The 71,254-nt window shown below is 39.5% G+C and overlaps 5 protein-coding genes and 1 long non-coding RNA gene across 7 annotated transcripts in view; 3 read left to right on the top strand and 3 right to left on the bottom strand.

Annotated features, from left to right (window-relative positions):
• The window catches only part of umad1 (UBAP1-MVB12-associated (UMA) domain containing 1), a 15,597-nt gene extending 10,057 nt beyond the window's left edge, over window positions 1-5,540 (bottom strand). The window contains exons 1-2 of the mRNA XM_010754892.3: window positions 5,259-5,540; window positions 4,209-4,299 (exon numbers count right to left, since the gene is read on the bottom strand). Coding sequence (XP_010753194.2) covers window positions 4,209-4,290 — 82 coding nt within the window. The 5' untranslated portion in view covers window positions 4,291-4,299; window positions 5,259-5,540. The remainder of the gene's footprint in view (window positions 1-4,208; window positions 4,300-5,258) is intronic.
• A 192-nt stretch (window positions 5,541-5,732) lies between these two features.
• rpa3 (replication protein A3) lies at window positions 5,733-7,674 on the top strand. The gene is made up of 4 exons (XM_010754891.3): window positions 5,733-5,892; window positions 5,975-6,049; window positions 7,302-7,413; window positions 7,516-7,674. Exons 1-4 carry the CDS (start codon window positions 5,794-5,796, stop codon window positions 7,596-7,598), a joined length of 369 nt encoding a protein of 122 aa, XP_010753193.1. The 5' UTR covers window positions 5,733-5,793; the 3' UTR covers window positions 7,599-7,674.
• A 7,686-nt stretch (window positions 7,675-15,360) lies between these two features.
• Window positions 15,361-34,772, top strand: col28a1a (collagen, type XXVIII, alpha 1a). The gene is made up of 35 exons (XM_019261599.2): window positions 15,361-15,466; window positions 16,710-16,857; window positions 18,097-18,662; window positions 18,978-18,998; window positions 19,172-19,231; window positions 21,259-21,312; window positions 21,410-21,454; window positions 22,302-22,328; window positions 22,455-22,499; window positions 22,606-22,650; window positions 24,345-24,398; window positions 24,498-24,566; window positions 24,681-24,749; window positions 25,554-25,622; window positions 25,749-25,817; window positions 25,904-25,972; window positions 26,068-26,136; window positions 27,058-27,126; window positions 27,213-27,284; window positions 28,068-28,136; window positions 28,547-28,618; window positions 29,871-29,939; window positions 30,230-30,298; window positions 30,373-30,441; window positions 30,529-30,597; window positions 30,742-30,810; window positions 30,933-31,001; window positions 31,283-31,351; window positions 31,472-31,552; window positions 31,760-31,795; window positions 31,884-31,920; window positions 32,045-32,599; window positions 32,841-32,977; window positions 33,233-33,410; window positions 33,512-34,772. The coding sequence occupies exons 2-35, from the start codon at window positions 16,731-16,733 to the stop codon at window positions 33,682-33,684; spliced, it is 3,420 nt and encodes a 1,139-aa protein (XP_019117144.2). The 5' UTR covers window positions 15,361-15,466; window positions 16,710-16,730; the 3' UTR covers window positions 33,685-34,772.
• A 1,052-nt stretch (window positions 34,773-35,824) lies between these two features.
• On the bottom strand, window positions 35,825-40,841 carry c1galt1a (core 1 synthase, glycoprotein-N-acetylgalactosamine 3-beta-galactosyltransferase 1a). 2 transcript variants are annotated; one of them, XM_019261600.2, is made up of 4 exons: window positions 40,763-40,841; window positions 40,505-40,627; window positions 37,703-38,367; window positions 35,825-37,258 (listed from the first exon to the last, which is right to left on the bottom strand). In XM_019261600.2, the coding sequence occupies exons 3-4, from the start codon at window positions 38,306-38,308 to the stop codon at window positions 37,103-37,105; spliced, it is 762 nt and encodes a 253-aa protein (XP_019117145.2). In that variant the 5' UTR covers window positions 38,309-38,367; window positions 40,505-40,627; window positions 40,763-40,841; the 3' UTR covers window positions 35,825-37,102. The 2 variants fall into 2 exon arrangements, with proteins under 2 accessions (XP_019117145.2, XP_010750450.3); XM_010752148.3 differs by having other exon boundaries at window positions 40,505-40,817.
• Window positions 40,842-42,042: 1,201 nt separating this feature from the next.
• sdhaf3 (succinate dehydrogenase complex assembly factor 3) lies at window positions 42,043-48,855 on the top strand. The gene is made up of 2 exons (XM_010752149.3): window positions 42,043-42,340; window positions 48,437-48,855. Exons 1-2 carry the CDS (start codon window positions 42,173-42,175, stop codon window positions 48,629-48,631), a joined length of 363 nt encoding a protein of 120 aa, XP_010750451.1. The 5' UTR covers window positions 42,043-42,172; the 3' UTR covers window positions 48,632-48,855.
• A 9,983-nt stretch (window positions 48,856-58,838) lies between these two features.
• Window positions 58,839-61,872, bottom strand: LOC113747503 (uncharacterized). The gene is made up of 3 exons (XR_003463662.1): window positions 61,784-61,872; window positions 61,519-61,709; window positions 58,839-59,558 (listed from the first exon to the last, which is right to left on the bottom strand). It is a non-coding gene; the product is annotated as an uncharacterized LOC113747503 (long non-coding RNA).
• Window positions 61,873-71,254: the final 9,382 nt, after the last annotated feature.

Genomic DNA, 71,254 nt, shown 5'->3' with positions numbered 1-71,254 from the left:
CTGTACAGGAAATGTTCTGCAAAAACAAAATGTGGTGAAACCCTGGAGTGCCTTGCTCAACCAGTTCACACACACACACACACTCACACACTGACGGCAGCGAGTTACCACGCACGGTACTGTCTGGGGTTCTTGCCTGCTGCCCCCTCTTAAATAATTAAATGACGACTATTTACATAACAGATGAATCATTTTCAAGCAAAAATACCAAATGTTCACTAGTTTCAGCTTCTCAAAGGTTAGGGTTAGGGTCAGGGTCAGGGTTAGGGTTAGGGTTAGGGTCAGAGTTAGGGTCGGGGTTAGGGTCAGGGTTAGGGTTAGGGTCAGGGTCAGGGTTTTCTTCATCATATGATAGTAAACTGAATATCTTTGTGTTTTGGATCGTTGCTCAGACATTTGAAACACATCTTCTTAGTGTTTCACTTTGTTAACTTTCTCACATCTGGGCATTTCTTAGTTTATGTGCTTCTACCACAAGTAAATATGCTGCGTAGTGAAAATGTTTCTCTTTAGGCTATTTTTATGATCATAAAACGGACCGTGGTGCTTTTAGTAAGAGTTCAAACATGGACTAGAAGAGCTGCGATTAGCGTTGCGTCCATGCCTGGTGGAATTTAGCTATAAACTAGAGGCGCAATGATTAATCTTTGTCATCTTCTATGACACTAAGCTGAGCATTTTTGGGTTATAGACAAAGCAAGATATTTGAGGACGCCACGTTGAACTTTAGGAAACTGATCAACATTTTCTAACTGCTAGTGAGACGTTTAAGAAGCAAGAAGAAGTTTTATTCAGTCTGCTAGTTAAGCTATACAAATGTTATGAACATTTATATTGACATAGCTGCGATGTGTTATAAAAGCCTTCAGGCTCCATAGGTAGTGACTCTTTTGTCGGTCTAGTGACGCGGGGCCAGACACCACAGACTGGCTTTGTGTTTTCAAGCTGAGTGCTCTCTGCCTGGACAGAGAAGAAGGGACATTGTCATGGCACAAGTGCCCGACGGCCCCGCCCTGCTGGGACTCTCCACGGCCTCAGCTTAGCTTAGCTTGGCTTGGCTTGGCCTGGCCTGACACACTGAAGAGCTGTGCACCTGTTAATCCAGTCCAGCGTGGGACCATGAGCTCAGCTTTGGACATCTGTTCTGATCAATTCTACCAGAGGCTGCACGCAGGGAATACAAACTTTATATTTAAAGAACAGACGCGCTGTGAAACACTTCAAAGTCTCTCGTGAAACCTCAGGAGGTTTCAGGGTTAGGTCTGGGAGATTTTTTTGGGATTGCCGTGTCATTACTGCCATGTTTGAGTTTATATTAGCCATTCACCAGCGCGTTACTAATAAGTCCCTCTTTGATAAGAGGACATGAATAAAATAGTAAAGCAGGGAGTTTACAGTGAACGTCTGTGAGCTCAGTTGGTTGCCTCAGTCTGAAGAAGAAAGCCTGGCTCCTGCCTCCTCTGCCAAAAATAACACGCAGCTCCCGACCATCTGTGTCGGCTCCACACAGCTCATCCAATTAAACCCACGAGAAGGAAATAATACCGCATTTCTCTCCGAGATGAAAAAAGGATTAAAAAAAGTTTTATTTAGGATGATCCGTGTGCATCGTTTTGGTTTTAGGTAAAGATAGATTGCACGGACGAGAGCATAGTGGAAGGACTTACAATCTGTCACTAAGGAAATGTAAAATTACAGAGACTACAGGTCACATATCAAAACAAAACTAAATATGCACACATTATTTTTTGCACTCTTACAATGTTAAAGCTATTTTGACCAACATAATATATCCTGGCACTGAAATTTGATTTCGGGGGTAATTTGGGATGCCACAATTCACCAAATCCACAATTTAATTTCTATTTTTTTTCTCCGCACTCATAGACATGATATTCTTTTGACTATCGAGTCTAAATTTAGATCAATAACTCATTTGTTTTATGCCCTGACAGCTGAGCTACGTGATATCAAGCCTGATGTAACCACCATGTACCACGCTGAAACTATATGATCAAATTTTAAATCACTGAATAAAACTTCTTCTTGCTTCTTAAGTGTCTTACGTCACCTCAGAATATCTTTCGGCTCTCAAAGTAACACCAGTATAAACGACGGAAAATTACAGATACAGACAGTTCACGCCGGAGGAAGGTTTATTCCTAATGGAAAGAATTTAAATTGTTGATGTAGCTGAATGCTGAACGAAACCAGTTCAAGAACCAGATCTACTTGTGTGGAAAAGGTGTACTCCTGATCTGCACTCATCTTTCTTATAGCTTCCATTTGAAGTCATTCATTTAATCTCCGCTTTCTTATCGCCCCATCACATTTGAGCTCATAACTAATCATGGATGTACGCACACTACGCACTACCTGCATCACCGTCTTATAGTTCAAGTATTTTCATTCAAAGTCTTGTAATATTGATGGTATTAAATGTTTCTAAAGGAATTAATTTAATTTAAAAAATTATATTTCAGAGATACCACCAGTTGCACTTTTACTACAGTCTGAGAACCAGTGATTTAAACTATAATAACACTTTTGGGAACAAAAAAAAAACTAAAAGAGGATTCACTAGATGTCAGAAGGATTTTACAACAGCTCACCTAGGAAAAAAATGTGGGAGTGCAAGAATCATTTATTCTGCTTTTGAGTTCAATACTCAAAACTGAAAGTTCATTTAAAACTTTACGGCTGCTGTGAAAAAAAGAAGTCCATTGTGACACTCGTAAAGATGACTGCTGTATCTCATGATCTCATAATTGCATAATTGTTATAAGGGTAGGTCAGCTGTCACCGTGTCACCCAAGTATGACATTTCAGTTCTTTTTTGTGTTCACGGTCACAACCGAGATAATGACTTTAACATTATGGCAACAAAGTCCAGAGTAAAATAAAAAGGGGGGAACACTGGCACTGAAACACAAAACAAAGGCATTCAAATTGATTTTATTTGTATACTTTTTTTGTCTTCGATGACGATCTTGGGATTCTTTTCAGTGACAGTTTGTTTTGTTTTTACGCCGACCGTGACTTTCAGTTTCAGTCCTGTCACTGATTTGGCATGTGGACAGGCGGCAAGGAGAGCTATATATAATCTGTGTAGAAGTAAGAAAAGAGCACTCCTCTGGACCCATGGAGTCTACTCCACAATTTAAAGTCACTGTCCTGGGCTCTGTAAAGATACTGTGAATGACTGAATTTACAGAGTTGTCCGACTGAATGCAGGTTGATTGTTTTATCCGTACATATTTATGAGACTGTGACTTAAAAAAAACAGCTGCACTCTTCATTAATTCTTCATTAGTTTTAAACAGTGCAAGTCATTAGCACCAGCCACCAGCCAAATGTTAGTAAAATATGTAAGTGGCTGGTAGATTTCCTTCACTCACTCACTCAAACAATGGTAACCCATTGAGCGGCTGGTAACACAAGCCATTTGACCAGTGAACGATCTTTAAAGTGAGCGTGCCACGTGTAGACAGTATGTGCCATGTGAGGAACAATGAAGGGAACAACAAACCAAACTCAGCATTTTTAACAATGCCCTGTTTTGTAGGGAACAGTGGAAATAATGTGTTATATCTACAGAGATTTCCATATTCATTTAAACTATAATAAATCAATTCAACCATCCTTCTTAATCAAGACCCAGCACACTCCATCACTGCTGGTACTACAAGTAATTATGCAACTAGACATTACCTTAAATAGGTAATGTCTAGTTGCACTAGTTGCAAACAGCCAAACAAGGTGTGTCATTGTTATAAAAATTAGGATTATACTGGGGTTCAGGTGTTTTAATTCATATAGTGTGTGTGTATCCTGTCTTTTGCATGTCTCGTGCACTTCCCTTAGTTGGCCTCTGATTTACTGAGGCTGGCAGGGAGAGATATTTATAAATCAGTAGTACAAGGACAGGAGAGACAGGTTAGGGGAGTACCATTTGGATATAAAACACAATGTTCAGTACTGAGCAGAAAAGCAAAAAGGAATGTTATGATATTATCTGTATCAGGTGGGAGGTGTCCGAGGCAGCCCATTTTTAAAGAATGTATAAGAACAATAATAGGAGAATAATAAATCCAACTTAAACGTTGATACTTTTAATCCAGTCCTCCTTATTCAAGGGTTTCTCTTAAAAATTCCCCTAACAGTCAGGACTAAATTATTTTTTTTTTCAATCATGCTATGTTTCTCACCAACGATAACAAAGCCTCCATCTGCTTCCTTCTCTGACGTCGACTTCTTCGGGTCTTTGCGGAGTCCAAGGAAACTTAACATGATTCTCTCCTGTCAACAAAAGAAATCCAAGGTTAGATATATATATATCATAGTATATTACAATAGAATATATACATATACACAAACACACACACATATAAGACCCACACACACCAAATATATATAACATAACATATGATATATATCATAGATATATACACACACATATATATATAGCTATATACAATCATATATACATATACACATTAATATATAATACTATATATATAATATATATATACATATATATATATATATATACATATACATATATAGATATATATATATAGGTAATATATTGGATAATGTTATTATATATAGATTACACATATACATAATATAGACATATATTTACATACATACATATTAGACTCTAGAAGTGTGATGTATGGGTAGGTGATATATAGCTAGATAGAGTATAATATATAGATATATACCAATACAGACGACATACATACATATATATAATATATACACATACCACACACAAATACTTATACATATACATATATATACATACATACATACATCATACATACAACACACACATATAATATATATATATATATATATATGATATATATAGATATATATATATATAGCACAGAAGATTTAGAGGAAAAACTTCCTTTATGGAAAAAAAAGGGCAAACTAACATTAACGTTGCTGCATTATGAGACTTTTACACTGACACATAAGAAATCGTGAGCTACACTTCACGAACCCGCCTTCACCTGACACCTGACGTTACAGTTAAGAGTGAGAAAGTGAGAGATTGTGTTTTAAATCTCAAATATTCCGACAAACTCTCGATGCCGCGAACGCATCGCTGCTGTTTTTGTCAAGTAGAAAAATGTGACACTGTAAACTGTCCGATCATCAGTCAGAGGCTTCAGAGACAGTTAAATAAAGTTAAATAATAGAGCTGACTCTCAGTCTGAGGACGGTGATGTGAGGACGGGTCTTACTGGTGGTCGTGCCTTGTCATGAAGTTAAAAAAAAAAACACACGGCCGTTAAGTCACTTCATGGTCCACTCTGCTGCTTATGTTTGGTTCCGTTTTCGTTAGTTCCACCTCGCTGCTAATGTCACTTTGACTCAGCTAAATAATTAGACGTAACCTAATCAATCCTCCATCTGTACTTCCTTCCTTCCTTTTTCGTGTCGCTATCATCCGTGTGTTGTTATGTTATGATGCTGACGTCGAGAGATCTCGTCCTTTTTGGTTTCCGTGCAGGAACGCCTCCCTTTAAAAGTTCCGCCACAACTTTACGTTGTTGCTGTTTCCAAGGGGAACGGAATGTTAGAGCACAGCGGATATGGCGCAGTGGTAGACGTTCGATTTAACGCCCCGCGTTTGCCGTTAGAAAAGGTCCCACGTGTATATCAATACACCGCCCGCGCGGGGTGTCCCTGTGAAATAAAACAAAGTGCCAAACATTTTTCCGCGCGATATCGCTTCGTGTAGAGTTCCCCGCCAAAAAAACAGCAACAACCGTGAAGATGGCAGGAATACTGGACGTGCCCAAGCCGAGGATCAACGTGTCCATGCTGTCGCAGCACGTCAGCAGACCTGTCTGCTTCGTGGGCCGGGTGGAGAAAGTGAGTGAAGCTTTAAACGTTGTTTTAATGTTTGTTTGTTTTGTTTTGCACCGTCACTAAACACGGACTGCTCCTCCGGCAGGTACACCCGACGGGAAAGACGTTCACGGTGGCGGATGGAGAAGGAAAGGTCGCCACGGTTGAACTGAACGAGCCTGTGAGTGAATCAAGATGTTCATAATCAGCTGTGATTAGATTCAAGTCACAGCTTTAACATAATAAATATATCAGTTTCTGTTGGACAAAGACAGTCTGGATGATTTCCTGATATAAACACATTAAGAAAATGTAATATTATGTTATATACTCAACTTGTATCAAATCAATTCAAGTTTATTTATATAGCCCTTTACAATAGCCAGATGGTACCCAAAGTGCTTTACAACAAAGCCGTAGAAAATATAACAGGTACATAGATACATAAATACAGTTAAATTAAAATACAGTTAAAGAATAAAAGTGCTGTAGTGTTAAAAATAAAAATAAAAATGACATGAAATATGATTAAAAGAAAGGTGTATCAAGTATCAGGTCAACTTTATTGGCAATGCTACTATATGTACAGGACATACAGAGTATTAGATTAGATTAAATTAGATTATACTTTATTTGTCCCACAACGGGGAAATTCACTTGTTACAGCAGCAGAAAGTGTAATATACACTACAGAAGTAGAGTCAAATAAAAAGGGCAGAAAACAACAACAGGCAATCCACAGACAAAGTGTACAGATGTTCAAAACAAGTACTAAAGTAGAAAATTTCAAAAGTAGTGGAATGATATAAATAATATTGCACATGTGATCGGAAAGGAAATATAAGTACAGATTTTAAACTACGACATGATCAGGTGACCATAGTGTAAGAAATAATACAAAAGTAAGTGACCATGGTGTAAATAATAACTGCAGGGTCTAAATGAAATTATTTCCTTCTTATCCCGTGCAAGCAGCATAAACATGACATAAAATATAAGAAAAAAATGTAAAATAAAAATATATACAAGCTAGAGAACATCAATGTGGCACAGTGTAAACAGAGTTATTAGTATAAATATAAGTATGGTAATATGGACAGGGTTTACAGTATACATGTACAATCAAAAATGAAATATGTAAACAACAACCTATTATCAGATATATGGATTTGGGACGGCAGTAACTCAGTCTGTAGGGACTGAACCCCTAACTGCTCTGAGAGTCAGATGTCATGTTCAGCAACCTGAATGTAAAACACATAAGCTGCAATGATCAGTCCATAAGTCACTTTGTTGGCAACTATTAAATCAATCACCAATTGTTTTTTTAGAAGAAATGCTGAGTTTGTTTTAGCACAGTCAAAATAAAATGCAACTTTTTTCCATGCAGCAACAAAGTAATGGTATTAAAATATTTTCTTTTTTTTTTTAAGCTTGAAGAAGAGCTGAGCGGCGTCGTGGAGATCATCGGCATGGTGTCGAACAAAGGAGCCATAATGGCCTCCACGTACAACATGCTGCGAGAGGACAAGGGCATTCCTTTTGGTGAGTCTCCCCTCTTTTTTTTTTTTTAGTATGAGTTACATACAGCAGCATCGTTTTGTGGTGACTTAAAGTTAAAGTCTTCTGTTTTTTTCCGTCCGACAGATTTAGAGCTGTATAACGAAGCCCTCAAGGTCGTCCATGATTTCCCCCAGCACTACCCGTTTGAAGTGGCAGCGAGTGGATAAAGCTCCCCTCCTGTTTGTTTGTTTGTTTGTTTGTTTGTTTGTTTGTTTCATGTGTTGTTGTTTTTTGTTGTTGCTGCAAATAAAAATAGATTTGTACAAAATAAAAATCTGTAATATCAAGTTTTGTCAATAAAATCTAAAAACCTGTAAAAACTAAATGAAGTGGACGTCGTGCTTTTTGAAAGAAATTCAACTTAAACATCCTGTTACCAACATAAGGGCTTTCTCCCACACCACATGCTCCTCATCAGCAAGTGTTTAGTGTTTCCGTTGGATGAGATGTTTAGGTGTGCAACACATTACTGGGATACACAGTACACTCATAGACACACAACAGCTATAGGAGGTGCACCTCAGTGTTAGTGCAATGTTTTTGTGACAAAATGTCCTTTACATAAAGAAAAAGAAACGCATTAAGCAACATAACAGTATTACAGTGCAGTGTCAAGGAAATGGGTCAGATGCTGAATACACTTTGATCCATGGATCAGTGTCTGAGGAGTAACATCCTCGGATCTAAAACAAAGTCCAGTTTCCCCAGATTTATTTATCCTTGAAGAAAAATGATTTAAGTCATAAAAAGTACTGAGTTTATCTTAAATTAAAAGTCTTCTCTCATCTTGTCCCTTTCCTGATCTGGACTGTAAAGCTTTGAAATGGATCTGTGTGATTACGAGCACACGAGAGGACATGAGATCATGGCTGAGCAGCGTAACTTCAACATCAGCCATCTGAGAGACGTGTGTGGGACACCTCAGTTGGACTTCTTGATCCAGCTCAGTGGACTACAGGCTCACACAGCATCATGGTTTTGGTTGTAGCGCCCTCTGCTGGTTCCAGCTGGTCTACACATACACAGAGCTGCAGCCTCTGCAGGGTCTCTGGGAGCCACATGACTCTGTTCGAAATGTTTAGTCTCCAAACTGAAACCCAAACAGATCACCAGAGTGTTTTACAGGGGTTATGTGCAGGACACATTGTTGGGCTGGACGGAGACTTCCTGTGTTGTCCCTGTGAGGTCGCCAGGCAACCAGAGACTGTTATACAACATGTTGATTAATGTGTTTTTGGAGATGGACAAACTGTGACCCCCAGGCTGGTGACTTCATATTTATCACTCAGACCAAAATGTTGAACTATTCTTTCCAAGAAGGCGACACACGACAGGCATAAACATGCTTGTTTTTCTCATGTTTTAAATTATTTATTGATTACTATTACATCAAAAGATACATAAAGCCTCACATAACATTTCAGAAAACTTAAAAAAATATAAAAAATAATTCTCTTAATGTAAGCAATCTACTGGAGAAGTTTCATGGTGAAATCTTTTAGAAAACCTTCCAGTTTTATTTGTCATATATCAGTCATAACCTGATTTATAGAATATTATATTCATAATAACATGATAAACATGTTTTTTTATGACTTTGTGTCAGTATTTTGTTATTTATGGAGTGATAAAAAGAGATATCCATATAAGTTCCCTCTGTAAAACCTTTAACTTTAATATGTCAACAAAATTAAACAAGTGTTCACGTTTCTGTTCTGGATATGTTTGCAGATTTGCACATTTTTAATGTAAGTATTATCAGAAAAACACACTCACTATAAGCAGTTATTATGAATAACAGCCCAGTTCAGAGTTACATTATTATATTATTGGATTAAGATGTACAATAGTGGAACTAATTAAAGTGTTAGATAACCGATTTAAAAATATATTATATTTTTCATTGTGCAGATTATAAACAAACACTTCATCCACGAGGAAGAAAAAATAAATGAAAAAATAAAATTTAGAAAGATATCAGTTTATAAAATCTTAAAAGTAATTACAGCTTGCATGTTAACGTAGTTGAGTAAAAACAACATTTCCCTCTAAAATATGTAGAAATCGATGTGTAGAGATAACGAAAATACTCAAAGTATCTTTTAGAATTATTACGTAACATGATCCAAGTATTTTTTCCACAGCCCTGGGGTTGAGTGCATGTTGACAGGAATTTAATTTGCAAGTCTCATCCTTCAACCGAATGATGAATGCCAACCACTCGAGAATTGTGACATAAAATGTAAACGAGCAGGAAGTGATCACTGTAAAATATATCTTTACGGCAAACCGATGTATGGATGTGTATATCGTTACCGAGGAGGCGGGGTGATAGTGTCAACTGCTGTAAAAGGGACTGAGCATTCAGTGACACGGCCACATTCGGTCTGTTAATGGGTGGGAGAGCAGTAGCCTGGAGGAAAGCAGCTGCCGTGTTCCAGCAAGTCGAGACACTGCTGTTAATGTTGCAGCATCTGCTCCATCTGCTTCCATCCACAGACACTATCGCTCCCATCTCACACACTCTGTCATGGAAACGTCTTCATTTTCTGCCACTGCTTATCGCTGTCAAGTCCTGCCAACGCATTCATTCATTCTCCTTTTTTTTTTCCCACCAAAGTTTACTTTAGCTCAAAACCACAGACTGTGAATCATTTCATAGTGTTTAAGGATTAATTTATTCTGATTTATAACATAAACTCAGGTCATGTCATTTAACCTTTAAATAAACTAAGAAAAATTGCAAACGTGTTGGATCCAGCTTTTTAAACATGAAGATTTGCTGCTTTGTGTGTTGTAAACTTTTGGTTTTTGGACTGTCAGACAAAACAAGATATTTCATGTAGAGCCCTGCCAATACATTTGCATATTAGTTGGCCAATAGCATGATTTTTTCTGCTCCTAAATGCCAGAGACATGTTTGAGGTAAAGTGAACATTGTCGGGTATTCTGTATCGTTGTCAAGTTCATTCATTCAAATATTGAGATAGAACATAAAAATCCAAAATTATTCAGGCTGTATTTTGAAGCCGTAGACTTAGACAAGAGATGATTGTTAGTTTCAGCCTCAAACATGGATTTAAATTTAAACATAGATATTTTAAAGCAGCGTTGATTGATTATTTTGGGCCACTTGGGGGCAGCAGAACAAGCTGAAACACAACCCATACTGTAGCATTTTAAAAATTGCGGTTGTGTCAGAAAACAGGAAATTTATGCACCCCACACAGAAAGACATGATGCGACCAGGAAACTTCTTGCTGTGAGGTGACAGTGTAAACTACTGCCTGCTATCTGTGGCTCATCAGCTCATCAAATTTAAAAGTAAAAACCATTATTTGAAATTCTTTGTGAGTTAATAGCTCCGTAGACAGAATGAGGCATGTTTCACTGCAGCTTTTACAGAGTGACAACCTCTAACCTCTAAAACTGTCAAATAAAATTACCCCCTTGATCATGTTGGTGGGTCCAACACTGACTGGACAAATTTGTGTTTACCCTAAAAAACCCAATTATCTCCCCAATTTATCTTCACGCTCATTTATCAGCGTAGGCATGCTTCTGTTTGCTGTTTGACACATAGTGTAAGTCATCATCAGTCATAATAATGTAAATTCCCCTCTTAAGGTTAAACCTTCGAGAATTTGTTTTTCTTTTTTTGGATAGCTGGAAATTTATGAAGCCGTTCGGTTCTGCTTGTTAACCCCGAAATGACCACAATAACTGCTAGACTGAGCTATGGATCTTGTAAAACTCATCCATTATCATACCTCCAAAGGTTATTAGTTCATATTCTGCATACCAAGTTGGACACAGGTGGATTTTTTTTTTTTTTTTTATTCTGAAGTTGCCCTTGAATGTAGCAGGTCCTCATGTGAGCCAACATGTCTAAAACAACCTCCGTATATCTATCACATGCCTATCAGGGCCCCTGAATGTTGGCTTTTGGACCGACCGTATGAAGCTGTCAGGGCTGCCAAAGTCTGAAGTGCCACAGGGAGCTTAAAAAAATGATCCAAGCATGGCAAGTTCAGGAAGACTTCATACCTGCAAGCGTCTCATTCACAGACACTAAAACTGTCTCTGCAGCCTGATATTCAAACAATGCATCTTTTTTTAAAAGAGTAATCTTGAGTTCAGCTCACCATCAGTTCACTCTGTCTGAATTCGCACCCCAAGCAAAGTTAAGGCAACAATTGAATTTCTTGCAGACATTTCTTAACAATCAGTTGGCAGCTAACTAGTTGGTTTTGGTCCACCACAATGGATGATTTCTTTAGCTTTTGGACCTGGTCTGTGGATCACCAGTATTCAACAGTGCACAGCCAGGACTAAAGTGTTTTGGACTTCCCAGCACTGGGACGGTTCTGCATTGTTCACTGTTGAACACGATGGCACCCTACCTGCCATCCAACACTAGTGATTTACTTGAATACCTTAAAATTGAGGAATCTCTGGCTGTCCCATCACCATCCTTAAGATACAGGACTCAATCAAATCAATGCAAACAGGAAATCCCCTGACCCTGATGGCTTTACAGTGGATCTTCTAATCCTCAAATTTTGGTCACCATTCTTTTTCGCCCTCTATAATTTTCCTGAAATAATAATATGTGTTACTCGATGTGAAAGGGACCTTTGATAGGGTGGAGTAAGTTTAGCTTGACCTCAAATTTTATTTTGTGGATGGAATTTTTGTATCTTTCCAGATGTGACTGTGCAAACCAATGCCATCGTATCAAAATCCTACCAGGATTGACCAATTTCTTCGACTTTTCAACTTTTTCGTAAAACAAAGTGCAGACTGACCACCGAGTGAGGGTGAAAACAACCACTGAGCAGGTACAAAAGGCCCACGATCACTGCCTGCTACTAACATCCAGACATGCAGATCCTTCAAAAGGATTAATCCACCCAAGAAACCTGGACCCTGTCTGTACCTTTTTAACCTCACTTTATGTATCATTTGTCCTATTTTATACCTTCTCCTGTCATTCATGTTGCTTCTTCTGAAATTTTGCAGGAAAAAAAAACATTAATTTAACTAATGAAATCTGTGACCAGTAGATGTGTACTAACTTTACATTTTTGTACTTCCCAAAATGGTGTTCCTTTAATTAAAAGTTTAAAATAGTTTTAAAAGTTGTTGTTTTTCTTTTCTCGTCTCATGGTCACAGTTGAAAAATGAATGTTAATCTACTAACAACCCTGACAAACTACGTTTTAAACAGCATCCCAACTGTTTTTTTCTTTTTTTTTTGAATCAGCGTTTTTGATGCCAGAGCTGGCACATTTCCCACCCGCCATTAGCAGTGTTCCACATGGCCATGCTCCTGTCCAGAGAGTGTCTGGGTGTGCAGCCGTGTGCTCTATAAAGCTCTTTGGTCTTATCAAAATATGTTGAACTGTGGCAGGAAGCACCCTCTAAACTGCCAGTCTGGTACTGGTGTTGTTGCCGCCTGGCTGTGTTGTCTTTACTGTCTGCAGACAGCGTGCCACAGCCAGCGTTACCAGCAGTCTCTTCCCATATAGTCAGCAGCATCGGGCACCCAGATATGTACACACCCCGTCCACAACCTTACATGTTAAATACATTTAACACACTTTTAAAAAAAAGTGTTTACTCTTGTGTGATATTAGGAAGAATACATTTGAATGATTTTTTTTTTTGATTTGTCACAGTGGTGAATTCAGGGCCAGACAAGCCTTTTCGGGGCCCTAAGCAATGATGTTAGGAATGTGGTGTGCAGTACCAAAACTATGACACAAAACACTGTGCAATGCTGAGTATGACAGTTCACGCTCAACCTTGGAAACTGCAGAAGACAAAACAATCTCCACTCAAGGTTCACTTACATGATTAATGTGTTTGAACATCTGTTTGAGGAAATTTCACCTGCTGAAGTAAAATCATATGAGGCATTGAAGCTGTTTCTAAAGTGTCTCATTTAATAACTTTGCAGTGTGTATATGCAGACGACAATCAACTAGTTTGAGTTTAAGAGTTAAAATAAGTTCCTAATTGTACAGGTCCCATACAAACTTTTACAGATGTTAATATGTCAGGGTTTTTACAGATTTTCTGCTACTCACAAATGGCCAAAAAGATTTTAATACAGCTTTAAGTGAGACGTTTGTATTTGTTGGCAGAGGAAACCTTCTAAATGTGAGCTGAATCTTAATTACATGATCTCTTATAATCATAATTATTAGTCATAATTGGGCAGTGAGTGAGAAATCTAACCGAAACGTGCAGAATTAACAAAATAAAATCTTAAATTTATTATTTACTTTTAGTTTAACCAAAGTATGTCAAGATTTTACCAAATGTCAAGGTCACAATGAACCCACCTTAGCCTACAGATATTTTAATTTGCCGGTTAGATATTGATTATCCAGACAGTGAGGTCTATAAGTGTGTATGAGGTCAGCTCAGAGCGGTAGCAAAGCTGCTGTGCTACCATATATAGCTTTCTTTGAAGGAATGCGTTCTCCAAGACTACGGGTAATATTTACTGAATGATTGGTAACTTTTTTTTGCAGAGAGCAGCGGCATGTGTCAGACATATCAATGATTTATGTGAGGAATTGGGCATGTGGCCTCATCTAAGCCTGTCTGTATGAATTATGGGAGCAGCTAATAGAAGTTTCTCACACCGACAAGTTCGGTTTCTCTCTCAGCACTTCGACATTCTCAGGTTGCCACTCAACATGCAACTCCATAAAGATTAAGTTTAAAACATCTAAATCACCCTAATTTTCCTTTTCCTCTCCCACCACCCTGAACGAACCATATGTCAGTTTAACCTCAGACACTGGATCCATGTTCTGTCTTCCTCACCCTATAAGTCATATTTAGTATACCGATGAGTTTTTCATTGCATTTAAAGATACAATGCGGTTACCTTTACATGGATCCGCTCCAGTACTCGGGTTCTACATCATGTGAAGAGCATTTTGCAGTAGGTGAGTATGTTTTATAATAGTTATATACACGTATGACATTTTGAACATTAATGTTGTGTTCTGTCTGAACTGGGAAGTCAAAACTTCTGAGTTCCCAGTTGGAAACATCAACTGGAACCGGTCAGATCTCGGACTCAGAAAGTTGGGTGAAGCCAAGAAGTGCTAAAAACTGCAGTTCCTTGAACGGCCACTAGATGCTGGCTACAAAACAAGTCAATCTCCATAAGCACCCATGTTAAAATGTCCAACTTAACAGCAGAAATAAACATGTTTACAGCCTGGTACAAAAAACTGTTTTGGTCTCTATAGCTGATTTCCCCGTTCAGGACAACTGTACTGAGGGTGAATTTTTATTTAACTCACATGTTCAAATTATATTTAAAGTTATTGTTTAGTATATTTTACTTGACTACATACTGTATATTTCTGCCAATAATCATTGTTGCAGGAAAGGTAAACTAAAAAATCAACCCAAGCAGCATGAAACCCAAGATATTGTTTAAGGAAAATAATTAAATCAGTTACTAAAGTAACTAAATATTGGTGAGTATTTTTTTAAACTTACTTTTTCTGGAGTTAGTAGTTTAGTTTGGTGTCGTTTTCTCGTGTTAGTGGCGATTTCCTCTCACTTTATCACAATCAGCAATTAATAGAAATTAGCTGCAGCTGCAACAGGTTGCCAGAACAACGTGCCTTCAAAATAAAAGCACTCAAAAAGTTTCGGCGCTAGACAGAACACTACAAAAGTATACAAAACAAATCATCATCAAATTATGATTAAATATTTAAAAAAACAATTCAAACTAGAAACTACGAAAAAGAATAATCACTAGTTCCTTTGTTTCACAGGTAAAGCTTTATTGTGAAGGTCATAACGGGAAGTGTGAGTTGCTGTAATGTGGGTGACTTGTCACCGGTGTGAGGTGACCATCAGAGCTGCTGCAGGTTTGACTCCAGAGCTTTGGCTCTCTGTGCCTCTATAGTGAAAGCAGCCTGTGAAACACGGCACTGCAGCGCCTGTTCACACCACTGATGGATTAACCTGGAGCTCTGATTTCATGAACACAAAGGTACGTGTCTCAGGGTATATATAACATTCAGTCAAAGTGCAATTAATGGATTTTAATTAGGATTTTAATTCAATATCTTAAAGTCAAATGTATCCACAAACTACCAATGAATGAGGTTTAATTTATTTATCACACACAGTTAAAAATTCATCCCTGCAAAACCCAGTCATATATTATTGTATAATTATCTAAATTATAAATATTAATAGTTGTATTATATAAGAGGATATAGTTAGTAATAATTTTTGGGCACTAGTAGCATGACAAATATAGATTATGTATCTGCTACTACACTGGTATAAGTATGATCAGGTGGTGGTAGTTATGTAATTGGATTTTCAGCAACAGATCAGGTGGTGGTAGTTATGTAATTGGATTTTCAGCAACAGATCAATAATAATAACAGTGATTTTAATAGTAACTAGTCACAGAAAATAGTAGTAGGTAGTACTAATAGTACTATTAGTAATAATACTAACAGTAAATGCAGCAGTAGTTGTAGTGATTACGGGTGGGCGATAAATAATATCCTTTATATCACAGAATCAATATATATAATGGTATAAAATCAGTTAATATATTAGATAAAGTAACCGAACATTCAATTCTGTTTTTGACTGCATGCAATACATCAAATTACATACCTGAAAAATCAAGCTACTTTATCACATTGACATAAAAAAAATCCTATAAGATCCAGTGCTGTCATAAATGTGTCCTGCTCACTGATTTGCAACATTACCCACAGTGACTTTATATAAAACTACATTATTAAAGGAGTAAATACCACAGGATAAACGGCTTTGGACACATTTATATTGTCTCACTACATAAAACTCTAATATATATATTGGAGTGTAGTTGTGTGTTAGCAGTATCAGTGGTAGTACTAATAGTACCATTTAGTGTAGTTGCAGCAGTATTAGAAGCATTTATAATACCAACAGTAGTATTATTAGTAGTATAGAGTACTAAGTGGAAAAAGCAGATGCAGCTGCAGAGGTAGAGGTGATAGTGACAAACAGCAGCTGTGATTATAAAGTGTGACCTCAGTTATAACAGGGAGCAGAGAGCTGTAGCGCTGTCTTAACATCATCATGCCATACTGAAGGAATTCTTCTGCGAGCAGTGGTTGCAGTGTTGTCTCCCTCTTGTGTCTGCAGCTGTTGCTGCTTTGCTCTTTGGTCTCAGAGAAGCAACATTTAGCACAAATGCTGATATAATATTCTCTATATATTTCCAGGCTGAGCAACTGCACTGAACAATGACTATGTGGTGGCTCCTAAAGGTTTTGATCCTAACTCTGGCCCTGTCGAGCCCAACCAGATGCCATAAGGGAAGGAGGAAAGGACAGAGAGATGATAACCAGGTCATCAATAATGAAGCTAAAAGTAAGTGTTTTTAATAACCATGAAATTATAACACAGTATCAAGTACATTTCACTTCGATACAGCAGCCCAAGAAGAAGCAACTCAATGAAATCTTACAGCATGTGAGAGAGATTAGCCACAGTCCATGAGAAAATGTGTGTTAAATGTTAAATGACTTAATAGTAATTAATATCTTTTAGCATGTTCTGTAATTGCAAAAAAATGTCATGGTAGTCAGTCAAATAGAAAACTTTAAAGGAGTCAGTTGTAGTATAGTTGGTCTCCATCACCAACTCCATGCCGTGCTCATGTATTTTTAGCTCCTAAAAACTGACGAGCATGGCATGGACGTTGCATGGCAGCCAGTGGATGAGATGTGTAGTCTAAAAACACCTTGAAGTGTTATATAAGTACAATCCATTTACCACACACAGCCAGCAAATTGTAATTAGTAACATAAACCACTGAGTTATAAATACTTTGGGTTATTTCTATATCAAAAATTTTAATTATTGCACCTTAAAAATGGGTGCAGCCACACCTCAAAACATTTTCAATTAAAACGCATTGAATCTTAACTGTGGAGCGCTTGTCTAAGAAACCATTTTTTGTCAGACCACACAAACTTCAATAACTTAATAGAGGACTGGTTATCATGAAAGAACATCATCATCAAGTAATCGGTGACATTGTAATCCCGATGACCGTTAATACCCAAGTAGCTGACTCTGAGTTGACACTGCTGTGGCCTTTGTGAGCTTTGTTAATAAGATGCCGTTCAGAGCAACAAAAAATCCTGATTCAACCAGCTGTCATCTCTGTTTCTTTCACCTATCCAATCTGGTTTTGTGCCCGTAGAAGTTGCACAATGTGAACAAAATAATTCTTGAATCTTCTGGGGATCATAATTATCCAACTTTATTGAAATTCAAGCCCTTCCAGTGGTGGACCTTTGAGGCCAACACCCATAAATTTACAAGTTGTTGCTCATCTTGAATATGCCGATATTATATAATGTATTCTTCCGATAATATTCATAGGACAAATTTATTGGTGATTTTTTTATTGGTTTTCAAGATGTCATTGACCGAAAGAGTTTGCTATCAGTAGGCGTGAATAGTGGTCAAAATATCTTGTTCTGGACCACAGTGTTGGATGGGTGATGGGACCATTGTTAATGGAACAGTTGGTTTTAAATGTAATAATTGACTCTTGTTGCTACTAAAATTTAACTCTTCTGTGTTTTGCCTCCTGCTTAGCTTTGATCTGCCCAGTGGAGATCATGTTCATCGCCGACAGTTCAGAAAAAGCCAAATCTTTGTTGTTTGAGCAACAGAAGGAGTTCATCCTGGACTTCAGCAACAAGCTCATGCAGCTCCACTCGACCGGCTGGCGCCTGCGTCTGCGCCTGGCCGCTCTGCAGTACAGCAGCATCGTATCAGTGGAGCACAACTTCAGAGACTGGCAGGACTTGGATGTCTTCCAGAGCAGGGTGGCCTCCATGACCTTCATCGGTCATGGCACCTACTCCGCCTATGCCATCACCAACGCCACCCAGCTGTTCAAAAGTGAGACGTCTCCCAGCAGCCTGAGGGTGGCGCTTTTGATGACGGACGGAACGGATCACCCACGCAGCCCCAGTGCTGTGACGGCTGCTGCTGAGGCCAAACAGCACAACATCAGGGTGTTCACCATCAGGCTGTCGGGCCTGCTGAAGGATGGTCCCATGGTGTCAAAACTACGATCCATCGCCAGCGCCCCCCCACAGCAGCACGTCCTCAGCCTCACCGACCCCCGGCTGGAGGACAGACTCTTCAGTGAACTGGTCAGTTATGTTTGAGTTCAGGTTGCATAGTTGTTGCTGATGTTGTTGCAGTCTGCATTCATAATGAAGATACTGAGATATACCAAGAAATAAGCAATTAAAACAGATGAAATATAGATAAACACACTGAAAGATGATGGACAGAAGTGATTGAAAGTACTGTTTTTGTTTACAATGAAAGCTCAGGGTGTCTTTGAATAGAAATGACCAGATGTGATAATGCATAAATACACAAACATGTATCCAGATTATTTCTGCAGGATTGGACTATATATATATATAACTCTCTGTTTGTTTGTTTTTTGTTTTTCTCAGAACACAATTGTCAAAACTGGAGTAAGTACTATGAAATTTATCATGAATATCAATCCTGTGATTATTCACTCACATGATCATTTTCTGTGTTGTTTTATGTCATCCTTTGATATTGTTCTTATTGCATTAGCATCCTGTTTTTGCTTTAGCATATTTTGTTTAGATTTTGCTCTTTGCCTTTGTCTTTATTTCAGTGCCCACAGCCAAAAAGCTGTCTGTGTGAAAGAGGGGAGAGGGGTTACCCTGGAAGGCCGGTGAGTTTATTATAGCATTGAAAATATCCCAAGATACCTATTAACAACTTAACTTAACTTAACTTAACTTAACTTAACTTAACCTTACTTAACTTAACTTAACTTAACTCAACTCAACCTTACTTTACTTTACTTAACTTAACTTAACTTAACTTAACTCAACCTTACTTAACTTAACTTAACTTAACTTAACTCAACCTTACTTAACTTAACTTAACTTAACTTAACTTAACTCAAACTTACTTAACTTAACTTAACTTAAATTAACTCAACCTTACTTAACTTAACTTAACTTAACTTAACTCAGCCTTACTTAACTTAACCTAACTTAACTTAACTTAACTTAACTTAACTTAACTTAACCAGTCTTTTTGTGCTAACATCTTTAACACAATCTGTGTTATGAACATGAATATTAAACACATTGTCGTACTGTTTTTCATACTCAGATGTACTAATTTTGTGCTTACTTTACTGTGAATGCCAACCAGACAGTATAGATTGAAGTTTTTTTTTATGAATGGTAGCACGGTCAGAAACAATGGTGTCAACAGAGGATGTGTTCTGCTTATCGGTGCATGCAAGGTCGAGGCTGAGGAATGTAGGCACTGTTAGATACGAGAAGTGGCGGGAAAACGAAAAGCTTTGGAAAGCAGCCAAAAGAAAAAAAATGATGGTGTATAGTAGAGTAAACGTATGGGTGGAAGCAGTAGGAAGGGGATCACAACTAAGTACACAACTCACACTATAGGAGGAGGGTGAGTAAAATAAAAGTGAATGATCTATGAGAGGAAGTCGGATGCTTAATTTACTTTGCTCTGCCGCCTTTTGGTTAATCTAAAAATGAAAATTCAGAATCAGTACAGTTGTCATGAACGGGGAAATTATCAAATTATCTGTTTTTTTACCAGGCTGTAAACATGTTTGTTTCTGCTGTGAAGTTGGACATTGCAGCACTTTGGAAACCCTGTGTTTTCTAAAATCGTGCTATATAAATAAAGTGGATTGGACTGGATTGGATTTGAACATAGGGACTTATGGAGACTGACTCACTTCTGGAGCCAGCCTCAAGTGGACATTTGAAGAACTGCAGTTTTTTGGCACTTCACTTCACAGCCACAGAGGTTGCCGCTTAGTTGACATGCAAGTTTAGTAGCTCTTATGACCCTTGGCTACACTCAATACAGTTGAAAAGGCTAGTCAATGGAGCTTGATTTGGGATTGTTTGATCCAACTATGTTATAGATAGATAGATATAGATATAGATTTAGGCCATATTGCCCATGAATATTTTTATTAAATTTCATTGAAGATCATGCTGGTAGTTGCTTTGCATCAAAGGTGGACAGACCTACTGATCAGTCAACTCCCATTCTTGACTAGCTGATCCATTCACCCAAAGAGAGACAACTTTTCTCCTCTTTCTGATCAAAATACTGGAAATGAGCTACTGGACTGGTCTGATATCCTCCTCTTTTGGGTAATATGACATTATTCTGTACCAGTTTACTTCCCAGTTGTTGAAGTGTATGTCGGCTGCAGGTTGAGTCTCTCTTCCTCAGCCGCACAGAGCTCAGTAAGCCTCACACGGTGGCTTGTTATCCCTGAATAATATCCCTGGTGTTCTCCCAGCCTCAGCACCTGCTAGAGGCCTCCACCAGCAGGTGCATCTGGCCTGCATCCAAAGCACTACACGGAAAAGATGTGAAAGGGCAGGAGATGTTTCCCACAATGCAAGTGTAGCAGGTGGTGAATGGGCCAGCTGAAAGGCCTGTTTTCACTGGTAGCACTGCTGCAGAGAAGCAAAGGTCAAGGATGGAAGATTACACATGAGCAAACACATAGGCTGCAATGATCTGAGAACTTGCAGCACTGAGGTGGAGGTTTATGTTGGACAGGGGTTACAGACAGGTTGAACTGAGCGTGACCTACCACATATATGTATGCCTATTCATACACAGAATCCAAACTATAAAGGGGCCCAAATATTCTCATTCGGCACAATCTCTCTCTTTACTTTCATGTAGGGGAAAGCAGGCGAGCCGGGGTCTGATGGAGCTCCAGGTCTAAAGGGATCTCGTGTAAGTCTCTATTGTGTCCTTAATCCAGCGCTGGTAACAAAAAGAAACTATGAAGTGTCGTTTGATGTGTTGTTTTGTCTGGGCTCGGTCACTGTAGGGGGAATCTGGCATCAACGGACGTCCAGGAATGGAGGGGCTCCAGGTAAATATCAAATATTTTTCTCTTTGCAAACAGCCATGCAAATCTATAGACAGTATGTTGTTCTGTTGTATTATATTTTGAGATACAAAATAGATTTGACCACTTTAATTGAAGCGTTTTACCACATTTAACACGATAATGAAACATCATTTTAAGAAATGCATTCATGAATCTCTTGTCTATGCAGTATTTTAGCCTGGCATGGCATAATGACCTCGAAGCGAGGCGAAATATCTAACTAGCTGGGTTAGCTCGCTCCAAAGTAAAAAGTATAATACACCTAGAACCCTTAAAACTCTCAAATTAGCATATTGTATCTCTTCCTTATTAAACTGTCCAACTGTCCACAAACAGAGATGCGTAGTTATACGCTGTACTGTTGACGAACATCCGTCTGTCCAGTACTTCTTTGCTGTAGCAGCACAGGTTAGCAGATAGAGTCACTGAGCACAGGTCTCTGTGCTGGCACTAAGTGTCTACGCCCAGCTGTCTTAACCCAAGAAATACTTTGGACACAGCTAGGCTCGCTGCTTCAAAGGTAAATATAGCTGTGTTACCTTTACATAACAGAGTAGGAGCTCAGTTAAGATTTCTCATGACAATCCAAAGCTTGTCAGGTCTCAAAAAGGTGTCTACAAACTGAATGGTGACTCACCAAATAAAACCATCTATAGAAATTCTATGGATTGGATCCAATTTTCTGAATATATATGAAACAATCAGAAAAATATAAGCCTATGAAATCTCCTGTGGTCCCATTAAATTAAGTAGTCTGAGATTGGTTGGTTGACTTTCTATTACACTATCATGATGTTTAGTGGACTGATAATTTTCTTTCCATCTATAGGGTCGACATGGCAGCAAAGGGGAAAAGGTATGTATGAATGATATTATTATTTTTGCTATTCTACACGTATTCAGTTTTATTAATGATGAATCTCAGCTGTTGTCAGATTAGAAAGATGTTTGCTTTAAGCTTCACTTACCTGTGTCTTTACAGGGAGAACAGGGTGAATGTGGTGCTGTCGGCAAAAAGGGAGAAGAAGTAGGTTTCAGAACATCTTAGATTTTCTTATTAATTGCCATAATGACTTATTTTTGTGGTGCTTTTAACACTATGAGTGAATATGGTGATTGCTGTCTTTTCTTAGGGTGCAGACGGACTTCCTGGCCCCAGAGGCCCCAAAGGAGAGCAGGTGATGTTTTAAACGTTTTATCCTGTTAACAGTCAGTCGAGTCTGAGCTCAGATGACACATATCTGATGCTTTGTAATCATTTTGAATGAGTCAATTCTGGCAACCACTTTCATTCACATGTACAATGTTTCACAAAGCATGGATCCACAGTCACAGAGTATATCATTTTGATTCAACGACAATAAAGAAATCTTTATAATTCATGTGAAAGTTAAGACAGACAACAAACAGTCATAATTTTGGTTTTATTGGTTAATCAGCTAGCCTTTCTCCGTCTAAAGTTAAAATATACACCTACGAAGATATTGTATCATGTTTGTTGAACCTTACACAAACAGAGGTTGCCAGGTTTGCTACCATCGTGCCTATACAGAGCACACTGACAGTATCTGGCAACGTGCTAGTGGAGATATATTTAGAAATACTGGGTGGATAGTAGTAAATAGTTCCAATATAAAGTTATTCTAACATTTCTATTCACTTATGTATAATAAACAAACTATTTCTAAACTTTGCACAGAGCTAGGCTAGCTGTTTCCCCCTGCTTTCAGTCTTTATGCTAAGCTAGGCTAACTACATCCAGACTTCAGACTCAGACTCGTCTTATTCTCAGAAAGAAATTGAAAGTGCATTTTCCAAATGTTGAAGAATAACCTTCAAAGTGTGTGGTTCATATTCTCGGGGTATCATGTAGCACATGTGTGAAATATACATTTTAATTTAATTTAACAGAACTCTTCATACCTGAAAGGGTGTGTGGTCAAATTGAAAGATTCCCGTGTCCCCCCACATCCGTGCTGAAACAATCAGTGCTGCAGCAAAAGCCACACACTCTGAGTCCATCTCCTGCTCTGCACTTGTGGAATGTGAGCTGTGGATTAGGTCTTATCCCTCTCCTAATGTAGCCTTTCTAAGCAGGGAATCCAAGCTTGCAATGTTTGGTTGTAGTCTTTGAGCAGACGTTGTCCCAGAGGATTAGGATTTGGGCACATGTTATCCATTCCCTCTCTCCTTAAATGCTTGTTGCCCCCTTCAGCATCAGTAGAACAACAGCAGCCATCGTCAGAGTGCCATTAGGTTTTATGTCCTTCTGATCCGTCTCCAGTTCCCATGAAATCTACCTATGCACACACTGTCAAAAGTTTACTCAAGTCTACTTCCTAGAGCCTTCCCTGCTTTACAGTCACTCTGGGACTGGAGATTTCTGCATTGTGTTGGCTATTAATCTGGTCTTTGCAGTTGATCTCCAGAGACCGTGCTCTGTGAAGGACAGATAATAAAGCAGAACCTCCATGGGAATAAAAACGCCTTTTGTTCCAACATGAATTAGACGAATCCACACAGACTCAGACAGAAGATCTAGAGGTTCTGGAGGGTTTGTATGCAGTCAGAGATGTATTTAGGACCATGAAGTGATTCATAAACAGTGAACAAGTCAAATCTGTATTTTATTGGAAGCCACTGAAGTGATCTAAGTTCATGCAACACTGAGCAGCTTTCATAAGGATGCACAGTCACGCTTCACATACTTTATTATTACTTTAAATTATTCTGTTTTTGTCAAAGGAGTCTGGTCTGGTAGCAGCATTGACTGGTTCTTAATGTTAATGAGTTTGTGTTTTTATATTAAAATCCTTTAATTTATGTCATCATATGTATTTATTTGCTCTTTCCTGTTTTGTTTCTGTCTCAGGGAGCCAGGGGAAGACCTGGAGACCAGGGTCCAGAGGGGCCATCGGGATCTAAAGTAAAAACTCTGGCAATAAATATTCTAATAAATCGAGTGGATCAGTATGTTTTTAGGTTAAAGCCATTTTTGTATGTTTCCTCTTTCTTCCCCTAAAAGGGTGACCGAGGAGTGAGGGGTGCACCCGGACCTCCTGGAGATAACGGCATTGGATTCCCTGGTCCCAAAGTAAGTTTAGTTTAGTATTTGATTTCATCACGAACATGTTCCTACTTACGTATCTGCAGGAAGGTCAATGTGTGTCCTTTGTACTTTCTCTCATCTGTGAACTTTATTTTTCAGGGCGACAAGGGGAACCAAGGGAGACCAGGCTCTCCTGGACCAATGGGAAGGGGTGAACCAGGGACACTGGTGAGTTCACAAAACTAAGTGAACAGTAATTGCTGCTATAGCTGACATACGTTTACCAGTTGCTATCACCCCATACTGTGCCAAAGAGAAAGTGTCACTAAGTTTCTGTATTTCAGCATTAATTGGTGGATTATCTCACTCTCTATCGAATTTAAATAAGCAAATTTACAGGATCCTGATCTTTGCACCTGAACTGAATTTCTGAACTTGAACTTGAACTTTGAATTTTAATGGAGTTGTTTAAATATTGGCTGCTTGTGTTTTCTGTGACGGTTCCTCTGAGCTGTGAAGTTTTTTTTGTGTCGAATGTAACTTTAAATGCGTTGAGTAGCACAGACACACTGTGAAATGAAGGCATCTGCATGGGTAGTCCCATGCCTCACCCTCTAGGTGGCAGTATAGGACAAATAACATTCCACCACTGATCCAAACCAACCACAGAAAGACACTTTTAAGATGAACCAAATCATACAAACATTCAAGACAATACATCAAAACTACGTCAAAACACTAACTGCAAACTCTCGGACTGAGAGATAGTCCCCATGCCAGAAGCCTTGCTCTTCTGATGCTGCCACAGGAGCTTTTAAGTACCTCATTCTCAGGCCAGGTGCACCTTAATGAGCAAGGCAGATGTGGCACACCTGGGCAGAACTAAAGAGGACAGCAAAAAAATACAGCTGTAATACTACACTTGTGGTTAAGATCCAAAGACCTGGGTTTTCTAACCATATTTCTGGTTCATAATCACTAATTTAATGTTAATTCAGTATGTAACATTTACTGTCTTGGTGATGTGTTTAGGGGCCAGCAGGGCCAGCAGGGATGCAAGGAGCCCCAGGGTTTCCAGGTGAAGGTCTCCCAGGCCCCAAGGTAAGTTCTAGGATGAAGCTGGTTAACTACAACCACATCATTATGTGAAGCTATTCAAATGTAACCGCACTATATCCTAATATATTAAATGTATCATTCAGATTATGGTTGTATGATCTCTTACAGGGTGACAGGGGGTATGAAGGTCTCAAGGGAAGCCGTGGACTTCAAGGAGTCGGGCAAAAAGGCGATAAGGTACGGTTAAGTGTTAAACATGGTTGGGATCGCAGACACACGTATAAAGGATGACCCGTCTGACCTCTCACCTGTCTGACCTTCAGGGAAACACAGGAGGCCCCGGGCTGCCAGGTTTGGTTGGGTTTCCAGGGGCAGGCCTCCAAGGAGAAAAGGCAAGTCCAATAAAGATGTAGGAATTTGCTTCAACCTATTTATTCTTTATTCATGCAGCTATATTATATATTCTGATGTTTCTCTCTGGCTTTAGGGGGACCTAGGGCCAGTTGGACCTTCTGGTCCCAGAGGAGCTCCTGGACTGAGCATAGTTGGACCAAAGGTTAGTAGCAGAGTATCAAAAGAGAGTTTACACTGTGGCTTTTGTATTATTTACAGGGGAGACTGATACATTAAACATTTTCTTTTCTTCTTCTTCCTCTTACAAATGGACGGTTGAACTCACAAACAAATACTTTAGTCAGTTTGGTAACTAAGTACTGGTTCATTACTCAACTACAAGTAAAACTACTGGTGTTAAAAAATACTTAAATACAAAGTTTCTTCTGAAAAACTACTCAGAGTATTAGTTACTTATGTTTAATGGGTTATCAATAGGATATTTTTAACAAAGCACATTTCTGGATCAAAACAAATAGCTAGACGAAGGCCTGATCTGGTCTGGATGGTTTCTGTCTCTCCAAATCTTTTTTTTTTTCTTGGTTTTTATAAGCCTGCAGCGTGTTTTCTTGCCAAATCGTGGCACGCGGAAAAAAATAGAACAGATGCCAAAACTGTCACAGCAGATCTGAGCTCTGCACCATGGCACGCTCTATATGGAGAGACGCTTTGGTTAACATGGGCACTAACACTGCTTTGGACTTGACTTCACTGTACTCCTCTGTAGAGAAATGCAGTCTAAGTTGTTGCAGTTGCCATACCATACTGTCGTCGGTTCACCTGTAGACCAGTGGTTCCCAAAGTTTTTTCCTGGGTGCTCACCCTTACTTATTTATCTAAGACACACTGAGCCATGGAGGTTGCCACTTGGTGAGTGGGCGATGTTTCTGTGAAAATAAAGACACAACAGTCTGAGCTAGTCCAATATATTGTTCAGGGAATAGACTTTAGTGAGGAAAACCTTTGGGGAGCTGGTCTGCTGGTGTCAACCTCTAACCTAGAATCAATACTGGCTCATTTGCCACATTTACATTCCCTCTCACATCGCCTGATGTGACTTTCAGCGATTTGTGTTGCTTCACAGGGTGACCAGGGTTTCCCCGGAGAATCTGGACCTCAGGGAGAAAGAGGTATTGGTGAGGCAGGACCAAAGGTAAGACAACCAAACTCAAACACGTTGAACTGAATGAACAATGGGACCTAAAGTTTTTCAAGTTCATGTATGTTCATGTCTTCTAGGGGGAGCCAGGACCTGACGGAGCTGCTGGAATACCTGGCATTCCTGGTGAGGATGGAGCTGTTGGGTCTAAGGTGAGTCAGTAATTGGAGGTCAGTTAAATAAAAAAATTACAAGGTCAAAATTTGTCCAAAACAATAAAACTGACACTTTTTTAGCACGATGCTCCATCGCCCATGTTGTTCAGCAACAAGAAAGTGCCCCACCTCATTGTTTGTCAGACATAGGAATGAATTGTGTATAATATCTGTCGTACAGCAGGTTTCTCAGCACAATCACCAGCACCTTTCCACACACAAATATTTCCACGGAAATAATCTGTCCATGACTTGTACTTCTGGTTCTCCAACCTCTTAGGCAAGTTCAAGTTCAGGTTCAAGTTCAAGGACATACAGAGAATTAAAATTGCGTTTCCCTCTTATCCACAGCAATAGACATGAAATATAAAATATAAGTAAAAGATGTAAAGAATATAAAATAAAAATGTCTAAAAATATATATACAAGCTAAAAGACATCCAAGAAAAGACAGTGGCAAATCTGGAAGATATAAATAGTATAAATGTGGCAAACCTGGCGGTATGAACAGAATGAACAATATAAACAGAAACAACAGTCTAACAGTATCAGTATGGCAATATGGCACAGTATAAACTGAATTATCAGTATAAATATAAATATATATATATATGGCAATACTGCCATATTGCCAGTTTTTTAGAGTTTGTAAAAGTGTCTGGTGCCATTTGGTTTGTGGGGGCAGCGGGCAGAGAAGGAAGCGGGGGCAGTGCTGGGAGGGAGTTCAGCATCCTGATGGCCAGGATGGTGTGACACAGTTTGATCTGCTGTTTTATCCAGGGAGAAATGGGTGTGCCAGGTCTGCGAGGCCTCGAGGGAACACCGGGGAAAGGCATCCCTGGAGAAAAGGTAACCTTGTCAATAGTATTACAGTCTCTTAGAGGATATCCTGAATGCTTCAACATGATGAAGCGTTACTTTGCTTTAGTAACTCATACATGTACTGTAAATGCCCGGGACATGAAAAGACACATTTTGCAGTCAATATTACCTCACTGGTCAGTAGTTTAAGTACATATTTGCATACCTGTATTCACAATAGCTTCATTGACTTTCCTGTACACGGAAAACTGACTAACCAAATTACTGTATTTAACTTTTAGACTTAACTTTTTAGAGATTTGACATTGGCCAATTTGAATTCAACATATAGGTCACTCATGAGTAAATATCAATCACTACTTTCTATATGCCATACCTTTCTATTACTAGAGGAGCTGAGATGTATGATGTCATGTGTATTATGTGTTTTCCCACAGGGAGACAGAGGTGACCGTGGCCCAAGAGGACTTTCAGGGGTTCCAGGTCCAGTTGGACCTGCTGGCGCTAAGGTGTGTTAAATACAAGTTTCCACGATGGGAAATGATGTGCTTAGTCATTCATTAATCATTAAACACAGGTCACGTTTAATGATTGAATGGTTCGTTTACATGTGGTTTTGCTTCCAGGAGTCTGAATGACTATGACGAGTGATTTAAGATTAGTCCCACGTGACAGCCTGACACATTCAGGTTGACATTAATAACACTGTAGTGGTATTATAAAATCAGCTACATGCTGCTGCTTAAAAAAAATGAGGTTGATGAGTGTGAAAGTGAACTAAAAAATTAAAGTTACTGGCTGTAAAACCAATGTAGAGCTGTCAGAAACTGCAGAGTTGGTGATAATTCTCTGTGGTTTTGTTAGTACGAGCGACACCTTTCACATTAAACACTGTCATTTGATCCATAAAGCAACTCTGTAGAGCTTTCTAGCCTATTTAAACTCATTCTTGTGGCTTTTACCACCTGCACACTCCAACAAACTCCTAAAAGAGTGTCGGTCATAAAATCCTGTGTCTGTTTTGATGAATATAATCTTCATACAACAGGTTTTATTTCACTCACAGCTCAAATTCAAATATAACTCATTGGCTAATACCAAAAAGTGCGCAAAAAAATCTTATGCCCTCTGCCTCGGAAAGTACACACCTTTAGCTGGTAACACAGGATTTCTGTTTAAAGCTTTAACCTGCAAGACTAAAAGAAAATTACTCAGATCATATTTCTGAGTTCTGTTGTCAGATTCAAAAAAGCTTGAATGCATTTATCATCACAACAAAGTTATTGACAATTTATGAAAAAAAGGTGATACTTCATGTTGTCTTTATGTCACTAAATATATCTCTCTCTGCTGTTTGGTGCTCCAGGTAGTGTGAAGCAGGTTTATATGAACTCTTTTTGATGTAAACAGAAAAAAAATGGTAAAGACAGAAAAAAAAGGAAAGTTGCGAGCAGTGAAACAAAAACAATGAGCTAAAAGAGGCTGAAACACTCTGTTACAAACCCATTAGATCCATTGTTGGTATAAAAAATAGTTCTGAATCTAACGTTAAATTAAACGATTTTAGACTTTTAAACACATTTGTTGTTAATAATCGCGAAGACACTGCTGCTAGTAATGTTTAATTCATCATAAATCAGAGGCTTCCACACTTGCTACGATTGAGAAAAGAGATGACACGTTTGCGCCGCATGGTCTTGACGCAAGCTTTTATTTGCTTGCAGCTTAATGTCTATATGTTTGACTGACTCTTTTGTTTAGGGAGAGCCTGGGAGTCCAGGAATGATGGGGCTAACAGGAGCTGCTGGTCGTGGATTACCGGGGGAAAAGGTGATGACACACAGTGCTCACACTATCATCACCTAAAACATTAACCATCAATCATAGTGTTGGAAAAATCTTTACCAAAGGATGTCACTGGAGTCTTTCCAATAAGTTTTACTTGCAGCAAGGAAACAAAATGCAGGCACACAGTAAGGGTACAGGATTGACTGCTCAAGTTTTTAAACATTTGGTTACACACAATATGGCATGACCTCAGTTGGTAGTAGTCATGTGAGTCATTGTGGTCAGTCAGTCTACATTAATGTTAATTATAGTGTTGTTTTTCATTTTTACAGGGGGAGTCTGGGCCTGTAGGACCAGCTGGTCCTGTTGGAGAACCTGGAGTAGGAATTGTTGGACCAAAGGTAACATGAACACCAAAGTATAAAGTGTATTGCGTAGCTGTGTCATGCAAGCTGATCATCTATTCCTACTTCAGGGTAATAAAGGAAATACTGGACCTGTGGGGCCTCCAGGAATGAAGGGAGATGGCTTACCAGGACCACAGGTGAGAAGAAACAGTCAGAAATGAGGTGTACAATTGAATCATGAGAAAAAGAGGTTTGTAAATAAACGTCTTTTCCGTCATCATTAGGGACTGCCTGGCTTACCAGGACTGCAAGGAGAGATGGGACCTGAAGGGAAAGGACTACCGGGATCAAAGGTGAGGCATGAATTCATGTATAGGAATTTTTAGAAAATGAAAACTTGACATGTGTTTAGTGTTGTCTGCGATACCGACTGGAAGTTGAAATGGAACAATAAATTGTTAGCCTGCTAAATTAGTTTTGCCCATTTTGTGTGTCAGGGTGACAGAGGCTTAACAGGGGTGCCAGGGCCATCAGGTCCTCCAGGAGTTGGACTTTATGGACCAAAGGTCAGTGTGTGTGTGTGTGGGAGTTAAATAATTTCTGTTGTTCTTCTAAACTATTTCCTTTGCATGTCATAATGAAATGAGCCTTATAACTCTACAATTGCTCCAATGCATTGTATTCCCAGGGCTCTATAGGTCAGCTTGGTCCACCAGGCTTGCAAGGGCCTCAAGGAGAGGGTATCCAGGGTCCAAAGGTAGGTCATAAAAAACACTTGGCAAGGCTGGTATGGTGTCAGTGAAGCTGATGGGATCCCAAATATTGAGGATTCAAGACCCAGCTGACCATTTTGGTCCATTGTCTTGTCCTGCTAAGATGACCATCTTGAGTTGTTACCCTCCATTGTCTTGTCCTGCTAAGATGACCATCTTGAGTTGTTACCCTGTGCTGGTAAATTAAATCAATCAATCTATGGTGTTTCACTCCATGGACTTTATGCCTCTTCATGCTTACCAATTCATCCATCTTTATTCTTAGGGGGAACCCGGATTTCAGGGGCCAATGGGTCCTCGGGGTGCGCCAGGCGATGGCTTTCCAGGGGAGAAGGTACAAACGATACAGCCTACTGCATGTGCCAATGTTTGAATGACCTGTGGCATATTGACTCTGATTACCAGTGCTTTAAATTTGCTTTAATAAAGAGTGCTTTCAAATAAATGCACACAGGGTGATAGAGGCATTACTGGAGACCGAGGAAAGAAAGGAGACAAAGGAGACTATGGAGAACCTGGATCTACTGGATCGATGGTAACTTTGCATGTCACGGTTTCTTTTTCTTCTTTTAGGGACTGATGTCTTCCTCATTTCATGTCAAATGGAAATTATAACTTGCTGGTTAGATCAAGTAGTCTATTTAAAATATAATGAATGTTTGCTGATACCATTTGGTGCCAAATGGACTGGTACATCCGATACATAAGGTCACCATGTACTTCAATGAATTTAATTTTATAGGGGCGATCTGGAGAAAAGGGGGAACCAGGGCTGACAGTAAGTAAAGTAACTGGCCCAAATGATACTCAGCTTTATATCATAACATTAGAGTTTGAGACCTAATTTCTTTATTTTCTGTTCACAGAGAGAGGAAGTAATCAGGATTATACGGGAAATCTGTGGTAAAATACACATTTTATCATGATCTTTTTTATGCTGCTAATGTTTTAGCAAGTAAAACTATACGATGCACAGACATAGTACTTTGTTTTACAGTTATTCATGTTTTCATATCTACCCTTGCAGGCTGTGGGCTCAAGTGCAGAGAGAGCCCGCTGGAGCTGGTCTTTGTGATAGACAGCTCAGAGAGTGTAGGACCAGAAAACTTCGAGTTGGTTAAGGACTTTGTAACCACTATTATTGACCGAGTGTCGGTGAGCCAAGATGCCAGTCGTATCGGCGTGGTGCTCTACAGCCACATGGTGAAGGTGGTAGTCAGTCTGGAGCTGCAGCTCAGCCAGGACGAAATCAAGGACGCCGTCAGAAAGATGCCGTACATGGGCAAGGGTACCTTCACAGGTAGTGCCATCCATCGAGCCAACCTGCTGTTCCAGGCCTCGCGGCCCGGTGTGAGGAAAGTGGCTGTGGTTTTAACGGCCAGGAATGCCGACGAACGTGATGTCATGAATTTTGAAGAGACAGCAGCAGAGGCCCACAACGAAGGGATCGAGATGTTTACTATAGGAGTCATGGACAAGGATGACTTTCAGTATGAATGGTTTGAGGCTGAGATGAACGTTATTGCTTCTGATCCTCATGAAGAGCACATCTACCTCATCGATGACTTCAGGAAACTTCCCAGTAAGTAAATAATGTCGTTTTTGTCCTGTCAGACGCAGACTGAGATGTTTGTTTAACCTAGTTTTATCAAAAGTGAAAGAAAACAAGTTCCAACAACTCTATGATCTTCCCTTTACCTTGCAATCACTTGAGAAGTGATACACAAATAGATACAGCCACTTTTTACAATCGTCATTACTTCACGTGATGAGTAAAGGACAACTTTTCTAATTATGTTTCCTCTTTGTTTCTTATGATACAGATCTGGAAAGCAAATTACTGAATCGGATTTGTGATCAGGAAGACATAATGGAATTTCCACCAAACTCTGTTTTTCCATCTGCGGAAATCCAACCAGAAGTTTTCTCTACGGCGTTCCCAGAGGAGGAAAACATAGAAGTAAACGCTGCTTTTATCTCATCTGGAAAGAATAATAGACTTGATCCATTTTCCTAAATGGATGTGTAAAAATCTACTTTATTTTAACCTTGATTGATCTGTAAGTTTGCAGTAGACAGACCTATTTATGTTGATCTGGTTATAAGTCTGTTGATTTAAAATAATCAGAATTATGCAATAACTATATTGTAGCTGCCTTTAAAAATATAAGCAGTGTTACTGAACTCTGATCTAAGCTTCTCCTCTGCTTCCCAGTTCGAACTCCCAACAGAGCTAGTAACAACACCGACTCCAGGGCCCCAAAGGCACCAAAGCCCCGAAGTGGCCTCCGTGGTGGGTCCTCAAACTCCGGCCGACTGGCTGTATGAGGTCGTGAGCACACAAGCTCCAGTCAGCCCTCCTCCTCCACCCCTGACAGACTCACCAGTGCCAGGTAAACAAGCAGACCCCAAACGCAAGAGTGTGAATACTTCTTCCGCCTCAGATTAAAAGGAGCTTCACTAAACAAATTTAACACCCTTCTTGACCTTTCAGATGACGGGTGCAGTCAGTCTCTGGATCCAGGTCCGTGTCGAGAGTACGTAGTCAGGTGGTATTATGACCGCGAGGCCAATGCTTGCGCCCAGTTCTGGTTCGGAGGCTGTCAGGGCAACGCAAACAACTTTGAGACTGAAGCCAAATGCAGGAGTTCCTGCGTGTACACGTAACGGACTGTGTTTGGAGAAAAGAGTGTGTGCTGACACACTCCGTCAGCGTGCGTCGACGATGCAAGCTTTACTGTTTGAACAGCGCTCAGGCGAGGAGCTGCTGCTGTGGTCACACTGCTGCAGGTGAAGGAGATGATGTAGAGCAGACTTGGGACCTCCTCGCCGTCTCTCAGGCTACGGTCACACTGCAGGTGCTCCTTGTAGCACCCCATAATGTAATAATTCCCTGAAAATGTAATAAAATTTGCACTTAACTCGATCGGAAATGTAACAAAAGCCAATAGTGTAATAACTTCAGCAATAATGTAATAAAATATCCTGACTGAACATTTTTACCGATAATCGAATACCTTATTACATTATTGGGAATTTATTACATTTTCAGGAGGGTTTTTTTTTTTCTTTCCAAAACTGATTATGTAAAACTTGACAGATAATGTAATATATATGTTCATTTTACATTTTGTGTTTTGAGAATCTAAGAATGTTATATACACTGGATTTGAAACAACAGAAAGACTATTGGGTTAAATTACAGACCTTGAGTACCATATGCACATGTGCAGATACGCAGGGACATGCAACTACATCCTGGTCTTACTGAGTGAGGACTTACCTCCTTAGGAGACCAGAATTCCAGCTCAGATAAGCTTCTGAGCAGCACTGGAGATCCCAGGTAACTCTTCCCTAAACGTACCTCTACACTGATTTCCAACAAATCACTACCTCATGAAAACAACCACAAACCGACAACAAACAACTTAATTTGAAGAGGATATACATAAGCATTCATACACATTACATGACACCTGACATAAACCTACGCCTACATATCCACTCAAACGGTTATTATATCACTTACTCTATGTCAAGCGACATAGTGGTCAGCTGACATACTGTCATCCTTCTAGTATATTATGAGATTTACTTGTGGTAAGTGCAAATTTTATTACATTTTCTGGAAATTATTACATTATAGGGTGCTACACTCCTGCTCAAATCTGAACTGTTGTACATGCACCAGATGTCTGATCATTATAGAGATGTATATCGACTGAAACCAATACAAGCTGACAGGAATTTTTACTTTCTTTATTGTTGTTTAGTTGTTCTCTAGTTACTCAGCTTTCTCTTTACACTGGGCTGAAAACACAGGAGCATGTATCATGAAGTGAGTTTGTCTTAGTCTCTTCTCTTGACCGCTTGAACTGAGCTGATGAAACGTAAAGTAACATTGCATAGAAATTAGTATTTTTGCTATTTACCACCCCCCCAGTTTCAGAGTGCAATATCAACAGCCAAACATCAAGCAAGCGCAACAACACCCAGCTTGATAACTCTCTCTCTTTTTCTGTTCTTAGCTTCTTCTATCAATGTTCCCTTCAGTCTTTTCACGTCTGTCGTTATGTCTATAGAGACTGCTGAGCCCACTTACATTGCCCACTTGCCCAGCTCCTGTTCTGGCACGACACCAGCTCCACTGCCAACATTAGTTAACAGCAGCTACAGTTCATAGTAGTTTGCTGTCCATCACAAAACTCTTTGAATCCACTGATTTTAACTTCAACATGATTTTAAACCCGTTATATTATAGTAAAGAAAGTTACACAATGTTGCTTTAATATCAGCTGTAGTACAAAAAAAGATTTGCAGTCATCTGTTACGTCTGTTGCTATGGCAACCACTTTCTAAATCATTAAGAGTCATGTTTAAATCTGGTCAATTCAACCATATATTACAGTATGAAGTATACAATGACAATACATGAGAAGAGCACCTGCAATGTGAATATGGTCTACTGTATATACTGTTGTTACAGATGTAGTTTATGGACCCAACAGTGTATGAAACATATTTCATTTTAGAGTATTAAATTCTAGGATTTGTCTTGTTATATATTGTTTTTGTGGGTCTCTTGTTTTTAGGTGTTTCTTTAAGAGTTGTTCCACAAAGCAGCGTGGTCTTTAAAAACATGTTGATAACTACACACAGTGTATTTTTAACCTGTTTATGGTATTTTCACATGATGTTGTAGCGACTTAAGTGCTCAATTCTTAAGCTCTAGTTGTTTTAACTCATCTTAACAAAATCTATTAACCTTCATAATGATGAATGTTTTATGGAAAGACACACACTCGACTGTAAAATATGTTGTTTAATTGTTTAACACTAAAAGTGCCAGAAGGAATAGTGAACTTACAACATGGTAGTTAAACAAAATAAACTTTTTTTTCAATAAATAAAATATAATTTCTTAAAGATTGCCCATTTCAATAACATAATTTCAAAAGTGCATCACAGATATGACATTTGACGTCGAGTACACACACAGTAGTTGCTGCTGATCTGAAGCCTCACGCAGCAGCAGACTGTACATGTTGTGTTTATCAAGTTAAAACCTTTTGTTCCATCCGGATGTCCCAAAATCGGACAGTTATTTTAACCCAGGAGTTTGACATTTTGGGAATAGATTCATAGGTTCATATCACTCTGGGAAATATACAGCTACAACCAGCAGACATACCAAAAATAAAAGTATAAACACAACAAGCTACAGTGTTTTAAAGCACCGGACAATCAGAGGATATGAAGATATCCTGCAACAAATGGCATCTGCTTGGATTCATGGTGTAAACATATGCTGCACACTTCTTTTAACAAACTGAACCGGACGTTAAATAAAATAACCCAGGCTTTTATGTGCATCAATCAATGAACTTCTGTTTTTACGACAGTCCCTTAATTACTTTAATTACGTTTAAAATCTTGTTTCCCCTCAAAAGGTAGAGAGAGAATGCTTTTTTTATTTCCATCGCTTACTCAAAGTGTAGGAACATTTGAATGAATTATACATTCTCATGGTTTAGGTCAACTAAACTGACCGACTGGATTGTGGAGGATTGAATCTAACAATGTGTAGCATGACAAAAGCTTAAACATTTCTATTATAGTTCAAACATCCAAAGTATTTCTATAAAAACAGATCCGGCGTCTATCTGACAGCTGTATTTGTCAAAACATGTCACACCCAACCAGTAAAGGACACTAAAGTTTGACAGTACATTATGTTGGTGGCCAGGATACAATCATCATCAGTTTTTATTGGTCTAGATACCACCTTAAATTAACATGGCAGAGAAAGACACCCTTCTTTAAGTACAGTGCATTTGTAGCATTGTCATAAAAGACAATGAGGAAGACAGGTTATGAACAATCTTAAAATTTAAGATGTTCACACAGTGAAGTGGCAGTTTAGTTAAACACCTCAAAGCATTCACAGTTGAAATCAGACCCTAGAATTAAATATATTAAAGGTTTATAAATTAAGCTTTGCTCTGAAAACATACTGACACCCTCGACCCATCTCCAATTAGTGCAAGGGTTGTAATTCAGACACCAACAAGGACTTTTTCGTTTTTTACATGGGGGCATTAAATTCAGTTTTTTCATCAGGATTAAATCTGTGTTTGTATCCATATGGACGTAAATGGTACGTCAGATACTCCAAAGCGTACAGCTGGACGGCGTATATGTAGTGAAAGGACACAACAAAATCTGAGCAGCAACCTGGACCCTGAGGAGAGAGAGAGATAGAGCACACGTGTCAGTTCACTATTGTTATGCATTACAATAACATTAAGTGAAATGTCACTTAGTCAAGTGTCATCAGTTTTCTAAATGATAGAAAAGGAATGCCTTAATGAAAAAGGCTGGGAACTATTGCTCTTAACCAACCGTGTGTCGTGCTGAAAATGAAGCAGTACTAACACACAGATAAACAACTTGTCACAAATGGGCTACGTCATTGATTGCCACGATATTTTTAAAAACCTAAAACTCAGTTCTACCTGTATAGACCCCGGAGATTGTCTTTGGTTAGGTGTCAGATCAGAGTCAGGAGTTACTCATTAACTAATCATAGAAGATCAACAGGTAGCTCCTCATTCGTTTGGCAATATAAAAGTGTGTAAAATTTACAAGATGTTACTTCCATCCAGATATGTGTAGTGTAACATACCTCTATTGGTTCATAGTGCTCATAAATCAGATACCAAGGCCGTGGTCTTGGTAGCTGTCTGATCAGGTAATACCCTGGAGGGTAAGAATGAAATGTTTGTCTCCCCTTCACATCTCTGGAGTCTGCTAGCTTCACCTTCATCGTCTCCATACATTTTCCCAGAGCCATGTCCTCTATGGTGGAGAAGTGGGTACATTGCCCAGTATCGAACCCTTTGATAAATCTCCTCAGTGCTTCCTTACTGAGGACATAACCGGCTCCTCCACTCATGTAGCCTTGACTGATGAATGGGGTGAACCTTCTGCCCACATACCACGGCTTCTCTGGATCATATTTGGACAAGACGTAGCGTAAGTTCTCCACAACCACGAACGTGTCGTCGTCCGCTTTCAGGAACCAGTCTGCTTCGTCCAGGTGGTGCTGGTGGATGTACTGAAAGGCTCGGATGGTCTTCCAGTACAGATTGTCCCTTCCCTCGCTCACGTTAAGTTCCACAGTGGGGAAGTCAGTCTTGACGGAGCTCATGTACAGCACTTTGTTGCAGCGCTTGCCCCATGTTTCTCTGATGTGCTTGGTTCGAGATTCCAAGTTATTGGGCCCCGTCATGATCCAGCACAAGACCCGTACTGTGTTGGAGGAATTAGTGGCTGGGCTCCTTTTCTTACCTGGAGGAATGTACAAACAAAGTATTAGAAATATGGATATTTTAGACATTAACCTGTAGGTTAGGTGAGTTCTGGAAGCAACAAAGGTCAGTTTGACTGTTAACTGAGTAATAAGCTCCTACAAGTCACTGTCTATCTCTAGCTGAGGCCATAACTTGCTATGTTAACATAGTAAATCATGACAGTATGAACTGAAGCATTATTAGGGGCTGTCGTTCAATGAAGGAGAGCTGGACTTCGTGCATCAGGTTGTTTCTACAGGAGTCAGCTTCAACTCTGGCCATGGTTTAGACCCTTTTAGTGCTGATGTCATGATCATGTCATGGTGTTAGCCAGAGGTGATCCAAAGGAAAAACTGAAGGCGGAAAAAATAAATCACCTCAGAGTAGCTGGCTACCGAAATAACCTACCGAAAACAACATCTTGCCATGTTGTTGGATGTCTGAATCAAGGGAGTAATGGCTCAAAAGAATCCAAGACGAGTATGATCAAGTGTGATACGACTAAAAGACTGGACTGATTATGAAAAATGCTTGTATTTACACTGGAAGCTTCTTCCCAGGGGAGTTCTTGTTGTGATAACTGCATATATTCGATCCGCAGACAATGTTACAGCTGCAGAAATCCCACCTACAGTACCTCGTCTTTATCTCCGGAGACTTTAACCATGCTTCCCTGTCCTTCATTCTCCTCACCTTCACCCAGTACATTAAACGCAATGCCAGAGACAATTTAAAAAGAAAAAAACTGGATCTACTGCGTGCAAACACAAATGATGCATACAAAACATCATGGAACACAAAACAGGAGGCATTCACCCATATTACCTATGCGGGCTCTAACAGAGCTACGCCCACACTGTGTTGAAGGATCAGTTGTCAGACTCTTTAACACCAACATGACTTACCATAGTATACATTATTACCTTACTTAGATCTCACTTAAATTATTTTACATCTGAAAACATGTGAATTTCTGGTGTGGGACACAAAGTCCATTTTATCTCTCTTATAAAGTCAGCCCATTGTTTTCCTATAGCCAGGGCCATGACACCCAACGAAGGTGTGGTACCTTTACAGCAGTTACTGTTTTTCATCTGTTGTTTGATTCTCATTTGAGGCTGAACAACAGCAGGATCCCACATCAAAGGTTTGGACCCAACCTTGCACCAATACACACGGGACAGTTCAAGTATTTCACCTCTTACTTCTTGACCCCTTCTACTAAGGATGTTACAGAAAATGCAATAAATAAATGAATTCCCCTCTTAACCATTTATTATGACAGCACTACATATTTATCTTTAACTCATGTATTTAAGGAGTTGAAGTATCTTCTGCATGGCATATTAACATTGATAACTGGTTTTCCTAGTTGCTAATATCAAATGGGGGTGAAGACGTTAGCAGGATACCTCTGTGAGATGTGTAGTCAGGTTTTTTCCTGTGCAATCTTTTTTTTAGGATCCATATTTATCTGTTTTATAATAATAGGAGGGCAACACATTGCTCCCTAAGTACAGACAGACAAAAAGTGTGCATCTGTCTTGATTCCTGGAAATACACTTGTGTGGAAAATGTTTTAGATCTTTGGGTTCATCTCATGAAAAATTGGAGCAAAATGTTTTAGATCTTTGGGTTCATCTCATGAAAAATTGGAGCAAAAACAAAAGTGTTTGTTCAGTGTAGTACGTGTGTAGGTATTCAGCGGCTTGGCTTAAGTTCAAATATTTTTTCAGAAAAACTATCATAGCCTCTCCATAGACTTATAATAACCACATGAAAAAATAAAGAAAAGTTTTACATAGAGCTTTGAGTGTGGTTGCGCCAGACGCAAAGCTGTTTGGAATGCGCAATTACGCACGACGACAAGATAAATAGAACAGATCCACATCTGACGTCTCTAAATGAAATATAGCCATTTAACATAAATAAAACACTTAGATTTTCTTATGTAAATATAACAAGTGAGGGTAAATGTAGCCTCAATATAACAATGTGAGTTTCCTTTTTGGGAAAATTAGTTTTCAAGTAGTGTCCACATCAGATCTAATACTTTATTTACAAAGAAACAAAATCACATCAGCCATAAACATGCCAAACACAATAAACACAACATTAATGTAATCAAAGCCTACCTCTGTGTTGATGCAGTGAACCGTATTCAGCTTCAGGTCTGTAATCTCTCCCGAAGTTTGTGAGCTGCTCTTGTGAGAAACAGTACAACAGAAAGCGAAGGGACAGAAATCCCACGATGAGTCCTGCGGTGAAGATTAAATTAGACGTGAGACGCCTCATCCTCCTGATTTATCCGTCAGACACAAGTTAACATTACAACAAAACGTTAAAAAAAAAAGTAGATAGATGGGACATGGGAGTCAGATCTTCATGTTCACCTCGTCAGGGAGCAGAGTGGTGAAACAGGTGTTTTCACCACAACTCTGATTAGATCTCCTGCTGTCTGATAAGGCGCACCATGGTCACGTACTCCGCAAACAGAGAGGATAAAAAAAAAACACGAAATACAGGGTTGGGCTGTGTGGATAGTTTTAGTTTGAAGTTGGATAGTTTTAGTCTGAAGTTGGATAGTTTTAGTTTGAAGTTGGATAGTTTTAGTTTGAAGTTGGATAGTTTTAGTTTGAAATTGGATATTGTTGTTTTCCAAATAAAAATGTGGGATATTTAAAGCAGATATATTGTGTTTAAAGCTATTGAGCTAAAATGTTAATATTTAAATAATTATAAAAAATAATAAAATATATTTAGAGTTTTCAATTTTAAAAATGACAGGTGTATCTCATCCAGCATCCAACACCATTAAATGTTAATAATTAAATGTTAAGCAGTCACTGGATAATATGTTTTCGGGGTCATAGGTCACATGACCTGACATTTATAGGACTTGTAGTGGATGTAAGATAAGAGGAACTTTATTTTTCCCAAAGGGAAATTCAGTTAAGTCAGTGAGCTCATCTATGTATCAAAGAGTTACACAGTCTGATGGCTTTGGGTAAGAAAGATCTTGTATGTACCACTTCCTCCAGAGGGTCCATCCCTACTCCGATCACAGAGCCACCGCTCTTAACAAGCTTATCCAGTCTCCATCCCCGACACTTACCAACACAGACTGTGACAAAACATCTCACTACAGATGTTTAGAGATCTGACTGTGGTGGAGATATACACTGCACAGGGTCCACTACGGGATGTACCCTCAGGCCACCCTCATGAAGTCTGTTTCTGATTGTTTGGTCAGAGACATTCACACCAGTGGCCTCCTGGAGGTCTTTGTAGGGCTCTGGCAGTGCTCATCCTGTTCCTCCTTGCACAAAGGAGCAGAAAATGGTCCTGCTGGTGGGTTAAGGACCTTCTACGGCCCTGTCCATCTCCCTTAGAGTAACTGACCATCTCCTGGAATCTCCTCCACGCTCTTGAGACACAAACCTTCTGACAATGGCACATATTGATGTGCCACCCTGGAGGAGTTGGACTACCTGTGCAACCTCTGTAGGATCCAGGTACCCACTTACCTGACCAGATCAATATCCCAGAAGTTGAACTGACCTGATGCTATACTCTGATTAAAAAGTGCTTCTTTAGTGTATAAACACTGTAATTAACTACTTTATCTGCTCCAGTCCAGTAGGTGGCAGTTAAGCAGCTTTTAGCCAGTTTCCCAACCAGAAGGAGAGAGTTCATATCCGGGATAAACAAGGACATGTGTTTGGTAAAGATCCTTGAGAATGTTACTTTCTGTTTCCACCTTTAATTCGGATTTATTTTGGATTACAGCGTAAGTCGCCGTCATGGCTCATGTCTCCAGAGTGCGCTCCCTTTACAAGAGGATCCTGGTGCTGCACCGGTTCCTGCCCATAGACCTGAGAGCCCTGGGCGACCAGTACGTGAAAGACGAGTTCAGGAGACACAAAAAGGCTTCAGCAGAGGAGGTGAAGAGCTTCATGACAGAGTGGGAGGTAAAACACGGCACAGCAAACAAAACCCCATTCAAAAAAAATTTAAATTTAAAAGTTTCCTAATGAAGACACCTCAAATTTACTACATTAAAATGCTGCTTTGTGGATTTAAATCACACATTTATTTATTTATTGATGTTTTCTGGCAGTTTTTTAGATTTATTATTGTTATTATTATTATTATTATTATTATTATTATTATTATTATTCCCCCCCCCCTTTACATCACATGTAAAAGCAAAAATTACTGTCTCAGAACTTATTCTAACTTATTTATTTTCTTCATAGGAAAAGAAAACTACATATATACTTCAAAATACTGTTTTATTTCTCTAAATAAAAAAGGTCCACGTGCTCTTACAAATAGTAAATCAGATAGATGATACTTTATTAATGCAGCATGAGCCACGGTAAACATACATTAAAAATGAAGCTATAAGACCAATATAAATTTAAATTAAACCTGTGTTAAGAATTTTTACAGATAGAATAAGAAACAGAAGTACAAATAGAGACAATAACTATATATGGTTAAATTAGGCTGTAGACAATGAATGAAAGTCAGCTTCTAGCAGATGAAGTGCAAATCAAAAGTCAAAAAATTACAAAATGTAAAACAGAGAATAATTTGTGAAATAGTTGATTTATACGTTTGCACATAAATGTATCTAAAGTGTTGAAATCAGCCTATAAAATACTCGTTTGACTTGACCTGTACTTAGGTATGGCCGGTGTTATGTCAGTCCATCACCACTTGATGGCAGAGCAGCTTCAGTAAACCTGAGACAGTTGGATGTGAATCCGTTCTGCATATTCAGAGTTGGGTGAACTGGCGACTTGTCGAGGATGTACCCCACATCTCCGGACAAAGTCAGCTGGGGTTAGGCTCCGATCCCACCCGAGCATGTATCGAAAATGGATGGATGCAGGGTGTACATCTGTAACTGCAGAACATGAAGTTTCCCTGCAGGGAAAGGAGCAGATTTCAAATTGCCAAGTAGGTTTTCACATGCAAGGACTTTGTCTTAGTGTTTGGTAAAAATATAAGGCCCCTGGCATCGTTGATGAGGAGCCTGAGAAAGAAACCGTTCTTGTGGTGTGAGGGTTTGGTTCTGATCGGTTGCAGCCTCCTGCCAGAGGGAAGTGTCTCAAAAAGTTTGTGTCTGGAGTCTGGAGAGGTCAGCCACAATCTTACCCGCATGACTCGGGGGTCCTGTAGTGGAGTACAGGTCCTGAACAGATGGGAGATTGCAGCTGATCTTCTGCCTTCTCAGCACACTAGAGAGTCTGCCCTTGTTTTGGCGTTGACAGCAGCGTACCAGATTATGATAAAAGAGATGTAGATGGAGTCAAGGATGGAGGTTTAGCCGTGCACCATCATCGTCTTTGGCAGATGTTTCAGCTGCCACAGGAACGACATCATCCGTCGTGCTTTGGGCACTTGATCGATTGTGGGTGGCAGTGTTGGTTCAGATTCAAATGGGAAGACGATTGGGCCTGATTGATCTGATTCTGACAGTAAACGCTCATATTTGGCCAACAGGTGCATAACTTTCATAATAATAAATAAATCATAATAATTTGTGTATCATCTCCCCCTTGTGTTTGTTTAAGGTCATTGCCATAACGTTGACAATCAAATGAAAACTTTTGTACTTTATTGTGGAGATTACAGCTGCACTATATTGATTATATCAGGCCTAAAATACTCACTGTGGCCTGGGACAGTGACTGTAAAATTTCCAAGTAATTAATAAAAGCCTGACACCAGCCTCAGTAGATCCACGTGGATCCATGTGCCGATGTGGGGATCAGTGTTATTTGCAAGACATCTCTCTAGTTCCCAAAATAATCGGAGGCGTAAGAGTGTGCCAGGTCTTTATTCATATCACTATGGGGAGAGAGCCAATGTTTTGTAGCACAATTACACACTGCTGGTGGACGGTAAATCACCCATCTGCAGGTAATTTCTCTAATGAAGTAGATGGTGATTGCAGCTGGAATCCTGAGAGGCGTCTTTGTCCTTGCAGTAGCTGTGAACTCACCGGGGAGAAGACGGCAGTCACTTTCATTATGCATCACTATATCGGCAAAACCAGAGTCCATTTGAGTAGGTTCCTATCAGGGGACGAGCGGCTTCTGTCATATTTACACTCTGGCTGGCTGTATTTCAAATGAAAACATTTCTAGGGAATCTTAGTTGGTCTAAAACCGCTGAGAGGAATTCATGTGTGGTTTGGCTTGGAAATGACAATAAGGTCTCTAATTGCTGTATCATCTAGCAAAACAAACATAAAAAAAGTCCTGAGCTGGACTGTTGGCCCAAAGCGGACAGAGAGCTTTAATAACTTTTTTGTTTTTAATGGATCCTGGTTTGAAGCCAAGAGAATTTTTATTGTGAGCGGAAACAAAACAAAGCGCCACAGAAAGTGAGTGGCAGTTACTGGGAATCCAAAAAATCTCAATGATAAAGTGAATGTACATAGAAGGAGACAGCAGAGTCACAATATCGGTTGGCACAAGGCTAACTTAATTCTGTGAGTCTGAAATCTAAGAAACAGTCCTGTCTCATTAACTCATATATAAAAGAACTCTATACAAACTTTATACCGGCTACACTGAACCCAATTTTTAAATTTTTCAAAGACATAAACAATGTACATCCTAAGGCCTGATTTAGACCAAACAGAGGTTCTGGATTTCGGATGCGGGCTGCAGGGTGTGTAAAAAAAATAAAAATTAAATTTAAAAAATGACCAAACTGCAGTGAAAAAGTTTAGCCAGATTGAACTTTTGGAGAAATGCAACCTGATGTTACGCTGCAGTGGCCAAATCAGACGATCAGATGGGTCAAACTCCTCCACAGTCAGCCTGAAACGTCTCTGAAACCGAGCGATATCCAGGTGGATTCATCGGCGTAACTATGTCGCGTTCTTGTCGCTTGGTTTATTTCATCTACCTACATGACATAGCATCTGTGTAAGTCTCTATCTAAGTCTCCAATAGTGACACCGAGAAGTTTCGTTTGGTTCGTGTCCATTTGTTTGAGAGTGAGCGCTGCTCAAGCGACATAGACAGTGAATCAGAGTGTGGGAGCAACAGTATAGAAAAAGGCAACCAAGTTCATTTTTGAAGACATTGCATGTCATATCAAAGACATAACGGGAGAGGTTTACAATAGTTGTGAACTAAATGCTTCTAACAGCTCGGGTGTATCTCTTATTGGATATTATCTAGAAACAGCGTCCAGATGTGTGTTTTTTTATTTTATTCAGAGTATTACCCACTCATGGGAACATCTGCAGTGCACAGGTTACTGATGCACAGGTATTTATGGGTCATTTATAAGTGATGTGAGTACCTGTTGCTCCATTTATTTGGAGCTTAATCAAAACAGAGGTTATTCTTTGTGGGCTGCAATCACACACCGCATTAATAGACAACCTAAAAAATGTAATTCCCTCACACCAGAAGCATTTGCACCAGCTGCTGTATGCGACAGCTGTTGAGAACAAATCTAAAGCTCTCTCCCCTCGTCGTTTCGCCCTCCCCTTTTCCTCTTTTGCCCTCTGTCCATTCTTTGAAAAAGGAGGTGAATTTCCACTGCATTTCCACCTCCTCGGAAAAAAAAAAAAAAAAAAAGGAACAGTCGAGGACCGAGACTCAAAATGAGATTACAAGCACTGAGTGTTCAGCGTGTAATCCATTTATTTCCGAGGCACCCATAGGAGTTTCCTGCTCCTGATAAATCGGCTCTGTTGGGCCAAACAAGCTCTCCCAAGAGAGGCCGAGAGAAATGTAAGGAACAAAGGAAAAGATGAGGGAATAATGTGAAAAACATCAATAGAGAGATGTTGACGTGATTGTAGAAACAAAACCTGTGTGCTGGACTGTGCCAAAAAGTTCAAATATGATCCTTAGAATCAGTTTTGGGACATCTCTGTGCCTTTCCTTACTGCAACAAGAGTTACCCGTTGAAATGACACTGTCCAACCGTGATGACTCAGTAAAAATACAATCCTTACGTCCGTTAAGATCCATCCGATTTTCTTTGGGTAAAACCAAATTTATGTTACCCGGAAGCCTTAACATGATTCAGTAAGTGTCGTGACCACACCAATAAGTCCTTGAACGATAAAGTAAGTACAAGCACAAGTGTGCCAAAGTGTTGGAGTATTCCTTTAAGCTGTAACCCTCCTGCCTGAGGGAGGACATTTCCCCCCCTTGGCAAATGTTCAACATAATTACATTATGTGCAGGAAAAAAAGCCCGTCAGATAAATAGATTGTTATTGCTTACAGCGTTCCAAAAAGCTGAGATGCTTTGTGAATGGGCAGATGTATAAAAAACCTTTAGCAGATTCCTGGATAAGAGGTGTGTACGCACAGACATAAATATGCGTCCTTTTTGGCAGATTTATGAAGCAGCACGTACGCCTGATTCTGTTTTTATACATCACGATCGCTGTGGAAACAGGAGCTTTATTTCCACTCCCACAGTTCGACTGAATGTAGAAACACTTTTTTAAACATCTGTCTGTACTCGTGCCTGCTCCGCCTCTCAATAGACCTGTCGATGATACTTCATCACAATCCATCATCCTGGTAATGTTTCTTATTAAACGGCAGAAGGATGATCGATGATTAATCTAAAAGCTCTTATCGAAACATACTTTACAAAGTGCTCAGGATGAATTCACCATCGTTTCACCCAGAGCTGTGTCGCGAAAACCAAGTGTACTCCTGCCTTTATCATACAGGTTTATGAATGGGGGAAAAGGTGTACACATGGTCCATTGTCCGTGTGCTGTTTTGTATACATACATAGGGAGGTGGCCGTGGACTTGCTCGGCGTGTCTTGTATACACCACCCACAGCCTTGACGCATGAGCTGTGGTTAAGAAAAGGGAGAGGAGTTGTGTTCAGATTGGCCCTGAGTTATATCAGTGCTGTTGAGATGTGTTGAAGAACATAACCTTGAGTTTACTACACAGTAAACATGAATCTTTTTTTATTATTTTTTCCCCTGCATTCAAGGACTAATGGTAATAGATCAGGATCTGTGACACTAAAGCTGTATTCACACTAACTCAGGCGTGGCAGAGATGTAGAGCTGTAGGGTATTGGGGGATGGAAAAAAAACAGAAAATTGTAATTTCTTAGACACAACCTGAAGGAAAATTCTTGGTTGCTATTTTGCAGCAGAGACTACAAGCCACACATGGACATGAATCTTTGAGAAGAGTTAAATCTTGGGAAGCTGATCTTGGTTGTAGGTCCAGTTGCCCCCAGATTTAGCTGGACAACTGAGAACCTTCACATACTTCCTACTAATCCAACTCAAACACAATCCACCTTGAACTTGGAGTTTGACTGTTCTCATCATCAGTTTGGTCTGAATCAGGCCTAACAGGGCTCTGACACATCTATCTCAGAGACACTTCAGTCTTTGTTGCTCTATTCAAAGAATCTGATCCTAAGATGAACATCTAAACTAAAATATGATGAACATTTTCATGTCGATGTTTAGACACTTAAAGCACTTGTGTGGTCTTGGTTACATATTAAAGGATAAGACTGATAAAGATTTCCCCATCCTGTCTATAGTTCTCAGACTTAAGCCCTTTTGATTTCTACTGAAGACTTAAAAAAGAAAAGAGCCAAAAATCTATATTTTTATTTCTTAAAAAAGGCTTAATAGGGGCGGTCGGTAGCGTAGTGGGTTAAGCGGCCGCCCCGTGTGTGGAGGCTGTAGTCCTCGCTGCAGCTGGCCCCGGTTCGAATCCGCCATCAGATAATTTACTGCAAAAATAATCTTTAAAAAAAAAAAATAATAATAATCTTTAAAAAAAAGGCTCAATAGTTTCCTAAAAAGCTAGTCACTGTAGTCCTTATGAAACGTTACTCAAGCTGGGGGAAATGGAACATTAACTATGGATTATTTTCAACACTTTTGTTGCCATCTTGAACAGTAGGATGCACCAGTCACACTGTGTCATGTGTTTAATGAATCTGAACGTGGATATGACTTGGGAGATCAGGTGCTAAACCCTGCTGCTATTCCTGTCTGTGTTTAAAGCGGTCTGTGTCTCTGCAGAACTACAAGGACACCCTGCAGACTCAGGTGCTGGAGGCATCGAGGGAGCGACTCAGCACGGTCAAGTTTGGAGCCATCCTGTCAGAGGGGAATCTCGGCAACCTCCAGGAGGAACAGATCGGCCAGCTGTACGAACTCATGCTCGAAACCACCAAACCCAACAGACAGTTCGACATCCAGGAGGGCGACAAGTGAAGCAGAAATGTGCTTGGACAAAGTGAGAGACAGAAGGTGCTGTGATGAATTCAGACCAAAACCTCTGAGTGCTTCAGACGAACAGTGGGACTAAAAGGCCAAGTCGAAGGCTTTTAAGAATATTTAATTATAGAAAAGTGCTGTGTAATATCTCCTGTGCTTGTCTCTTCCACTGTGACAATAAAAAGAGGTTCCTCACGCCCCGCAGGTACATTAGCGTGGCACTAATTAGTTTCTTTTGTCAACTTGTTTTGCATGAATACAATTGTTGAGCTCACGGTCGTGAAGGAAAAGGCACCGAGATGTGATGCACCCAGAGCTCGCATCGGTGATTTCAGCCTTGATGTCGCCATTGTTGGGGGGGAGAAGCCCTCATTATCCATGTGGAAATGTGAACGACGCACAGCACAAAAGCCGCGTGTCGAGGAGGACAGACGGGGGGTGTTGGATCTGTCAACTCATAGATTGCCTCCTACAGAGTTCACACATCACGGCGATTTCTCCGGAAACGAATAGTAATCATGCACGCGCCGTACAAATGTACTAACGGCCACAGAGAGTCTTTGTCCTGCATCTGTTCTGAATATTACTGCTTTGAACCTCTACCTCCCGCTGCCCTCTGATGGGTTGTCCTTTTGAAATTCCTGGAGTACACCTCATTCAACATGCAAGATGACTTTATTTGCCCCTTGAGAAATTTGCACTTGTCTGTCTTATTGGCCTTGTGGCAACCTTTATGTCCAAGACAATCATAAGTGCATCGTTTCACACCCTCCTTCTGTTCTGTGTTTATGAGTCATTGATGGAGGAATGAAATAGTTTTTATATCTTATGGATCTTTTCTTGTATTTAATTGGATCCCTGTAGTGTCTGCCAGATGGGAGCAGTTATTTCATTTTCCTAGCCCCACTCAGCCCCCTCACTCGTCTGTTTATTTTACCTTTAACTGATACGTCATGATAAAATAACATCATTACCCTCCATCCAACCCCAAACACTCTGCGTCTGCTTCACATGGACACTCCACAACAGCGTAATTTCAAGTATTTGCAAGAACGAACCCGGGTAATTCAAGCGTTGTGGACCAGTAGTTGAGAGTGATCTCGCCACACGTCAAGAATACATAGTAATCACAATGAGATGACCATTCTCACACCACCGGACAAATATCTTAACATCGAAATTGTAGGCAGAAATGTCAGTGTCGGTAAGATGGCCGTGTCACCGGAAAACTTTAAAGGTGCTGGGATGACTGCTTGTACAATCATTTTAATATTTTGTGAACAGAATGGGAGAACTGGCACATTCAACACCCGTGGTAATGACTCAGATCATGTCTGAGTGTTCACTCTGACCTGCTGGAACTGATGATAGCAGAGTCTAGAAACGGTCTTTGTCCTCTGAGGTTTTCAAGTTGTAAAATAATCTTCTTTCAGACATCTACTTCTTAGGATGGAAATCTTACATGTTGGTCTCAAGTCTGAAACGGTATCTCACTAGACTTTCTATAAAGAAGGGCCAAAATATGCAGTTCCTCAAATGTCCACTTGAAGTTGGCTACAGAACAAGTCAATCTCCATAAGCCCCCATGTTAAAGCATGTTTACAGCCTGGTACAAAAGTCTCTAAAGCTAATTTCCCAGTGTACTGAGTCAGAATCTTTATTTAACTCACCTGTTCATATTATATCAAGGCTTAAAGTTATGCATAATTAAGAGTGTGGCCACTTTGATTGACAGGTAGGTGCCATTACAAATAGCTTGTCTGAGCACCCAGGTGTAATTCGACCTGCCTCAGGTCCACCGGTGATTCACGTCTGTGCCACCATGCTTCAAAACAGCTCTTCAGAAATCCTGCTGTTCCTGTCTGTGTTTAACCCCTCTCAACTGTTTGGGTCTACCCCTACAACTACAGTTTTGTTTCCAACACGAGGCAGCGGCCACAGCGTGGACACAGCTAGAGACTAGTTGAACATTTATCAGCTAAAGAACCAGATCAATTCTCTCCAGAGTTGGTGGAGACCAAAAACCGAGCAAAAGGTGAGTTCACATGGCCAGAAAACACAAAAGCTTTTCACATTCTGCCATTGGTTTCATGCTATACCGCTAATCTCCAGCTGGTGCCATTAATATGCAAAGAGAAAAGTGGCATAAACAGACATATTTGTACTGTCTGTAGCTCCATATTGTTTCTTTTTTAACTGACTCTTCTGCAGCACGGACAGATAACGCTCTCATGGGAGCATTGTGACTCTATAACAGTTCAATCACAGTCTCAATAAAGCCATCACAAACAGTTACCTAACAGTCTGAATGTGATGTTACCCACTGATGTTATGCTGGTTGACTGAATGGGCCTTGAAGGGCAGCAGGTGTCTTATCTCTCCCAGTGAGCGTGAAATGAAAAGCGGCAAGACGTCGGGGGGACAGGACACGCCTGATTCATGTCTCTGGACTGAGTGACATCAGAACAAAGCCTCAGCGCAGAGATACAAATGGGCCAACAAGTAGCATTAACGATATATATTATATATATTGTGTGTCACTGTATGAAATGTAAACTCCCTTTTAACAATCACTGAGTACATTCAGTCCAATCTCTTAATCAAATCAGTGATTAACATCAGTGACCATGCTGTAACTGATTGAGGGATAATAAGCCAGGCAGTTGCTTTCAGTAATTGTTTAACACGACCTCAATCACTTCCCCTGGCACTTGATAATAAGTGGAGGTGGTTTGGGGGCAAGGTCAAAACTCCAACAACCTTTTTGTTAGACCTACGTGTTTCTGCATGTGTGTTTTATCCTCCATACTACACATTAGGACACAAGGAGCTTGACTGACATCCAGTTAGGCAACTCCCAACGTTATGTCAACGTTTTTTAAGATTTGATATGTAATTTTGAAAACATAGGCAAGCTGTGTGCACCCCATGTATTGACTCAACTCTGGCCTGTGGTCGTCCTCTCCCTCTCCTCCTGCTCATCTGTCACACAAAACCTTTTTTTTAAATGAACAAAGACGAGTCATCATATCTCAAGTGATTTCTTTTCTGACAAATCAAGTTGACATTCATCAAAACAGCGACAAGTCACAATCCCTGGAGTCCACATCTCTGATCTCTTGAGTATTTTCAAGTGATAACAGTGAGTCGGCTCGTCTTGTATGAAACTGAAATTTACTTTTAAACAAGCACTGCATTGATTTAGCATTGCACTCATATAACAATGAACTCACGAAGGGCAACATCGTCATCAAACGGCAGCACACTCTGTCTGTCAGCGGTCTCCCATGCGCTTAAGAGGTGACAGCTGTCACAGTTAGTTATCATGCACCGTCCACATGAGACACAACACAGCTTAAAAACCACAGTGCTCTTTAATTAGAACGAAGAACGTGCAAACAGGTCGATACACACTCAGATAAAGGAGAACACCTGGACAAGTATCTGTCTGACAGGCAAGAAGAAAAAGTGTTTCCACAGGGACGAGTGTGGTCTCAGTACAGGGGGATGGTCAGTTACCGTTATTACTCCATCACCGTGAAAAAGGTTGTGTGTGAAACATGAGAGTAGAAAAATCAATGCTCCACGGCAGCTTCATTTGCGGCGTTATGTGAGCTGAATTTGTTTAGAGGAATATTCCCCAAAGCGTTAACTTGCTAATCAATTTGGAAATGAAGAGGTCCTGCTGTCCACAGCGGTCAACAATCAGTGGTAGTGCTGAGAGGCAGAAGTGGAGGGTTGAGGATTGTGTCGACTGAGCGTACACTGTTGGATGACTCACCACGTACGAGTGTGTGGCAGCTGTGAACATAACTGGTGTTTAAAAAGTAGAAGAGCAGTTGATAGTTTGGCTTAATTTCTTTCATATAAATTAAACAGGAGGGCTATTTCCTGAGAGATCATCAAGGTAAAAAAAAAAAGAAGTGATTATTTCTGCTGGAAAGTTAGAGGATATTGTTTTACAAAGGAGTCAAGGGAATCTAATTTGAGAGGAAATCAGACTGCTAAACTCTCTTTAGAAATCCATTAACAAAACAGCAAGGAATCCATATTTTAAATCTTTGAGACAGTCCTACTTAGACATGGAAATTTCATAGAATTTTACATAAGGCTCCAATGGGATCTCCAGTAGAGATGTCTTCTCTTGAGATAGGCAGCACTGTCGCCTCACAGCAAGAAGGTTTCTGGTTTGAAGCCGGCGTGGGTTCTCTTTGGGTACTCCGGCTTCCTTCCACAGTCCAAAGACATGCAGGTTAATAATAGGTGACTCTAAATTGCCCAGTACCAACTGGGAGAGGCTCCAGCCCCCTCGCGACCCTAATGAGGATAAGCTGTTATGGAAAATTGATCTCATTGCAGCAGTCTATCATAATTCATGCTACAGAGATCCAATCCAAGCCAATCCATCCACCAAACATTAAAACATTTCACCAACCAACCATCGTCACACACTATCCAAACAAGCAGTATTAACTGAGTTTTCTAAGCTGTAAACACAACACTGCCATATGATCACCTTGCAAGAGCCGAGCTGCTGTTCTTCTAGCTCTTGTACCAATGCAATCTCTTAAGGCGTATTCACATAATGGCAGAAAATCCACAGCCATGGAGGTTGCCACTTCGACTGAACCAGAAACTGCAGATCGTAAAACAAAATCAATGAGCAGCTCCTTAAAGCTGAGAGTGTTGAAGAAGTAGTTCATCACTTCAGCATATTTGTCCTTAAATTAAACACTGCTTTTTCTAATAATAAATGGTACAGTACCATTTCCCATGAGCAATTCAGGTTGTTATGGCCTCAACGAAAAACCATCTGGAGCAATGCCATGTTAAAGTGACCTTATACCTTATATCCTGGTATTCTTTGGTATTCCCATGAATGAAGCCAAAGAGTGATGAACTGACCAGAAGTAACTTGCATGGTTCGTTGGCGTGCATCGCATTGGCGGAGGTTGCCTAACCCTTTCTGTTGATTGTAAAAGTGAAGGTGTTTCCACATATCTGCAATCTTTTTCTTGGTGTATGTTCTACAAGAATAAACGATCCCGCTGGGCTGGACCAGGAATTCATCAAGTGATTTTCAACATCATTTGACCCATTGTTAAAATAAGAAATATTAATTAGAGCAGCTTTATTATAAAATAGACACATCGTTTCTTACAATTAAAGTTATTAGCTATTAAGAATTTGAACTTTTATCACTTCCTCTTGTGCCAAATGTTTCACTGTATGAGATACAAATATTTAAATTAAATCAGAGCCCTTTAATGCAGAGATATAAAGGCCAACAGGGTTATCTAAAAAGGGCCAGAGCCGCTGAGTTACAGATGAATCAATTACTATCGGCAAACAGTGTGTGGTATTAGTGTGAAATTAAAGTGTTGGAGAACAAACACTGCCGAGGACAGTCAATAATGTAACAGGACAAAGAAATTATTTAATTAATTATATTAATTAACCGCGTTTGAAGCAGTGAGCTGCTGTCGGCCATGAGTTAATTTAAGATTTTCTCATAATGAATATTGTATTAGAGTCGTAGTCCAGCACAGGTTGTCTAAACTGTTATATCGATCCATATCCTCCACACGTATGTGTCACTTATTCTTGTCAATTTATTTATTAGTGTTCTCTGGGACATTATTATTTTAGTTCTTCTATTAATAATCACCTATAACTTGGAAACTATTAATGCTCTGTACAGTACTGTTATGTATTGATTCATTCACAATCTTCAACTTTTTTATGAATTGGGAAATTCCAATATACACATAAGTGTTAGTGCCTTGGTTGAGGATAGTGACAGGAAAATGAACCATGTTTTTGAGTAAACATGCAAACTCTACACGGAAAGGCTCCGTCTCCATCAGGATTCAAACCTGTACATTTTGGTGAGACAACAGCGCTAACCACTGAACCACATGATGTGCCAGTACGGTACATAGTAATATGTAGATGTAGATACAAAAAAAATATTATATATAAGTAAATACTATATATATATATATATATATAGTATTTTTATATATATAATATTTTATATATATATATATATATATAAAATATTATATATATAAAAATACTATATATATATATATATATATAGTATTTACTTATATATAATATTTTATATATATATATATATATATAAGTTATATAAGTTAATAAGAGTTATATATAAACATGTAAGTTAGGGAATAATAATTTGTTGAAGTGCGTCGAAGATTCTCACCCATCAGGCGTTTAATTGGCAAAACGGGTGTGTACCATTTCATCTCATGTGAGTGGCAAAATTATGAATTTGTTTTGGTTGAGGAAGGAAGGAAGGAAGGAAGGAAGGAAGGGGAATGTATGAAAAATAGATCGTCCTTATTTAAGATATTTGTGTTTATTTGTGTTGTTTATTTACGCTGTAAATATTAATATATATTGAGAAATATTGAGTTATTAAAGAACTCCCATTTATGAGGGAATCTTATTTTCTAGCTTGCCACATATGGTGTCACACAGGGTCAAGCATATTTCTTGAGGTCACTGTAGAGATAGTGTTAAATCTGAGGTTGTTATGGGGACACTGACTTCTCTCCCTGAGATAATGAACATCTGTATGTTTGTAGTTCCTATTCTGCTCAATACCATGGTGACCGAGGTCAAAGGATAGGACTGTCTCATTCCATATAGACAACAGATAGGTGAGCCTCTACAAAACAACGTCAGATTACTATGTATAAAAACATTTCCATGTTTGTAGAGTAGTAGTGGGGTTATTTTGAGGGCCAGAGTGGATGGCTTCTTCAGAATTGAGTCGACATCATGTCATGACAAGTGTATTGATAAATCCTTTATTCTCCTTGGCCAAGCTTCAATAAACCTTTCAGCATCTTGGACTCTTGTCTCCTGTGCACTTTCTCTATGCTGATTGAACTGACCGTGGATGAATAAAAATATCCACGACACCTTTAAGTTTAATGTTTTTTCTATTTTATTTAACAATCTGTGAATTTTAAAAACCTATAACTGGTAGATATTTTAATATTACAAGATACAGTATGACAGTTATTGATTAAACAAAAAAGTCAAACTGTGTATTTTTTAAATAACTGTGGAGTATGTTTGTGTTTTTGACAGGGGAGACTAATTTTCAGGAGCATAGTGCAGCCAATATGTTGTGTGTATAAGGTACCAAAATTTAATTATTATTAGACTGACTCCAGCAGCCTGAGGTGGTACAGGTTTATGTGAATTGTTACACAGGGTGCTGTTTATTGTTGTTATAGGAGGTAGAAAAACTATTTTAGTGTCCATCTGGCAACAGCAAAGGGACGTGTAAAAGATTTTATGTCCTGTCACAGTGAACACTGCAGTCACTGAAGAGTCAATGCACAGAATCAAAATAAAAATATGATATGACAACGTGCGGGTCATTTCATACCTTTAAAACTCAGTCTATGTCTATTTTAACGTTGAATTGACTTCAAATAATTCAACATGCATCCAAAACTTACTCTTAGTGTTAACCATAAACCTGACTTTTACTAAATTAAATTAGTTTATGGGCTGTGGGTGACGTAAAAGCACTACGACATCTTCTGTGTAACTTGATTACTTTAAGGTTCGTGTCAACAGTACGTCAAGGTTTCTCTTCATATCACTCCGACGGTATTAACAATCATTTATATTACAGGCAAGGTGTATTTATAAAATATAGTTCCTGTTCTAAATTAAGAAGTAAAACACAAATAGTTATCCTGAATCAAATTATGACAAGTCTCGAACTAAACCTGAGGAACATAATTTCAAATCTCAATGATAACATTTAATGTAAATACAGTGAAACCAAATTAATTCGATTTAAATCCAGTTCAGTATTTAGTGTTCATATGTGTTGTGGAGAAATTGCTGAAAGTCAATGGCACCAGGTCAGGATGGAAAGAAGCGTTCAGGAGCCTCTGTAATATTTATTGAAGCTTGATCAAGGAGAATCAGAGACATTCACACATACAGTCAGATATGCATATGAGTCGGCCTCTATTCTGCCCAACTCTTGCTGGTGGTCAGACTTTAAACCCATACAGATGACGCCACAAATCCTTTACACCCAAAATAGCCAAAGGGAATGCATTGTCATCCATGTTCGTGTTCACCTTCAGCATAGTCTGGAGACACTGTTGTCTGAGTCAAGCTGATTGAACATCAGCAGTTAGCTATCTATGATGTCTTGGAGGCCAACATTGAGTTTCTCCGACCCTGGTCACCAGGCAACTTTGAGATAGGCTGGCACCCGCACCCCTCCCGTACTCCAAACAACGGCCTTACATGCCAAAGAGAGAGCGTCTTCTCCGATCTGGCTTAGTCACCGTCTATGACCTCAAGGCCCATGCGTGGCCCTGTGTACCCAAAGGATAGAAAATTCCACAACAATACGCGCATTCAGAATAGTTTATCAGTGATTATGATGTATTTTTTTGCAGTAGCTTCCAATTTGTCAGCTTGAAATCAGACACATTTTTTTAGGCTTTGCTAAAATTCATTTAAAACGCAGCACACGAGGACCTCATATCACCACAGGAGTCGATAGAAAAACTCTGTGGAGAGACGTCTGATGCCCCCTCCCTCCTCTCAGACCTGGGTTGATTCGAGACTATTCACGCCACTTTTGAAAAGCCAACGTTCGTGTTTACAATTACCCGGTAGTAATTGTCCCATTTCGTTGTAGCAAAGACCAAATGCTATTTGTGATGCACTCCATGTTGATTTAAAAGTTCATAGGTCCATATGGTCGCCAGTGACTCACTCTGCCTCTCTGTTCTGAAAAGCGAAAAAATAATGTAGGCTCAACAGCTGTGCTGTGCCTGTACGTGTGTTTCACCTCCCCCTCAACAACCCTACAACTCAGCCCACAGTCTTCAGTAACACCAAGTACAGTCAGTACTGTACATTTTGCTTTAACGCTGGTCTGTTTTTCTCTGCTGCATCGTGACATGTCATTTTTAATGACATTTTATAACTGGGTTCAGGAACAAGGACCACGTACAATACTAAAAGCACACCTTATCCTTTCCGTACCTCTCCCACAAGCCCTCTTTTGCCTTCCTCTTTTCTCCACCTCTCTCCCTTTTCTCCTCCTTCATTCAAACACAGGAACCATGGGGGCTCTTATTTATAGAGCCATGAAGAGTTTCAACTCCTTCCCAGTTACCTCTTGTCTCCCTGCCACCCCGCCAGCCTCCACACACCTCCATCAATCAGCGACCCTGATTTCTCCTCTCATCCCTAGACCCTCATCCTTCATCCCTTCATCACCTTTATCCACAATATGCAATAAACCTGCCTAAATACTATTTTAAAGGTAATGACCTTGATTCTTACTGCAAAATATTTCAAATCCAGTGTGAGGGAGAGTCAAGCTGGTGGTTGCTCAAAGCAAACAGAGACGAAAATCAATTCAATTCAACATGTCATGTAGAGGCTGTTCGCCTCCATCCTTCCTAGTGTTTTCCGGTTTACCCTCCCCTTGCCTGATCAACCAATCAACCTCTGAGACCGGTTCAACCTTCCAAACTCTGCCCGATCTTGCAGTCTCCCTCATGGTAACAGCGCTCTGGCCAGCTCAGTGTTTTTGTTGTAACTTTGCTCTTTTGTGACTTTTCGACTCATCGTGATCTCACCTCGTCACTGACTCCTCCACCATCACATTCCCTTTGTGAGACCAAGAAAATGTTTAAACATGATTCAGTCTCCGGTTGTTGTTGTTGTTGTTGTTGTTGTTTACCTATTGAGTCCGCTATGATGAGATATTAAATTAACACTTTTTAGTGAAAAAAAAAGAAGTAAGGTACTTAGTAATGCTTTACTGCACAAGACTAGTTAAGATTAAGTTTTATTGTGATATTTCCATCTCTGATACACAGTCATCATGTTCCATCTTTCTTTAATCCATTGGTGAACAGCTATACGTCCATATATATACTAGAAAACATTAGAAACAGCACGCGTTATGTGGTTGATCTGCTGACCTGAACATTATCCAAGTTCATGGATTAAATTATGAAACTCTGCCAGTTCTGGTTTGGTTAATTTAATGAACCCAGCTTTGCAAAATAGCTTGTTTGAGAGCAAGAGAGAGACAGTTAAGTGACATAGACAGTGAATGAGAGAGATGGAGCGCCCCAAGCGAGAAAGCCCGATGAAGAAGTCCACTCTACTTTTCTTTCCTTCAGTATAGAGAACAATTACGCTCCCTGCCATTGTGGTTTTAAAATAAAATGATGGTTTATTTTGTATTCCCTTTTATGAGCTGCTCTGCCACCATACCATACAGGGAGAAATCATCACAAATTTGCAGTTAAATCATCATAATCACCGCCGCAATACTTTTCCGAGGACTGAATGGTGATAAACCTCCTAATCGCTTCCCTCCTGAAAATTCCCCTCAGCCTTCATGAAAATGAATCAGGAGCTGGGGAGAGCATCAATTATTCAAAGTCAATTACTCAGCAGGTTTTTTTCTTTCCAATAGGACACAGTGGATGATGTCTGCAGCCTTCTTCAGAGGTATTTTTAGGATCTCATCATGCTGGATATCTGCACCTCATGATGGAAACTTGGACTGGATTCAGATTCGGCTTGGCTCTGGTATAAAACACTTGTCTTTCTTTGTCATGTTGCCACCGATTTCTGAGTTTCTAATGGATCAGCATGACACATTTGAAGTACCTTCCATCTCTTGCAGATTATGATCACATGCTGTGAAATAGAAAGCACTTTGTACTTGGTCTTTAATCTTTGTTTAAGGTATAAAATGCTGTTTACCGCTGAGCCTCCATTAGCATCTGGCAAGAGAAGTACCAAAGATTCTCAAAGCTCCGATCTCAGCTTTGATGTTTGACGCCTCAAGGACTGGGATCATTTTTATCAAAGATGGCATCTGTTGAGTGAAAAAAAATATAGTTTCAAACCAACATTTTTATTGGTTTGACATATCTGAAAATGTATCCTGCATGTCCCTCCAAGCAAGACATTCATACTTTTACGTAACAACACTATCCATCCATGGTCTGATATTGTGACAGTTGATCTTTGGCTTTTCCATCCAGCATGTTCAACCTAGGTCTAAAGTATAGCTACTGTGAGAATAAATTTGCTGTGGATGCTTCCTATTGATTCTGTTTGACCACTCGACCTTTCTCTTGGCACCACAATCAGCTGGTGACCAGCCGCTCGGTCCATGTCAAGCTATTTTATCTGCTGCGGATATCCACAATCCCCAGAGTGTGAATCCTCTGTGACCTCCATGACCTTTCAGAAATGTGTACACAAGAAATCTTAAAGGGTAACCACACCCTCAAGTTCTGCAAGAACCCTCGGTGCCGGCATATATTAATAAAAATGCAACAGATGAGTAAGGGAGCGACAACTGTAGAAGGCGTGGTCACATGGCTTCATAGTGTGTGACGTTAGGGGGGGACAGGAAGTCTGGTGGAGCTTTGATAATCACACTTAGACTATGATGCCCTTTTTCCCCCACCCCAACCTCCCAGTCTACCGCTGTTATATCTTATTCATTAGAGAATGTATTTCATACTGTGAATACGCCAATTTGACATTTTCTACACAGGAACACTGTAGAAAATGGTATTATTGCGATTTACCTGCCACAGTTTTAGAGTGCATTGCCGTTGTTGTAAATATGGACAGTTGTACACATGTATACACACATACAACACAACACACATAGCAGCCAGCTAATGTTACTAGTCCCACGAAGCTCTCACAAACGACTTAAAGTCAATCCCAGATTTACTTTTATCCGGCGACTTCTTGCTCTTTTATTTTCTCTTCTTAGCTTCTTCCATTACATAGCCCTGCTTGCCCAGCTCCTGTTCTGGCACAACACCAGGAGACGTAGACACCATTCACCGGATTACACGTCAGTGTAGCATCAAAATTATTATTGTTATTAGTTATTTTATGGCAGAAAACACAACACACAATGTTGTTTTAACGTTGTCTTACTCTGTCTTTTTCTCAGAAGCTGAATGCAGGAGATGCTTTGTCTTATCTAGATCACACTGATGAGGTGAAACTTTGATAATTTGTCATGTAAGAAGCCCTGATGGAGGTCACAACCTCCACAGAAGCTTTTTACCCATTACCACCAGCCTTATAAGCACCTAGTGAGCAACTATATGTGCTGCTGCCAAACAGACTTTTTATAAAGGGACAGTATTGATCAGGTGATAAAATCAGATTGTGAAACTGGAGACGACAACATTCACAGATTCACAGATTAAGTTTCATTGCTATTGATTTATGGACGGCCTCAAATCCGTGCAGTGAGAGACAAAGGGGAGCTGCGATGTATTTGTGTCTCTTGGATGCACAGAGGTAGTCCCGTACGGTCAATCAGTGAGACAGTAATCAGGAGTCTAATGCGAAGAGGCAGCGGAGAGAATAGAGTCAGTCCTCTGAGTGACAGCTTCATGAAAAGGCATGACATTTCATCTGGGCATGTTTCGGCCAGCTTACCACAGCACTGACGCTGTGGAGCAGAGTGCCCAGCAGCGACACACTCAATACCAGTTCACATCCTCACATCACACCGTTTTCAAGCTCAAACGTGTTAGCTTTGTTTTTTTTTCCCCCCTCTCCTCCGTCCAGTTCAAATGACGGCTCCAGTATTGTGTTATCACACATCTCTTACTCACTCGCACACACACCATCAGACAGAGCTCAGAGTGAGTTTCATAACGAATTATCACCCGGAAGGATCCTCAAGAGATCACGTAGTCACACTGCAATCATTAGACAAAGGACATCTTAGATAGATAAATTAAATAAATTCACAGTCATGATGAGATGAATTAACAGAGTCCCAGTTTTAATACCTCTCGGGGGTCGAAGAGCTCAGACATCCAGAAAAAGGCTTCGAGTTGGCACCTCTGCTCCTTCGCGTGGAGTCAGTTGAGGGAGGTCAGGAGCTATTCTGAGTCCGTGCAGCTGGGAGGACACCCAAAACACACTGGAGGGATTATATTTATATCACTGATCTGGGAACACCCAAGTGGAGCTGGAGCACCTGGCAGCAGAGAAGAATTTAGATGGATGCATGGATGACTTTTGACATATTGACCTTAGAAAGTTGTTACTGACTCTCACTTCCTTCTGCTTTGCTCTCAAATTCTGGACTCAAGATGTTTCACTGTCTTTACCAGCTTGTTGCTGAGGTCGAGGTTGCAGACCTGAAAACAAAAACAAAGAGTTAAAATTGAGTAAAAAGCTCCACAAATCTCAACAGAACTGCAGTCGGTGATTTACTGTAATCATTCTCTTTCACATTACACAGTTATTTAATCCATTAAAAGGTAGATGTGTCTTGAGGAGAGAAACTCTGGTCTCTTTTCCTACAGTTGCTGTTTAGATACAGTGTACCAGTTTATGGAAAAAACGTAAAGCAGCTTCCTCACAAATATGTGCACTACTTTTAATACAATTACAAAATCAATATTTATTTGTCTCCGTTTGATTGCTGCATAACATGCAAAGTTATAAGTTATGAGATTCCTGTATCCTTCTGTCACGTCTCATTTATTCTTTGAGAACGAAAGTAGAAAACCAATCTCCGATTGGCTTCAGGCAAAGTAAAATTCCTGCCTGCTGAAACCGTCTGATGAGAAACACCAGAGTTATTCACACTTGAAGAACAGAAAACCAAAGGCCAGAAAAACTAAAGTCTAAAAGTCTTTGTTTATCACATATTTTAGATTCTCAGAGGCATCATGTCCAGTTAAACTTTTGTTTCTTTATATTAAATAATGACGAATGTTTCCCAGTATGTAAATGTTCCGTTTTTGTCACTCTGAATAACAAATGTTTCTCTTATTTATTTATTTTTATAAATGTTTGCCATTTTCAATTCTACACTTTAATATTAAAGCATTAAAAATTAACCAGCAAATGAGAATAATACTGTTCCTGTTGCTCGGCTTGAATTTATCATAGTAAAGCAATATGCCACGTTTCATGTGAGACTTTGTGCATGTTTGGACTGCTGGAGGCTACAGCTTCCACTGAGGATGTCCTCACTAGCAGGGATACACATATGGATATATACTGATGTGTTAGAGGGTCAGATGTTCAGATTAAATGTGGCCAACTTTCAAGGTAAACGTAAAAGTAAAATTAAAAGTAAGTAAGACTGCTCTGGATACTTAAACTTGTTGTGATCCTCTGCTTCACACTGCACGCCCAGAAAATACCCTCCCATCAGTCTTGTCTAAGTTAATTTGACCACTCTGCTCTGCTCAGGACTACTCTTTAAGTTTTTAATGTCTCGTATAAAGTGCTTTTTCAGCTGTGAAGGAAAATTACACATGATGGAAAGTTTACTGATGGAAATACAGCTTAAATTATTGCTAAAGTAGCTAACTAATAACGGACTTGGAGCAATGATCCTCATGTGGCATTACAGCAGAGCTGTCTATACCTCCACCCAGATAAAATGTCTGTGAGCGATGCTGAGAATCGTCTGTAACGATATGAAGAACCTTTTAACTTTAAAATTACTCTTCTCTGGTCTGTCATTTTCACTGAAAAGTTTTCAAGCTTCCACAAAGATTTTATACCTTAAGGTTTTATAAACATTGCTTACTTCAGCAGGGATTATAGTGCAGAGTTTACACTGTTGCTTTCTGTGTTGCTATGTTTGATTGACAGGTCCCACCTCCACGTTTCATAAGCCCCCCCAGACTGTGATTCACCTCCGAGTCTAGTCTGAGCTCTTTGGAAGCTGCAGCATCCCTCCAGCTTGAGGACACAACCTCATTTTTCAGATGTGCTCCTGGACGAAGATTCTGATCAACACCGGAAACAATCTCAGAGACACTAGACGAGAGCTGCACGTCTCTGCAATTACAGGATGAATATTAAACCTCCACACCGTGTGACCTGACCGCTGACATGCACAAAACGTGATCAATCACTTGATGCATGGTTCCCAATTACCATAATTGACGTGAATGTGTTAATGTGTAATTTAAAAGACCATAATGGTTTATAGATTAAGGAAAATATTGGAATTTAAATCCTATAACTTGTAGAATTGAACAAAACATAATAATTAATTACTTTGCACGACTATGTCTCAGACTAGACGGGGAGATGCCCAGCTGAAAGTACAAAAATATTTATGAAACTTTGGTGCAGAAAATTGTTGAATTACGCTGGATGTAAGAACCTTCATTAAAATTGCATAAGTGGGTTTAAAGAAGAGATTTCTTCTTCTGATGGTTGATAAATGAGCCCCAGTTTTCTTGTAATCTTCCTATTTTTAGGCCATTATTGCAAATTAAAAGTGACATAAAAGAGATGTTGACCTTAAAAGTTCATAATGTCATCTAGTAGAATCCATTTGAACTGAAAGATCTTGCACATGCACATCAAAGCATAAAACTATCACAATGTAAAAAAAAATCCATTCCTGTTCCCTGTTCAATGGGCAGACACAGAGAGCTTTGAGGACTAATTGTTCCACCTATCCTATTAAGTCAAGTCAAAGGTCAGGTCTCAGCAGGACCTGAGCCCATCAGAGAGGCTCGCTGGTATCTAAGCAGCCACTAAAAACCCACAGAGACTAATTAACTGATAGACACCAGGTAGCTTTCTGATCCCTCTATAGTTCGACAAATGTCATGGGAGTAACCCCCCATTTTTTCATGAGCACCTGCCACCCGACGTCCTTCCTGTGCCACAGATATTAAATGAAACACGTGCAGCAGCATCGTGACATAACTGATCCTGAAGAAAGTCTGAAAAATCTCGAATATAATAGATAGATCCGGTACATGTGGATCATTATTCACATACTCAGAATAAACTCTGAATTAGTATCCAGAAATAAGCGACGTTTTATCTGGGCGTTATTATGTAAGTACTCTGGTGCTGATTATCTTCAGTGAAGCGTCAATCAAATCTTAACGTTTGACTTGATGATGAGCTCGGAGAATGGAAGCGAGGGAAGGAGGGAGCAGACTGCACACTCGAAGGACTCCCACTCATCGTCGCCCAAAAAAACTGACTGTAAAAATCATTTCTGATTCATATTTTTAATAAAAACAACATTTGTGATCTTATTAATGTTTTTATCCTTTCAACTATTTCTTCTTTTTGTATATTTCATTAAATAAAACATAACACATTCTTGCTTTTTTTTAGAAATGCAAGGTTTGATAAGAAATAAAACATACCTTTGCTAAATGAAACACAGGCACTTCAATAACACCAACCTGTGGAGCCAATTTATTTTAAATGCATAAAGAAAGAGCTCCTGACAGACTGCTGCAATCCTGACTGACGGGATTAGTTGTTCAAAACATCCATGTTATTTCAGGTTTGTCAGATGTGTGGCACACATATTGTAATGTATTTTTTTGTTGTGTAACCCTGAATGTATTCGTAGCTAATGTGCAAAATCAGAATTTAAAGTTTATTTATTTTTTGTCTGTCAGATTTAGGAGGCTCTATTTACAGGATATTTGCATAACTATGTTTTCATCAGTGTATAACTTATATAAAATAAGAATCATTATGTTTTTTGTTACTTTAAAATAATAAATAAAGTGTTTTATATCTACAGACACTGCAGGTCCTCTTCTACAGAGTCCAACATGTTGAAATTTCACAGACAGGTCCTTTAAGATGAGTAAAACACTTTCAGATCTGTCAAAGTCACGTAAATAAAGTCTTTCCTCTGTGTGTTTGATTTGGAATAAAAGCCAACAACGCCTCCCTCGTGATCCCCTGTGCTCTTTATTTCAGTTAACACATTCAGACCTGTGACAGGGAGCAGATTTGCACAATGATAATTGCTCAACTCCCACAGTTGCGTTCACACAACAAGACGCATGCTGAGATCGATGCAAAGGTCAAATTCAAGGCACCAACGAAAGGTTTGAGAATATATACGCTCTCACATGGAGATCTGTTCGTCTTTACTGTCGGTGAAATATTTGTGCGTAGCAGAGATCGGGCATACCATCTGCACATTGCTCAGAAGCATATGAGGAGATTTCTATTTGGTTATAGCATTCATTGTTAATCATTTCCACAACTTGACAAAAGACTAGCCCTAGCTCAAAAGAAGAAAAAAAGCTCTTTTGTGTGTCTTAATGTGATGAACCATACAAACCGTGACCGGCACACAGTTTCCTTGGCACACTCTCCTTGAAGGCATTCATGATATTGAACTTTAAACACAAACCCATGTTTTTTTATCTCAAACTCTCAGAGCAGCAGATCTCCCAGCCTTGGAGGACCGCTCCTCCAATTTCCACTTGCAGTATAAGTGATTAAGGAGCCATTTGCCTGCACAGAGCTTGTTTGTGAAGCTTGTTTGTTCCTTAACTTGATTTGCATTAATTTCTCACTAAATTAGGACACAGAAATTCTGTGTACACAGCGATGAGAATCAAGAGACTGAGACGCAAAAGTGTGTCATTGGAAGCCAGCAAATCTGGACTTTGATATTCTGAGCGACAATTGTGTATTCCTACTGCGTTCACGCTATTTCTGATGATTAAAAAGGCATTAAGAAATGTCTGGGAAGAGCTTTTATTCACTTTCTTGGCTCGTTCCAGCCTCTCGACAGACTGAGCTGAGCCAAAAACCTGTTGAGGGAATAGATGAGGAGTATTTCCAGCATCAAAGCAGGGGAGCAGGGTACACCAGTATGACGCTCGCAGCATCTTTTACTGGCTGACTTCACTTCAACATGGTGTGCAGTAGGGGAGCAGGAAGGCTAAATGCACACTTTGACACAGAAAAGAGAAACTTTCTAAGCATCCGCCCACTCAGTACCATGTAGCTGTAATTATAATGTCACCTTCTCAGTGTGATACAATGTGACTAAACAACAGAGTAGGCATCCTGTGCACCAAGAGGTCTTGAGACTAAAGATGTGCTAAACGACAAGGGTGAATGATGCTGAAACGAAAGAACAATAAACATTAGTTTATATTAAATGTATGTTGTACACACATATGGTTGAACACACGTTCAAGTGCTAGTGTTGATCTATGACATGCCTTATATTAATATTAATATTGGAAATAAACTATTCACTGTCACCTTAAACCTGAATTAATTGTTAGTTGTTTTTTTTGGCCACTTGGGGGCAGCACTGTAAACACAACACGGTCATGCTATTATATAAAGTTGTTACAGCTAAGATCTAAGCCGACAAATGGCATTTTGCACGTCCTGTAATTGACAATTTTCATTTTACATGGAGAAAAACAAACATGACCTGATCAGTCCTACCTGTCTGCAACAGCTTCTGCCTCTGCAGTGAGAGCAGGGTAAGTCCTTCATCATCTATGGTGATTCATGTGATGAAATTTTGAGCAACCCACATTGTAAAACAACATGTAATTGTACGTAGTGTCTTTGGCTTTGTATGCGAGAAGATCTTCGAGTTTATGTGGAAAAGTCATCGTGACCCTCTGGTCAGTCCTCCCTGCCGACTCTTCGACGAACTTGGACAACAGCATCTGTCTGTGGCAGTGAGAACTGAATAGAGTCCTGCTGTTTTTGATGATTACGTGATGTGAAAAATATTAATTGGAACAGTTTTAAAAAAGGACCAGTTTGTAGGACTTTGTGGCATCTAGTGGGCTGATCTCATCTCACTCGACTCATTTCACCATCAGTAAAAGATGTCACATTAGATATTTCCAACCTTCATTAGGTTGAGTCTGAGTCAAAACACAACAAGATCATTTCTGATTTTCCACTTTATAAATAATATTGACTCTTAACACTAAACACATGCAGCAATCCCATGTAAACCTGTGTTTCAGCAGTTGGTTTGCCAGACCTTGACCTTGTAATCAGCGGGATAATTGGTGTGAATCTTTCTTCACTCAGAAAAAAAGCCCCTTCACCTTTACAGCTTCATACTTACCGGTAAAAAGAGACACATTAGTTATGATACTGTCTCTTGAATATTCTCAGTGGATTACTGTCATGCCTCTAAATGCAAATTTTAAATGACACTTCGGTTCTGTCAGGCTTGAAGTTTTACAGCTGATAATTGCTTCTTAAAATCGTAAAAAATCTGTAATAGGCAGAGTTTTTTTAATGTTGCTTATTAAAGTTTAGTATAGCAGTTGTCAAGAAGAAGAAAACGTGAAAGGACAAGCCTTACATTTTTAATCAGATCTCTTCAGTTTTAAATTCTTTCGGGAATAAAAAAAAGAGAGTTCAAACTTAACAAGGTTTCCTCTCCTTTGCTTTGTGATAAGTGCACCATGAATTAAAACTGATATAAACACTGCCCTCACAAGCTGCTTCATCCCATCACTTTTTAATGTGGAGTTGTTCTGGGACTTGGCAACTTCGTCCCATAAAAGCAGAGAGTCACCGCTTTAATGACTTTCAACCTGACAGAAAATAAGACTAGACTTTGGAAGTTAAAGTTAACTTGAGACATGATAACTCAAATAACTTGTCTCTATTTATTTTATGTAACGTTACCCGATATGCAAGTAAACACTGAGAATTGTCTTGTCATGATTGGATGATTACCCTGTCAGTCCAGCTTCTATGGCTTAGATCAGATGATCATCACCATCATAAGGCCTGTGCCAGTCTAAATTTTTAGTAATAAATCATCTTTTATGATGTTTTATTTATTATAATACAAATGTATTACATTGTCATGATTACAGGTAACCAGGTTAGATAAACTGGCCAACAATCTCATTAGACAGGTACCAACACCTTCTCTTTTCTCTTTATAAAGACCAAACACTGCAGGTAAGACTTCAGGCTTAGGGTTTGACTTGGGATTTGACTTGACAAACTATGATTTTACTTCCACAAAAAGGTTTGAGGGTAGAATTGTTCCTGTTCGGACACAACTGAGGAAACACATGAGCTGAAAGGCAAAGCTCCTGATTTTCCAGTCCATCTACCATCCAGCCCTAACCTATGTTCATGAGCTTTGGGTAGTGACTGAAAGTAGAAGATTGCAGATGCAATGAGCTTCCTCCACCTAAGTGCACTCTATGTAGCATTAGAATAAGGCAGAGCACTAAGTAGTGGGCAGAGAGCAATGACATTACATCTGAATTGCTGCGTAAATGCTTCCAGCACATCTGCATCTACGATGCATGGCAATGACTCCCACCACTCCGATCCTCACCCGAAGTGGGTGATTGCTGACATTGAAAATGTACTATAATGGAAAATTCTTCAACTACATTACGAAATAGTAGTTTTTTCTTCTAGCAAATGAGTCTCTAACACCTTCATCCCCATTTAAACGGCCCTTTTGTGAATGCATGTCCAAGGCTGTGCGTCGTCCATCACCGGGACCTTGACGCCTTCTCCACTTCCACACGTTCAGTGTTAAACCTACCCACTCGCTGAATAAAAACCTTTCCATGGTGGCGTTTTATAAAGCCACACATGGGCACAGCCTTCCTTGCTTTTGAAAAATCGTAAAATGGTCGTTGTATCAGAAAAAAATAAAAAAAGTTAGCCTGCAATGAGATACACAATAAGTCATGGCCAAACAGTTATTATTGAAAAAGTAATAATTGCATGAATCATAAAAATACTCCGTGCCTGAAGATCGACAGAAACCGTGACTGCTCTGTCAAGATCAGCATGATGACATTTGACTGGACATTTACATTTGTGCAAAACATGATAGGACAACCATGTGAAAATCTGTCAGCATTTAGATTTGAAAGTGTCGACTGTCCATGAGTGTTTCAAAGTTCTGGTCATCGCTAAATGGCACGGGCCTGTTAAATGTAATCTGTTAAAGAGCGAGAGCACAGAGGGGCCAGTTGATTTATGACCCGCAGCCTGATGAAATCCACTGTAGGGCCTAATGATAGGTCAAAACATTAACCTGAATGTTGTGGCTTCTTATAGCAGTGCTTATGCACATTGTGCTCACATTTTACCACATTTACTTGAATACAGCCTATTCTCAATTGATTCTGATCTCTCCCGGCTATTACAAAAAGCAGTTCTTTACCTTTTTTCATGTGTGTTCTGTAGCCGTAGTTCCTGGATTCATTAATCTGTAATGTAGTGTTTGTACTTCACACCTTGAAGTACAAGGAGGTGTCACATGTACAAAAAAAACATACAGACCTGCATAGATAGCACTCCCAGTGAGGGTGGAAATGTGATTGCTTGTGGTATTGGTTATGGGTGAGCCGATCCTTTAAGTAAAACACTCTCATTGAGACTTGGATTGGAAATGGATTACATTAGATTGAATTACACCAGTCCATAATGGTCTTTGAAAGGAAAGTGGGTCATCACAGCAGCAAAATGGTAAGTGGATTGAAAAAAACATTTATTTTTTATAATGAACGGAAGGATATTGCTCTATTATAATAGAAATTCGGGAAAGGAAAAAGAACCAGTGTGTCGGATTTAGTGGTGTATTTGCTGATTGCATCCCTGTTGTCTCACCCTCTGCTTACTAGGATTTAGAGAAACTATGGTGGCCACGAAACGAAGCTGCAACCACCGTGGCTAAGTGAAAACTGCAGTTCATCAAACGTCCACTTGAGGCTGGCTACAGATCAAGTCAATCTCCATAAGCCCCCATATTAAAATGCCCAACTTCACAGCAGAAATAAACATGTTTACAGCCTGGTACAAAAAACTGTTTTGGTCTCTCTAGCTGTACTGAGTCAGATTTTTTTTTAAACTCACCCATTCAAACTATATTAAGGCTTAAAGTTATGTATAATTAAGACTGTGCTCGCTTTGATTGACTGGGTGGGTGCCGTCACAGTCACAGGTGGCTTCTTTGAGCAACCAGGCGTCATTCTTCCCGCCCCAGCTCTACGTCTTTGCCCATTTTTAGATAAGTCAGAGACAGGACTGTCAGCTAGTCTCCACGGAGGAGGATCCACAGCATCTGTAGATATAAAACTCTCGTTCTATGGTAACAAATATAACAATTCTTATTTTCAGATGATTAAACACTAATGAAGTTATGAATATTATATCTAATTGCTGCCATATTCTGTGACTAGAGCCATCTAAATCCTTCCAGTTTAAACATTAAGTCACTATAAGTCACAAATACTGCTGAGAATATCAATGAAAATAAAATTAATAGTCTTATTGTGAAGTAAGCTGAATCTCTATACATCCCATCTGTTATGTTCTTATTTTCAAGTCAATGTTAGGTGCTGCTGGCTCATGTTCCAGTTTGATACGTGTTAGACTTCGTAATCTCCCTTTTTGTAGACAAAAGAGGTGAAAGACAGCGGGGGACTCCCTTATGTTTTCTTGTCACAGTAATTATCCTGTTGTGGAAAGAGTGCTACTCTTAACAGCTCTTTTACTGTCAGCACACGATGTACCGCTCTATAAGGGCTGTAATTGTAAGAAATTTAGTGGAGCGGCTGAGCAGCAGAAATTACAGTATCTATGATCTGATCTCAAAGACAAGAGCACAATGGTGCAAGTGATCTGTTTGTCTTCATAACAGCTGAGAAAAACGTGTCCGAGGATTCAGTGCAGAGTCCAGAGTAACTATTTACTTGTACGAAACCTCTCGGTGTGTGAAAAAGAAGCATGATGGAATGG

The sequence above is a fragment of the Larimichthys crocea genome, chromosome XIII, assembly GCF_000972845.2.
Source record: "Larimichthys crocea isolate SSNF chromosome XIII, L_crocea_2.0, whole genome shotgun sequence".
Classification (NCBI taxonomy): domain Eukaryota; kingdom Metazoa; phylum Chordata; class Actinopteri; family Sciaenidae; genus Larimichthys; species Larimichthys crocea.
The sequence above is the reverse complement of the archived record's forward strand: the minus strand, read 5'-3'. Positions and strand labels throughout refer to the sequence as shown.

What these genes read in the sequence shown, in the direction of transcription:
- sdhaf3 (XM_010752149.3), top strand. Translation starts at nt 42,173, where the DNA reads ATGGCTCATGTCTCCAGAGTGCGCTCCCTTTACAAGAGGATCCTGGTG. An exon ending in GCTTCATGACAGAGTGGGAG is followed by an intron (nt 42,341 to 48,436) that starts GTAAAACACGGC and finishes GTGTCTCTGCAG; the next exon opens with AACTACAAGGACACCCTGCA.
- col28a1a (XM_019261599.2), top strand. Translation starts at nt 16,731, where the DNA reads ATGACTATGTGGTGGCTCCTAAAGGTTTTGATCCTAACTCTGGCCCTG. An exon ending in ACAGACTCTTCAGTGAACTG is followed by an intron (nt 18,663 to 18,977) that starts GTCAGTTATGTT and finishes TGTTTTTCTCAG; the next exon opens with AACACAATTGTCAAAACTGG. An exon ending in TCGGGCAAAAAGGCGATAAG is followed by an intron (nt 25,818 to 25,903) that starts GTACGGTTAAGT and finishes TCTGACCTTCAG; the next exon opens with GGAAACACAGGAGGCCCCGG.
- rpa3 (XM_010754891.3), top strand. Translation starts at nt 5,794, where the DNA reads ATGGCAGGAATACTGGACGTGCCCAAGCCGAGGATCAACGTGTCCATG. An exon ending in TCGTGGGCCGGGTGGAGAAA is followed by an intron (nt 5,893 to 5,974) that starts GTGAGTGAAGCT and finishes CTCCTCCGGCAG; the next exon opens with GTACACCCGACGGGAAAGAC. An exon ending in CGGTTGAACTGAACGAGCCT is followed by an intron (nt 6,050 to 7,301) that starts GTGAGTGAATCA and finishes TTTTTTTTTAAG; the next exon opens with CTTGAAGAAGAGCTGAGCGG.
- c1galt1a (XM_010752148.3), bottom strand. Translation starts at nt 40,664, where the DNA reads ATGAGGCGTCTCACGTCTAATTTAATCTTCACCGCAGGACTCATCGTG. An exon ending in TTCACTGCATCAACACAGAG is followed by an intron (nt 38,368 to 40,504) that starts GTAGGCTTTGAT and finishes ACATTCCTCCAG; the next exon opens with GTAAGAAAAGGAGCCCAGCC. An exon ending in AGCACTATGAACCAATAGAG is followed by an intron (nt 37,259 to 37,702) that starts GTATGTTACACT and finishes CTCTCTCCTCAG; the next exon opens with GGTCCAGGTTGCTGCTCAGA.